The sequence below is a fragment of the Saccopteryx bilineata genome, chromosome 2 (assembly GCF_036850765.1).
Source record: "Saccopteryx bilineata isolate mSacBil1 chromosome 2, mSacBil1_pri_phased_curated, whole genome shotgun sequence".
Classification (NCBI taxonomy): domain Eukaryota; kingdom Metazoa; phylum Chordata; class Mammalia; order Chiroptera; family Emballonuridae; genus Saccopteryx; species Saccopteryx bilineata.
In genome coordinates, this window is record NC_089491.1 from 80,385,724 (window position 1) to 80,457,812 (window position 72,089).

A 72,089-nucleotide genomic window follows, 5' to 3' on the forward strand; every position below is an offset into this window, starting at 1 on the left:
TATTTTAAAACAGTGCTTTCTCTCCATAGCTAGAAACATTGACATACAAACAGGAGAATGGGCTTTAATGAGAGAAGCTCAATTGTGTCCTGAAATATGTATACCAGCTTTGCAAATCAGTATAAAATATTTATGCGGTTCTGCCTCCAAATACACCCTTGAAAAGGATAGAAAATGTAACCTCTGATTCACCAAAAACAGAAACAAAATAAAGGTGTTTTGACTTAAAAAAAAGGGGGGGGGAGAAACAGAGTGACAAATGGTGTTAACAGCGGGGATTGCTACAAGAATTATTTACAGTGGGCCTTGCCTTCCCCACACTCCAGCCATTACCTGGCAGAAGATCTTAGAGCCAAGCCAAAATAAGGGTGCTCATCCTTAAAGACAATGACCCTTGTGAAAATACAAGGAATAGAACGGAGAATCCTTTAAGCTGTTCTTGATGCTATTAGTTATACCTTCCCTGGAGGGCAAAATTGAGATGGGTTCCTGGTCAACAAAAGGAGAATGATATGCAAGGGTCTTCAACCATGCAGGTGGCCCCTCTGTAAGGGAACCAAGGAATAAGAACCTGCCCTGACCACCTATTCTGCTGACACAGGGGCTGCCCTAAGCATGTCATAGGCAGAGAGACACCATAGGGGGCGGTACCTCATTCCAGAAGATGCCCCTGCACACCGTATCCTAAGCCGCAAACCATGTCCAAGTAGCACAGAGCTTCCACGCCAACTAATCCCGCTATCTCCATCCGGCCCCTTGGCCTCACTTAGAAACCGCCTTCCTCTGACGGGATAGCTTGCCATTTGGGGGCTTTAACAGCCTTGTCTGTTTTCTTCTCCAGAACCTCAGCCACAGAACACACTAGATTCTGCACTGGATCCAGTTCCCTGCTTGGACACAAACCTTTCCCTTTCTAGCCTGACCAGGCAGTGGCGCAGTGGATAGAGCGTGGGACTGGGTTGCAGAGGACCCAGGTTCGAGAACCCGAGGTCGCCAGCTTGAGCGTGGGCTTATCTGGTTTGAGCAAAAGCCCACCAGCTTGAACCCAAGGTCGCTGGCTCCAGCAAGGGGTTACTCGGTCTGCTGAAGGCCCGCGGTCAAGGCACGTATGAGAAAGCAATCAATGAACAACTAAGGTGTGGCAACGCGCAATGAAAAACTAATGACTGATGCTTCTCATCTCTCTCTGTTCCTCTCTGTCTATCCCTCTCTCTGACTCACTCTCTGTCTCTGAAAAAAAAAATTCCCTTTCTATTCTGTTTTTGGTCTCAAATTTTCTTCTAGAACATGCTTAAAACCTTTGGAACCCTGGTCGGTGATTAAGCTCCCACTTCATTCTCTCAAATGAAAACTATAAGGCATGTGTGCATATTTTTCAAGAGAAGGCAATTCGAAGTCTTTCATCATCAGAGTTTATGGAACAGGATCATGTCTGATATGACAGCAGTAAGTACATGCATTTTAATACAGTAGACCCTTTTTCCAACAAACTTATATCACAGCCCTGTACACAGAATTGATTAACAAGCTGCTGCTGATGACAGAGCAGGGGAGGGCACCAAAGCCCCATCCACCTAACTCCTCTTTCATGACCCAGTTACCTCCTGCAATGACATTTCCAGGGAGAGCAGTTAGCACCCCAGCTCAGAACAATGAAAAAGTAAGTGAACTATATGAAATAAAAGGTAAATATGTTACTTTGTAAAATATAATAAAATACAAGCAGTTATCCTTGCCTGCATGCTTGTAAATACCAATAAAATCATGAGTAGATTCAACCAGGCAGAACTCAGCAACTATCTTCATCATCATCACCATCATCCTCTCCTACACTTAATGACAGCTAACCATGAGACAAGGCTAAGTATATCTCTACCATTTAGTCAAAACAACAAAACCATGCAGCCAGTATTGCTAGTGTCCATATGTTGAATAACTTGACCTAGATCTCATAGCTACTAGGTAGCAAGGGCCAAGATGCAATGCCTGGTCTGCCAGATGATCTCCTTGTATGCTCTTAGCCACTGTGTTCCATAGTCCCTATAATAATTACTTGTGTTCTTTTTCATATATTTTCTTATTTTTTTTAACTTCTGTTAACCACTTTTATAATAATAAAGATATTTTGGACCGAAAAAGGAACAGCTCGTAGAGGGGAGAGCTGGCTCCTTAAGTCCAGAAGTGGGCAGGGCAGGGATGCCCCAGAGAGCAAGCTCGTCTAGCCTGGATCACCATGGAGGTAACGCTGTACGTGACAAAAGAAGGGCTCCGAGGATATTCCTCACCGCAAGAGGGCTCGGCGCTCCTTAATCAGGCAGGTTCTCCATCCTTCTTCATCTTCTTGCCCTCCTACTCATCAGAAATGTTAGAAAAGCTTATTAGTATTGATATAACCAAGTATTGTCATGTAACCATTCTGAAAAGGGAGAGGGAAGGGAGGAGTGTATGAGAACTAAAATTCCTAATTAACCAAAATAGACCATGACTAAAATCGACAAGTCAATGGAAAGCATTATTTAGGAATATGAAGGAAAATATTAACAGAAATAGATCAAATTAAGATTATTCTTTGGAGGAGTAATAACAGGTGAGACCAAGAGGCTGGGGCATGAGAGACTGCTGAATTTTTCATAAGCCTTTTAGCACTATTTGGCTTTTTAAATTAAGAGCAAATATTTTTTGATTTATAAAAAATGGTGAAACAAAATAATAAAACCTACCCTCCTTAGTGAACTCCTTTAGCTCACTAGACTCCAGGAAAGACTTCAGACAGAAAAAACATGGTTTGATGTGGCTTGTGGAGCCATGAGATCTGAGACACAGCAGACAGGTGGGGCCTGGTTTGTGGGAAGGGCACTGGATCTTGCATCAGAAGACTTAGGTTTCGATGTTGGCCTTGGGCAATGTGTGTAGGCTCTCTGAGTCTCTCTACCCCAGAAGGGCAGGTATCTAGGCCCCACATAACAAAGAGGATTAAATTATGTAAATCCCAACCTAATGATACAAGCTAACCTCATGGTGAGGCTACAGGTGCAGGGACCTGCCCAGTCTTGGCCAGGTAGGTGAGAGCTGTGGGAAGACTGAGCCCTGGATAGGAGATGCTGGTTTCTCACCCGTGAACCAGGCCCTGAGCCTAAGCTCAAGTCTCTAGACTGGAGCTGAAATTTTCCCTTCCCTCCACCATGTTCTCAAGTTCTCTGAGAACATGGAGTATATTTTAAGTTCTGTGGATTCAAGAGAGAGGTGGCATCCTGGTGGCACCTATGAGATGCTCACCCAGATCGTGAGTCCATCTGACCTGGCCTGGGTCTTCTTGAACGAACTCCTTCCTTGATTCTTCTCAACTTAAAATAATCTCCAAATTACTTAGCCTTATAATCAAACTTGGTGAAACCTTAAGCCCCAAAGAGAAACTTCTAGCCCTTTCTCCAAGAGAAGGTCCAGTTCACAACTAAGTCAAATTTTGTCACAGGTCTGGCCACAGTTAACATTTTCGGACAACTGGGTCCAGGCTTCCCAGGAACTGGCCCAGCATGGGATTTTTCCCAGGTCCTGAGCATTTAGAACTCACAGCCCAAGAGCAGGCTTCTGAATGCCTGGTTGCTAGGGTCCCTTTTTCCCCTCCCACCCTCTGGAATCAGAGCCTGCACTGGTGTAAGGGTGGAGGAGGTCTGAAGTCCTGGGGGACTGCTATCTCCTGTGGGACTACTATCTCATCTAATCAGAAAGCACCGTTCTAGCTAGTATGAGGTAGAAAGACACCCTGTGAAGCAGCCCTGGGAAGAAAGAACCCAAAACAAGACTCTAGATTGGGCCAAGGCACTCCCACCAGGACTGAGATGCAATAGGCACTTTAATCTGGTATTTCTCCAAAGGAACACAGCCTGTTCTTTGCATAGACAGCATGTGTGTGTGTGGGGGGGGGGGGGGGGGGAGGGGAGACACAGACCTGCAGATGTACTACCCCCAAATAAAGTTCATTCTTTGGCACTTTATACTTGGCAAGGGTTAATCACAATGTTGATTCATATAATGATTAAATTAATAAAATACATCTGGTTCAGAGAAAACCTCATAGAGACCAGCTTTGATCTCCACGAGCACAAGGTAAGGGACCCAAGAGGGGAAGACAGCAGAGGCGGGGTCAGAAGAGTAATTAGCCAGTTACTAAACACTATTTTCCTTGAGTCAAGTGATTCCCATTTTATTCAAGTGTCCTGGAAGTGATAAAGATTTTTTTTCATTTTGGGAAATATTCTTTTCTCTCCAATGAATAACTTTTGTTTGCTTTTAAAAGTATTGTGCAATTTCTAAATAATTTTTTTAAAAATCAGGCTGACACTGCCAACTCTTGCTGGTTGAGTTTTTCCGAATCACCTACAGAAAGAGGGCTGTTCCTCCGAGAGCCTGTCTGAGAAACTGGTCTGTATATCCTGTGCCCCAAAGGATCTGTTTCTTCAAAGATATAGCCAGGGGGCTCAGGGTATGAAGCCAGGCACCTACCCATTTCTTTGGGAGTAAAGCTGGTGGTATATGTGGTCTGGGCCTCCACAGGAATATTTCTTCGGGGACCAGACCAGGGGGGCTTACAGCTTGTGGTATTAATGAGTGGGTGGGGTACATAGTGGGCCCTGGTGGTGGTCAAGCAGTCCAAAGGCTCGGTGGGACGGGCCAGCTGGGGAATGGGCTTGACCGGCTCCATGCGCATGCTGGTCCACTGCTTGTAATCATCCTTGGTGGTGGTGGAGCTTTCGAAACGGCCACCCTTCCTGACACAAAGCACTGGTCGGCAGGACTGAGCTGGAGCACCCTTAGGGTACGTGTAATGAGATTGCACTGTTGTCAGAAGGTCCATCTTTTCTTCAGGAGGCATGTAGGGGGCAGGAGGTTTGGAGAACACCTGGGGCATTGGCCAAGCTTGGTACTTATCTCGAAACTCAGTGATGTTAGAGAAAGGTGTGTCTAGCCCGCAGGACCTGCCTGGAGGTTTCAAGCTCTTGGCTGGCTCCCCCACCAGGCCCTGGTAGGACTGTTTGTGGGTGGTAAGGCTTTCAAAGGGGATTTCACAGGGTTTGAACTTCTCCACCTCATACACAAAGCGCTTCTCCACAGGGTGGGCCACATAGCTCATTTTGTAGTTAGTCAGATCCTCCAGGGGGATGTTACAGGCATTGGTCATGACTGGGGGCTTACAGCTCATGGTGTTCACTAGGCCCTTCATAGTATAGTCATCTTGGTGCGTGGTTCTATTGTCAAACCTAGTTGACTCTGGCCGGAATTTGGGTTCTGGACGAAGTAGCTCTCGTCTTGCTTGGTTCCAGGGTAAATAATCAGCTGAAAATAAAGCAGAAGTGGTGTTTACTAAGAAATCAATTCACTCAACCTACATGTATTCCATGGGGTCTTAAAGCCATAAGCCAGTCTCCAGTGACATGTTCCTTGAGACAAAGGAAGAATAGAGTAGATATCTGCTATCATTTCAATCAAGGGCTTGCTGTTTCAACTTTATGATATCTGAGAGTTACTATGCAGAAGAGAAAATTTTAGAGGAGTCTTATCACACCCTATAATACTGCACACAGGGATATTAGAGGGTTCACAGCTGTGGGAAGGTCCACGGAAACTATTCCACAGAGTTGCCTCACCACGACTTATCCTAATCCAAGAACAATTCCATTTTTCTGTGGGGAAGGTACCCTCTCTGAATGAGTAAAGAGTGACAGGGAAGGTGTGTGTGGAACAGTGAGACAGGGGGTTGACATCCCACCACTAATGGACTGTCAGCCAGACCAAACAGGCTGGCCTGGTGTCCATGTGAAGATTTTCATTGTGTCCCTATAACTCTCATATCTAATCCACGTAAATCAAATATACTGCTACAAGGGAAGAAGGGCATTGTATTGGCTGGTGAGAGAGTAATAGCTGCTTCCTCTTGTATAGAGCTTATTATATGATAGGCGTATTCTAAATGTTTTCTGTGTTAACTCTTTTAATCTTAAAACAGCCCTAATAAGGTGAATACCATCAATATGCTCATTTTACAAATGCAGAAACAGAGGCACAGAAAAATTAGAGAATTTACTCAAGGCCACATGGCTAGAAGTAGAAAATGGATGCAAATCCACATCCAGAATCCATGTTCTGACACACTCCACTATGTGGTTCTGATAATTAAGGAATACTAACCATGTGCCAGTCAACTGTACTCAAGGTTTTTATACACAATTTTGTTTTATCTTTACAATAACCCTTTGTAATGGGTATGACTGTGTCCACTGTACAGATTCCCAAAAGCAAGGCTCAGAAAGACTGAGATACTTGCCCAAAAGTCACATGGCTAGAGAATTACAAGTTGGAATTTAAACCACATAGTTGATTCAAAGGCCATGCTCTTCTGACAGCCTAAATCACAGAACTACTGCATTTCTAGATAGAATTAAGGTTAAAGAAAAAAAAACCACTTCTAACAAATAATCAGGAAAGATTTTCAGGATGAGGAGAATTTCAAAATATTTGAAGGATAAAAAGAATTTCCCAGTTATATAAATATATATCCAGGGGATATCTGTTTAAAAGGAACTTCTACTATGAGACTACTATCATTCTTTTCATAATACTTGGCTCAAATACAAGTCTTACACTGCCTTCACTAAGCCTATCAATTACTAATGTAACCAAAATGGGATTTCTGGTCAAGATAGTGATGTAGATAAATGCTATGCTCACCTCCTTCCACAACTAATCAAAATTACAACTAAATTATAGAACAATAATCATTGAGATCTACCTGAAGCCCAGCTTAACAGAAGTCCTATAAACTCAGACTATAAAGAAGAAGCCACAAAGAGACTACAAGGAGGGGCGGAGACATGAAATAGGTTCCAAACCCACAGTGTGACACTTATTATGGGAGGAATAGCTCAGCTTCACAGGTCCTCCCCTGAGTAGTAAGGGGTCCCAGCCCAGGGTTCCAGTGCTAGGGAGAGGAGTCCCCATAACATCTGGCTGTTAAAACCAGCAGGATTGCATCCAAGTAAGATGTGAGGCTGTTGGAGACCCTTGAGAAGCCTGAGCACTGGCTCACAAATTTGTACATTCTGGGCTCTGACACAGAGGCAGCAGCTCAAACTGTGCCAGGAACATATGGGAAGTAACTAAATTGCCTCACTTTGAGGTAAGAACTGAAGGGGTAAGGAACTGGACAGCTCTCTCCAGATGGAAAAGCTTGAAGGCACCACTGTTCCTTTGTTGAGCATTCCTCCCATCCAGACAGAAGGCACAGGAGGGCACCAAATCTGGCTAACAACATTTTCCCCACCCTGGTGATTCCCTGAGACCCTGCCCAACCCAACTATGTGCCCAACTAAACCTCTTCCAGTGGCTTTTGAACATAAGTGGCCTGGCTCAGTTCTTGCAGCTAACTTTCCTAAAATCTCTCAAAGGACCACATACACACAACCAGCAGCTGGCCTCAGCATGCCCTGTACCACTTACTAAATGGCCCCAAGTCCAGCATAATCAGCACCAGTCTCAACTTGCATTGTTACTTCCATCAGGTGGCAGAAACGAGGCTGGTTTTGGCTTAGAACGTAGCTTCAACTAAGGAGCCAAAAGTCCCACACAAGTGGCAGTTGGCTTCAGTTCACATCATGGTGCTCACCAAAATGTCCATAGCCCAGCAATGGCAGATGGCCTCAGTTAACAGCATAGCCTCTCACAAGTGCCTCCAAGCCCAGCCAAAGCAGCAACCAACCACAGATCATTTTGTAGTTCCCACTAAGTGGCACAAATAGCAGCTATACTTGGCTTGTCCCAGAGTCCTTCCCAAAAAGCTAAAGACCCAACATACCTGGTGACTAGCCTCAGGCCACACCTAAACATCAACCAATAAACACCATAAATGACACTCAAAGGGCAGACTAGCCTGGCCCCAAAGCCCCACTGAAGTGACTCCCACTCTGTGGGATAAGTTCCTGCACAACTCCTCTTCCATATTCATGATCAACCCTCACAGCTAATCAGCCCGAGGGTCAATCCTACCTACTAATGTGTCAAAAGCAATCAAGGCTCAGCTACAACAAGAGGGCAAACACAACCCACATAAGAAAAATCACCCCTAGACCATCACACTCAGGTGATCAAGGAGACTGAACGATTGAGCCAGTAGGACATCAACTACATAAGGCCACACTGTCAAGACTGGGAGATGTCACAGATCTACCTAACACATAGAAACAAAATACAGACAGTCAGCCAAAATGAGGTGACAAATAAACATATCCCAAGTGAAAGAATATTAAACTACACACACAAAAAAAAATTGAACTTAATGAAATAGAGATAAATAATGTACCAGATGCAGAGTTGAAAATACTGGTTATAAGGATGTGCAATCAACTCAAGGGAATAGTAGATTAATTTACTGGGAAATTCAACAAAGAAAGAGAAACCATAAAAAAGGAACCAGTTTAAAATGAAGAATACAAGAACTGAAATGAAGAGTACACTAGAGGGAATCAACATCAGATTAGAAAAAGCAAAAGATCAAATCACTAATCTGGAAGACAAGGTAGCAAAAACATCTAATTAGAATAATATTAAGAAAAAAGAATTTTTAAAAAAGAATAGTTTAAAGGACATCTGGGACAATATCAAGTGTGCCAACATTAGCATTATAGCAATAACAGAAGGAGAATAGAGCAAGGAATTGAAAACTTACTTGAAGAAATGATGGAAAATTTCCCTAACCTGGCAAAGAAAATAGACATACAAACCCAGGAATCATAGGGAGTCCCAAACAAGAGGAACTCAAAAGGACCCTACACCAAGATACATTATAATTAAAATGTCAAAGATTAAAGTCAAAGAGAGAATCTAAAAGCAGCAAGAGAAAGTCCATTACCTACAAGAAAGCTCCCATAAGACCGTTAGGTAATTTCTCAATGGAAACTGCACAGACTACAAGAAATTGGCACAAAATATTCAAAGTGATGAAAGGCAAAGACCTACAACCAAGATTACTCTACCCAGTAAAGCTATAACTTAGAATTGAAGAAGAGATAAAGACTTTCCCAACACTTAGTAAAAGCACTGGTTCAACAAACTATAAAGCTAGTACAAAGCTTAAAAGGCAAAAGTAGGAAGATCAAGTGTAATTATAACAATAAATTAAGGAGTTCACACAAACACAAAAGTAATGTAGAAAATGACAACAAAAACAAACACAAAGGGAGTAAAAATTGTAATGATTTTAGAATGTGTTCAAACTTAAGCAAACATAAACTCCAAATAGACTGCTATAAATATAGCTTGGTATATAGGAAGCACATAGTAACCACCAACCTCTACAAGAAATATATAAGAGATACACAAGGAATCAAAACACAATACTGCAGAAACTTCACAATACTGCAGAAACTTATCAACAAACAAGAGAGAAGAGCAAGAAAAGTAAGAAACAGATAAGAACTACAAAAGCTATCAGAAAAGAATACAATGGCAATAACTACATAGCTAGGAATAATTACTTTGAATGTAAATGAACTAAATGTTCAATCAAAAAAACATAAGGTGGCTGATTGGATAAAAACACAAGACCCCTACATATGCTGCCTACAAGAAACTCACTTCAGATCAAAAGAAACACACAGACTAAAAATCAAGGAGTGGAAAAAAATATTTCATGAAAATGGAAATAAAAAAATGTTGGGGTAGTAATATATATAGCAGACAAAATAGACTTTAAAGTCAAGGCTATAATAAGAGATAAATAATATTTTATAATGATAAATGGATCAATCCAACAAGATGATATAAGTCTTATATACATCTAAGCACCCTACACAGGTGCACCCAAATATATAAAGCAAATATTTTATGGACATAAAGGCTGAGATTGACAGTAAAACAATAATAGTAGGGGACTTTAACACCCCATTGACATCAATGGATACATGATCCAGAGAGAAAATTAACAAGGAAAGTGTGGCCTTAAGTGACACATTAGATCAGATGGATTTAATTGAAACGTTTACAACATTTCATCCAAAAGTAGAATATGCATTCTTTTCAAGTGCACATAGAACATTTTCCTGGATAGACCACATATTAGGCCACAAAACAAGCCTCAATAATTTTTTCAAATCTAAATAAATCTAAGAAGATAAAAATTATATCAACCATCTTCTCCAATCACAATGGAACAAAACTAGAAATTAATGACAAGAAAAACAAACTGAAAATCACACAAACAGGTGGAGGTTGAATAATATGCTACTTAACAATGAGTGGGTTAAAAATGAGATCAAGGAATAAAGTGAAAGATAACTTGAAACAAATGAAAATGAAAATACAAAGCAACTCTAAGAGGGAAATTTATAGCAATACTAGCCTATTGCAAGTAACAAGAAAAATCTTAAATAAACAATCTAACCTTAGACCTAAAGGAACTAGAAAAGAAAAAAACAAAGCCCCCCAAAATAGAAGGAAATATTAAAGATCAGAGCTGAATTAAACAAAATAGAGTCTATAAAACAACAAACAAGATCAATGAAACCAAAAGTTCATTCTCTGAAAAGATTTTAAAAATTGATAAAACTTTAGCCAGATTCAAGAAAAAAAGAGCCCAAATAAATCAGAAATTAAAAAGAAGTGACAACTGACACCATAAAAATGCAAAGAATTATGAGAAAATACTACAAACAATTATATGCCAACAAATTGGACAAATCAGAAGAAATGGATAAATTCCTAGAAACATACACTCTTCCAACACTTAATCAGGAAGAAACAAAACATGAACAGACTGATGACTACTAACAAAAATATAACAGTAATCAAACAAACTCCCAGCAAACAAAAGCCCTGGACCAGATCGTTTCACAGGTGAATTTTACCAAACATTCAAAGAAGAATTAATACCTATCCTTCTCAAAATATTACAAAAAAATAAAATAGAAGGGTAGGTTCCTAGACTCATTTTATGAGGCTAGCATTACCTGACAAACACATTAAAGAAAAAAAAACTTTTAAGGCCAACATCCCTGATAAACATACATGCAAAAATCCTCACCAAATAGTAAACTGAATTCAACAACATATTAAAAAGATCATATACCATGAACAGGTGGGATTTATTCTCGGGAAGCAAGGTTAGTTCAATATCTATAAATCAGTTAACAATATACCACATAAAAAATGAAGGATAAAAACAATATATTAAATTAAAATTAAAATGCAAATAATAAAGTAGCCTGACCAGTGGTAGTGCAGTAGATAGAGTGTTACCTGGGATGATGAGGTCCCAGGTTCAAAACTCAAGGTTTCAGGCTTGAGTGTGGGATCATGATCCCATGGTTTCTGGCTTGAGCAAGGAATCACTGGCTCAGCTGGACCCTTCTCTCTCTCTCTCTCTCTTTGTCTCTCTCTCTCTCTCTCTGTCTGTCTCTCACTGTCTCTGTCCACCTCCTACAGCTATGGCTCGAATGTTTTGAGCAAGTTGGCCCTGGGTGCTGAGGATGGCTCCACGGCCTCACCTCAGCTGCAAAAATAGTTCTGTTGCCAAGCAACAAGCAACAGAGCAGTGGCCCCAGATGGGCAGAGCATCACCCAGTAGGGGACTTGCCAGGTGGATCCCAGTCAGGGCGCATGCAGAAGTCTGTGTCTCTGCCTCCCCACCTCTCACTTTAATAGAAAAAAAAATTTTTTTCATTTGTGGACAAGTCCTTGTGTGGATATATGTCATTTCTTTTAGGTAGATACTGAGAACTAGAACTGCTAGATTATATGGTAAAACTATGTTTAACTTTTATAGATACTGCAAACTTTTCCAAGGTCAATATGACATTTTACATTCCCACCAGCAATATATGAAGATTCTCATTTCTCAATATCCTCACCAACACTTATGGGGTTTTTTTAATACAGACCTTCTCGTGCAGGGGTTCCCAAACTACGGCCGCAGGCCGCATGTGGCCCCCTGAGGCCATTTATCCGGCCCCCGCCGCACTTCCGGAAGGGGCACCTCTTTCATTGGTGGTCAGTGAGAGGAGCACATTGACCATCTCATTAGCCAAAAGCAGGCCCATAGTTCCCATTGAAATACTGGTCAGTTTGTTGATTTAAATTTACTTGTTCTTTATTTTAAATATTGTATTTGTTCCTGTTTTGTTTTTTTACTTTAAAATAAGATATGTGCAGTGTGCATAGGGATCTGTTCATAGTTTTTTTATAGTCTGGCCCTCCAACGATCTGAGGGACAGTGAACTGGCCCCCTGTGTAAAAAGTTTGGGGATCCCTGTTCTAGTGGGTATTTAATGGTATCTCATTGTAGCTTAATTTACATTTTCTTATAACTAATAATGTTGAGTATCTCTGGATGTGTTTATTAACCGCTCACATTTCTTTTTTATAACATATTAAAATTATTTGCCCATTTCTTAATTAAGTTGTTTGTCTTACTGAGTTATAATAGTTAATTGCATATTCTGGATACAATTCCTATACCAGGTATATGCTTTTCTTCCCTCCAGTCTGTCTCTTATCTTCTCATCTTCTTACTGGTGTCTTAGTACACCAAGCTTCCAAATTTTTATGAAGTCCAATGTTTCCCCTTTTAAACAAAAAGGTTTATAGTTTTAGTTCTTAAATTTATTCTTTTTGAGTTAATTTTTAGTATGGTGTAAGGTAAAATTCTAACTTCATCATTTTGCAATGTGGATAGCCAATTGTCCCATCATCATTTGTCAAAAAGATAATTTATCTATTCTCATTCATTTTAATTTAATATATAAAATTTAGGATCACCTTGCCAACTTAGGCAAAAAAAGGCTAATGAGATTTTGATAGGAATTGCAAATCTATAGATGAGTTTGGAGAAACACCATCTTAACTGTATTGACTCTTTTCAATTCATGAGCATGAAATGTCTCACAGTCTGCTTAGATATTAATTTCTCTCAGCATTCTTCTATAGTTTTCAGTATACAAGTCTTGCACTTGAAAAAATGATCCCAACTACTTTTTTCATTTTGAAGTTATTGTGGAGAGATCTGTTTTCTTAACTTCATTTTCCAATGGTCAATGGTAATATATAGAAATGCAATATTTTTTTACATATTTTTCTTCAATACTGATACTTTACTGAATTCATGTATTATAGCTCTTGTGGTTTGAATGTGTGTGTGTACTCTTTAGTTCTCTCTGCATACAGGATTATGTTGTCTGAAGATAAAGACAGTTTTGCTTCTTCCTTTCTAATCTAGATGCATTTGTTTGTTTGTTTCCTTGCTTGTTCTTTTTGCACCATTGTACTGGAAGTTCTAGCCAGTACAATGCTGAATGGAAGTAGTAACAGGGGACATCCTGCTCTTATTCCCAATCTCAGAGAAGAAGGTATTTAGTCTTTCCACATTAAGTATGATATTAGCTACAGGATTTTTTGTGGGTACCCTTTATCAAGCTAAGTTTCCTCCTACTTCTAGCTTGTTGAGAGCTTTTATGCATATCAGACCTTGTCAAATGCTTTCTGTGTCTATCAGTCATGCAGTTTTATATTTTCCTTTCTTAATGTGGCATATTTTATTAATTGATTTTCTGATGTTAAACCAACTTTACATTCCTGATATAAATCTCAGTTTTATAAATATTGGTTCTTTAATTATCTTGTAAGTTAATTAAGAGAAAAAATATACATGTTCCTACATAATTACCTTTACCAGTATTCTTTATTTCTTTGTGCAGATTTGTGTCACCATTTAATATGATTTTATTTCAGCCTGAAGGATTTCTTTTAGATTTTTTTTTTTTCGTTTTTTTTTGTTTTTGTTTTTTTCAAGGTAAGTTGGCTCGCTAGAATTTCTCCCACTCTTTATCTGGGAATATTTTTCCCCCATCACTTTTGAAGCATAATCTTTTACAAGATCTATAATTCTTGGTTGACAGTTCTTTTCCTCTGAGTACTTTGAATATTATTCCTTCAGTCCTTCATTTTCTCTGATAAGACCTTAGTTATTGTTGTTTCCCTGTATTTGATAAACTTTCTCTTTTGTTTTATTCTAAAACTTTGGTTTTCAACAGTTTGACTATTATGTGACTAGGTGTGGACCTCTTTGTGTTTATTCTATTTCTACTGTGCTTCTTGGATATGTAGATTAGTATTATTCATGAAATTTGGATAGTTTTAGCAATTAAATGTCTTTCTGTCCTTTCTTTCTCCTGGGGTTTTTGAGTACATTGGTACTAGTAATGGTTTCCCACAAGTCTCTAAGTTTGTGTTCATTTTAATGTTTTCCTGTTATTCAGATTGGATATTTTTTTAATTTTTTAAGTTGGTTTTTTTTTCAGAGAGAAGGAAGAGAGAGAGAAAGAGAAAGAGCGAGAAAGAGGGGGGAGAAGTGGAAAGCATCGATTCATAGTAGTTGCTTCCTGTATGTGCCTTGACCTGGCAAGTCCAGGGATTCAAAATGGCAACCTCAGTGTTCCAGGTCAACGTTTTATCCACTGTACCCCACAGGTCAGGCCCAGATTGAATAATATTTATTGATCTAGCTCCATTTTCACTGATTCTTTCTTCCACCAACTCAAATCTGGTGTTAAGCCCCTCTAATTAATTTTATTTTGCTTATTGTCCATTTTACCCCAGAGTATTCATTTGATTTTTTATGATTCCCCTTTTGCAGTATTCTCTGTTTTACAGATAATGTTATCTCTCTTTTATTTCTTTAAACATGGTTTCCTATTGTTCTTTGAACATATTTATAATAGCTACTTGAAATGTTTCCCTGCTAGGTTTAACATCTTGGTCCTTTCAGGGATAGTTTCAATTAACTGCCTTTATTTCCATCCCATTCACAGATTACACTTTTCTGTTTTTTCATGCCTCATAACTTTTTGTTAAAAACGTAATGCTTTCGATAATTAGTTGCAGCAACTCTGGATTCTGATCTCTCACTAGGAGTAGTTTTTACTGTTTGTTTAGTGATTTGCCTGCACTAATTCTAGAGTTTTATCTCCCCTGCAATACATGGCAACTGATATTTTTGCTGTTTGCTTTTTTTTTATTGGTTTTATTATTAAGCCTAAATTTCTACAAGTCACCCTGTGTTAGCATAGTTTAGTTTATCACAAGTTATGCTTAAGCACCTTAAACCAGTAAGACATTCACCCTTTGCTAATGGACCTGTGTGTGGGTTGGGGAACATAGTCAAAGATTGGGCAACTTTACAAGTCTGTCCTGGCTTTTTTTTTCTACTGGGCTTTCTCATGTCTCCTCTGCACCTGTACTTCATACCATATTCGGCTAGGGAAGATAACTACACAACTATGCCCTGTCTCTGATATCTCTTCAGCCTGTACACTGTACCTTGCCCATATGCACAGTCTTCTACCACCAGGAATATGTATGAGTTTATTAAGATCCACTGTGACTTTCTTGTTCTCTGGATCTTCTTGTTAAATTTCTGGCTGGTCTGCTGGTCTGTTGCTTGCCGCAATTAGAACTGCAACCTCAGACAAGCTACCGAAGTTGTCTTCCCTGATATTTTACCATTGAGATTGCTACTGATTTTATTAAACCCCCTTAGTATGCACTCCAAATCAAGTCAGCCTCCACTGGCAGCAGAGTCGCTGGTTTCCACAGCCTGACCTGCCCAGATGGAACTGGCAGGGGGAGGGGGATGATGGAAGCCCCCCAATAAAACAGCACAAATTCCCGCTGTCCATAACCATGGTTTAGTAGTGTTTCTTGAATAAAGGCTTCTCAGTTTTACTATATGCCTTTGATTTCTTGAGCCCTAAAACGGTTGATTTTTACTATTTTGTCCAGTTTTATTGTTGCTTTTGGGACAGAAGATTTGCCAAGCTCCTCATACCACCACTCTGAAAGTCCTGACATCCCCATCCCCCCAGACACACTCTTGAGTTTATTTTAGGCTAATAATACTACCAACTATTTATTTTAAATTGGCTTCATTTTAATTGAAAATCTAATCTTTCTCCAAGAGCCATTAATGGCTCTATCAGCATCTTGAAAGCATTAAGGGGCCTTAGAGGGAACCATCTTACTGAATACAAACCACATGTTTCCCGTCAGAACTCAGGCCTCCCTGAAATGGGGATGTCTACCTGTGGATGCCTACACTGCCTCGAGGTCCATGGGGGCGGGAGGACAGGGCTTTTCTGGCCTCCTGTGATGGATGAAGTGATAAGAAAACAGGTTCCTGAGCTGAACGTTGCCTCATGTGATTTCTGATACTCAACAATACAGTTGAAACCACATTATTATCCAACCTTCTAACTTCCTCCACCCAGCATATATTATTTAAAAAGAAAAAGAAAAGAAAAGGCCTCCACAAGACCCTGAAAACCTCAGAATTCCACACAACAAACTATTCTTAAGAATGAAAACCATCAGTAAAGCCTTTCAGGGCCAGGGTGTCATGTGGGTAATTGGCAAGAACTTCTTTAAAAGGATTCCATTCAATAATGTGTCTTTAAAAAAAAAAAAAAAAAAAAAAAACTTAGATAAACCTAAAGCTGAGCATCAAGTAATTACACTCTCAATCTTTCCAATTGCACAGTGTTTTGAAAATGTCAAAATTACAACCAAATGCTGCTGGGAGCATATTTTACTGTTGGTTTTCTGGACCCTAGAAGAGGTGCTGCCATAAGTGTGAAAAGGAAAAAGTTTACATGTTTTTTTCTGTAGAACCATAGTGTTGATGAAATAAGTTTTTAAATATGACATATATGTTTGCTTGCTTTGGGGGATAGGCTGTAAGCAGGCAGGGTTGTTATAGCCTAAGGCTTAGTTTTAAGACTAAGCCTTTCCCACCCTAAGTGACTTTGTATCAGAGACTTTCTTTTTTGTATATTGGTTTTGATTTCTATACTATAAAATGGGGCAGACTGGGAGCTTGCTCTCTCTTGGTTCCTGAGATTAGCATTCGAGAGGAGAGCAGAGAAAGGCCACATGGAGGAGAGCAGAAGCAGCCAAAATGAGGGAGTGTTGAAGGAGAAGCTAGTTAGTGCAGAGTTTGTGCAGAGAGAAGGAGATGGGGAACAGAGGTGAATAAGGCTGATGAGGTACAAACCTTTGATTCTAGGAAACTCGGATAAGTCAGTGGCTTTGTAGCCCTGAATGGAAAGGGAAGTGTTTTCCCACTGTTTGCATTCTTGCCCACAGGGTGCAAGCTAGGATTAAAGCTAATGGGCCACCAGTTTTTGGCTTCATTGTTTCATTACCGTCTGTCCGAATCAAATGCGAACCTGCATGGGCCAGGCGGCTGTGATGGTGGCCGAAGCTACTGGCTTTATACATAGTAAGTGGAGTATTTAGCTATAATATAGATAGCACCCATTGAAATATACATATTTAATGAGCTTTGTCTTGGGTTGTTTCTCCCCCTTTGAAGGAGAAACGATGTATGGCCATAAAACCATAAAGTTGCTATGGAAAAAAACATACTAAAGTAGCAAATTTCCACAAGAAACAAACAAGTCATCAAAAGATGATACTCCCAAGAGATAAGGCAAGGGTGTGGCCCTTCACACATACAAAAGGTTGTGCAAAACTCACATAAGGGTAGAGTAAAGGTTATGTCTTCCCCAAGCTTCACTCCAGCTCTTGGTAAGGCCCCACAGAGTAACAGGCTGGGTGAAGATTTGTGAAAATCCAGTGCCAAACTGTGTCAGCTGGAGCCCTTGTAAACAATGGTCCAAAACCACTCATTCATATACTCCCTCACTAACACACCTTTGTGATGTCATCCCCTGTGCTAAATGCTAGGAATACATATACTGGCCATTCAAGGCCCAGTTTTGGAAGCCATTATATATCATAGGGGACTAATGGAACAAAGAAACTATTTAAATTGATAGATTATGGTAAGTATATATTAAAAAACTATTAAGACACATAGGTTGCAAACTGGCACCCATGGGCCGAATCTAACTATAAATATATTTCTTTCGCTATGTACTGATTTCTTTGTTTTTAAATCTGAATTTTAGAGGGAACTATGAAATCCAACCCAATGTGCATGTGACCAGAATAAACCCTCTCCCTTCATCTAAGTATGCCTGTTTCTGAATAGTCCTATTGGTACTTAACTAGTACTTGCTCATTAATTCTGTGTAAGTAGGTGAACAGATGCCAGAATTTTAAGAAAAATGGAGAAGAAAATAGGGTTTTCTCAATTTTAAGTTTGTCAGTAGAGAAAAAGGAGTCATGATTTCATTTTAGCAGTGGAATACTATTCTCTGGTTTGCAGAGAGAAATTTTCAATGTAACTGTTTGGGAAAGAGGAGGAATATTAAAGAGCTGAGGTGGGAGACAATAAAGCATAAGTATTAGATTGTATTTTTCTGTGAGTTTATTTTGAATATTTTGCTGGAAGAAAGAGAGAGGACTGTCTTCAAATGACAATGGGCTACTACATCCTCATCAACCTCTACAGTAAGCAAAGAGCATTTCTCACTCCAGACCTCTGCTTGCACCTAGAAAGAGTGGAGGGAAACTAAGCTGAACATTCAGTTGTTCTAAAGAGCCTCTAACTATGCCAGGATTCATAAATCTAGAAGGGCCATAGAAAGAGTGTGGAGAAAAGGAGAATTTGCAGCTACAGGAACCTGCTCCTTCCCCCATTTGAGGTGAAGGCTCACTCTAGCTTTGTGTCCGTTTTTTGCCTTCCAATAAATACTGCATGAAAATAGAGAATGAGCCCTGGGGAAGTAACAGTGTCATGACCATGTACCTGGTACTGCTGCCTCCTTTGTAAAGCATCTACTGCAGTTCCTAGTTTTTTTTGGGTGTACTTGGCAAAGAGAAAGATACATCTTTGCCCTCTTGGAGCTTACAGTCCAGCGAAGGAGACAAATGTTAAGCAAAAGGAAAGAAGGAAGGAAAGGAAAGAAGGAAAGGAAAGGAAAGGAAAGGAAAGGAAAGGAAAGGAAAGGAAAGGAAAGGAAAGGAAAGGAAAGGAAAGGAAAGGAAAGGAAAGGAAAGGAAAGGAAAGGAGGAGGGAGGGAGGGAGGAAGGAAGGGAAGGAGGGAAGGAGGGAAGGAGGGAGGGGAGTGGGAGGAAGAGAGGGGAGGGGGAGAAGGGAGGGAGGGAAGATAAGGGAAGGGAAGGGAAGGGAAAGGAAGAGAAGAGAAGAGAAGAAAAGAAAAAGAAAATTATGTAATGAACTAAGAAACGGAAGTACAAGGCACTCTTAGAGCATCTCACAGGATGTATCTAGTCTGGCACAGGGAGCAGGGTAGGTCGGTGTTGGTCAAATAGGTTTGTAAATATGATATATATGTTTGCTCACTTATAGTTTGCATTGGGTGTGGGGGACAGGCTGTAAGCAGTCAGGGTCATTATAGCCTAAGGCTTAGTTTTAAGACTAAGCCTTTCCCACCCTTTTGAGAAATCCCATTATGCCTCAGATAAGTGATTTTGTATCAGAGACTTCTTTGTTTATATACTGGATTAAAGGTTTTGATTTCTACACTATAAAATGAGGCAGAGGAGCCCATGCTGGAGGAAAGTAGAGAGAGGAGAGCAGAGAAAGGCCACGTGGAAGAGGAGAAGCAGCCAAGATGGCAGAGTGCTAAAGAAGAAGCCAGTTTGTGCAGAGAAAAGGAGATGGGGAACAGGAGATGGGGAACAGAAGTGAATAAGTCTGGTGAGCTAGAAACCTTTGATTCTAGGAAACTTGGATAAGTCAGTGGCTTTGGGAGCCCTGAATGGAAAGGGAAGTGTTTTCCCACTGTGTGTATTTCTTATCCTCTGGGTGCGAGCTAGGATTAAAGTTAATGGCCCACCAGTTCTTGGCTCCCTTGTTTCATTACCATCTGTCCAAATCAAGTGTGAACCTGCATGGGCCAAGTAGCTGTGATGGTGGCCGTGGCTACTGGCTTTACAACTGGTGTAGTCTGTGGCAGGATTTGGAGATCGGTATGCAGCCGTCACCATTGAGGTGCATGGTAGAGGACTGGTTGCTGTTATGGTTCCCCATCGCTGTCCTTTTGGGGACCATAGGCTGGCTGACTTTTACAGCCATGCGTGAGGAAACTGAGAGCTCTGTGGAAGAGGCTGCCGGGACCTGCAAACCAAGCAAGCGGAGGGAGAAAGAGATGCTGACCCTGGAGCTGAAGCAAGCACCGGAGGAGGCCAACCAGGTTCAAGAGATTCACTTGGAAATGGAGCAGCCACTGGAGAAGAAATCACAGGTTCATGAGTTGCAGATTGCCCTGGAGATTGCCCAGAGCCAGCTGTGGCAGGAGACCAGGGCTGAGTCCGGGACCAGGGCAGCAAGGCATCAGTGGACGCAAGGCCCGTGGAGCAGAAGGCGGTGGCAGCCCAGAGCTCAAGTCCAGCAGCAGGAGCTGGTGTTTCCAGTTCCTCTTTGGAGGATGAGAAGAATCAGGCTGGAGTTGTAATCCAAAGTCTCCAGAAGGTGAGGGCCCAGCAGCAAGGGGTAGCTACTACGCCCTTGGTAGGTCTGCGATTTTGGGACAAAGGGGTGAATGCCATCATGCTCTCTGGAGCAGAGATGAAAATGCTGACTGCCATTGCCATGTGCTCCTCTTTTGGACAGTGAAAGACCTGCCAGAACAGCAGGGATGAGGGAGGTAGCTGAGGCCCCATGTGCATGGACTGATTTCCTGGACTAGGACCGAAGTAGGCACTGGCTCCTTTGTTGGATGGACTTACAAATTTTGGACAATGTGAAATATCCTGTTGGGGGCGAGAAGCGGCTTTGCTGGAGTCCCTTTCCTTGTCCTGCGAAACTTTTCCCATGAATAGAAAGAAGTCTGAGGACATTTTGTGCTTTTGGCAAAGCACTCAGAGACTGGTGAAGTGTATCTTTGTAATTGTTGAAATTGTATGATTTGTCATATTGTTGTAATTTGTGTAATGTGCCTAATTTTCTTGTGCAGGAATACCTGTGCTTTAGATTGTGAAGTGAGCAAAAGGGGTGGAATATTGGTCAAATAAGTTTGTAAATATGATATTTATGTTTTCTCACAGGCCCAGAAGGGGCTGGTGATGAGAAGAAGGTCAAAGCATCAGTGTAGTTCCTACGAGAGCAAGCAAACGGACTGGCTGTGGGGGTACACAAAGGTGGGACCATTTCAGGTATGACAATGTCCAGAAGGTGGCTCAGCAGAAGGTGGCTATGGAAGAATGGAAGAGGACAACAGCAGTGATAAGAAGGTAAAAGAACAGACCACCAGATTCCTAAAGAGGCCCCGCGTCCCATTCCTAGGAGAAGCAGAGCTCAGCCACATATGAAGTCTTCCAGAATATAGATTTAGAGCTTCTGGGAGGGCTTCAAGGAGATGCTACCCCACCCCCCACCCCCCACCAAGCTTCCCTACTTCCCCTTGCCTAAGTGTTTGGCTTGACTACATAAAAGCAACCATTATTACCACAGTCATTTAGAGGTCCACAAACATGTTACCTGAACAGTTAGGCATCTAGTCCTAGGGAAACTCTGTCCATCATAAGCAGAAAAGTGACTGATAAACCTGGCCTCCATTCCCACAGTCTCAGCCTATGGCTTGTGCTCCATAGAGTGACTGCTACATTTCTTGCACCAAACTCATGACTTCATATCCTGTGTCTCCTACTAGACTAAAATGTCACAGAAGGTCACTCTGCTTCCATTACAGTTCTTAATGCCATGCCTGAGATGCATGTAGTAGATGTTCAATGGGGAATAAAACAATCCCATTTATATAAAATTCAAAACTGTTAAAACTAATTTATGGTGTTAAAAGTCAGCATAATGATTCTATCTGAGGTGAGGAAGGTGACTAGATGGGCGCTGTGTACATGGATGTATTGAGTCAAAATTCATTGGTCTGTGCACAACATAGAAAACCATCAAATAAAGGGGCCAACGACACACAATGGAGAAAAGAAAGCCTCTTCAACAAATGGTGTTGGGAAAACTGGAAAGCCACATGCAAAAGAATGAAACTCGACTACAGCCTGTCCCCATGTACTAAAATTAATTCAAAATGGATCAAAGACCTAAATATAAGACCTGAAACAATAAAGTACATAGAAGAAGACATAGGTACTAAAATCATGGACCTGGGTTTTAAAGAACATTTTATGAACTTGACTCCAATGGCAAGAGAAGTGAAGGCAAAGATAAATGAACGGGACTACATCAGAATTAAAAGTTTTTGCTCAGCAAGAGAAACTGATATCAAAATAAACAGACAGCCAACTATATGGGAACTGATATTTTCAAACGACAGCTCAGATAAGGGCCTAATATCCAAAATTTACAAAGAACTCATAAAACTCAACAACAAACAAACAAGCAATCCAATAAAAAAATGGGAAGAGGACATGAACAGACACTTCTCCCAGGAAGAGATACAAATGGCCAACAGATATATGAAAAGATGCTCAGCTTCATTAGTTATTAGAGAAATGCAAATCAAAACTACAATGAGATACCACCTCACTCCTGTTAGATTAGCTATTATCAACAAGACGGGTAATAGCAAATGTTGGAGAGGCTGTGGAGAAAAAGGAACCCTCATTCACTGTTGGTGGGACTGTAAAGTAGTACAACCATTATGGAGGAAAGTATGGTGGTTCCTCAAAAAACTGCAAATAGAACTACCTTATGACCCAGCAATCCCTCTACTGGGTATATACCCCAAAACCTCAGAAACATTGATACGTGAAGACACATGTAGCCCCATGTTCATTGCAGCACTGTTCACAGTGGCCAAGACATGGAAACAACCAAAAAGCCCTTCAATAGAAGACTGGATAAAGAAGATGTGGCACATATACACTATGGAATACTACTCAGCCATAAGAAATGATGACATCAGATCATTTACAGCAAAATGGTGGGATCTTGATAACATTATAAGGAGTGAAATAAGTAAATCAGAAAAAAACAAGAACTACATGATTCCATACATTGGTGGAACATAAAAATGAGACTAAGAGACATGGACAAGAGTGTGGTGGTTACCAAGGGTGGGGGGGGAGGGAGGACATGGGAGGGAGGGAGGGAGAGAGTTAGGGGGAGGGGGAGGGGCACAGAGAACTAGATGGAGGGTGACGGAGGACAATCTGACTTTGGGCGAGGGGTTTGCAACATAATTTGATGACAAAATAACCTAGACATGTTTTCTTTGAATATATGTACCCTGATTTATTAATGTCATCCCATTACCATTAATAAAAATTTATTAAAAAATAAAAAAAAAAGAAAACCATCAAAGAAACAAAAAGACAACCTACTGAATGGAAGAAGATATTTGTAAGTGATACATCTGATAAGAAATTAATATTCAAAATTTATAAACTCACACAACTCAACATCAAAAACAAACAATCCAATTATAAAATGAGCAGAGAACCTGAATAGCCACCTCTCCAAAGAGGACATACATATGGCCAATAGGCATGTAAAAAGTTGTGCAATGACACTAATCATCAGAGAAAATCAAATTAAAACCACAATGAGATATCTCCTCACACCTGTCAAAATGGCTATCATCCATGAATCAACAAACAACAAGTATTGGTGAAGATGTGGAGAAAAGGAATCCTCATGTACTGTTCGTGGGAACACAGATTGGTGCAGCCACTGTGGAAAACAGTATGGAGTTTCCTCAAAAAATTAATAATCGAACTGTGGCCATGGTCAGTTGGCTCAGAGGTAGAACATCGGCCCAGCATGTGGAAGTCCCAGGTTCAATTCCCGGTCAGGGTACACAGGAGAAGCGACCATCTGCTTCTCCACCCTTCCCCCTCTCCTTTCCCTCTATCTCTCTCTTCTCCTCCTGCAGCCAAGGCTCCATTGGAGCAAAGTTGGCCCAGGCACTGAGGACAGCTCCATGGCCTCCACCTCAGGCGCTAGAATGGCTCTGGTTGCAGTAGAGTACCGCCCCAGATGGGCCAAGAATCGCCCCCTGGTGGGCATGCTGGGTGGATCCTGGTCAGGTGCATGCAGGAGTCTGTCTGCCTGCCTCACCCCTGCTTTTCAGTTTGTAAAAATACTCCCCAAAATTAAAATAAAATAAATTAAGTAAAATAAAATAAAAATGAAACTGCCTTCCACTTTAGATATATACCCAGTATTTTCATTTCTGGGTATATATTCAAAGAAACCCAAAACAATATATAGACGCCTATGTTCACTGCAGCATTATTTACAATAGCCAAGATATGGAAGCAGCCCAAGTATCAATCAAAAGACAAGTGGATAAAAACATTGTGGAAGGTATATACAATGTAGTATTATTCATCCATAAAAAAGAACAAAATCTTACTATTTACAACAGAATGGATGGACCTAGAGAGTATCATGCTAAGTGAAAGAAGTCAATCAGAGAAAGACAAATACCACATAATTTCACTTATATGTGGAATCAAAAGAACAAAATAAATGAAAAGACAGAACAGACACAGACTCATAAACACAGAGAACAGACTTATGATTGCCAGAGGGGAAAAATGTTGGGAGGTTGGGTGAAAAAGGTGAAGGAATTAAAAAGTACAAATTGGTAGTTACAGAATAGTCACAGGGATATAAAATACAGTGTAGGGAATATAGTCAATAATATTGTAACTACTATGTATGGTGCCAAGTGTGTACTAAAAATAACAGCAGGAGTATTTTGTAAAGTATGAGGTTGTCTCACCAATATGGTGTACACCTGAAACTACCCATATTTCCCCATGTATAAGATGCACCCTTTCTCAAAAAATTTGGGATCTAAAAACTGGGTGCATCTTATACAGTAGTTGTAGATTTTTTACTTGCATTTCCCACTTTTTCGCACTTGTTTTTGCACTCGTTCTATGTAGATATATAAAAGACAGTGATTCGTCATCAGACACAGATGGGGACAAGCTAATGGATGGGAGTTGTGACAGTGATGAGGAGTTGTATGAATTTTATGATGAATAAAACTTGGGTTCAATGACTTTATGTAATACATTTTTTTCTCAAATTTCAGGCCCCAAAATTAAGGTGTGTCTTATACATGGGAGCATCTTATACATGAGGAAATATGGTAATATAAAATTTAATGTAAACTACAATTGAAAAATAAAATTTTTAAAATTAATTGTAACTAAGAAAACAAAAAATAAATATTTGTTATACAGTTTTTAAAAATTCATTGATCTGTATAATTATGATTTGTGCATTTTTCTATCTGTATGTTATGTTTCCATAACTTTTTTAACCGATGAACACATCAGTCACTCATTTGAAATGCTTCCCCAATGTAAGATTTCAACAGCAAGCTAAAGTAGGCACTGGCAAATATTTTCTATAAAAAGAAAGATATTAAAGTCTTAGGCCTTGCAAGCCATATGATCTCTGTCACGACTATTCGCCTTTGCTGCAGTAGCACAAAGGCAGCTAGATAATGTGTAAATAAACATATTATTTACTTGGAACACATTATTTGTTGAAACACAGTGGCTGTGTTCCAATAAAACATGCTTATGAACACCAAACTTCGAATTTTGTCTAATTTTCACATGTCCTGAAATAGTCTTTTGATTTTTTTTTAATCATTCAAAATGTAAAAACCATTCCTGGTTCTCTAGCTATACAATGGGCTGCAGACTCAATCAGCCCACTGCAAGTAGTCTGCCCAACCCTTGAACTAAGGTGGGGGTGGCATATAAAACACACCTCCTGGGCCCTGGACAGTTGGCTCAGTACTAGAATATCGGCCTAGTGTGTAGATGTCCCAGGTTCAATTCTCAGTCAGGGCACGCAGAAGAAGCGATCATCTACTTCTCTACCCCTCCCCACTTCTCTCTCTCTCTTTCCCCATCCTGCAGCCATTGCTTGATTGGGCTGAGCACATTGGCCCCAGGCACTGAGGATGGCTCCATGGAGCCTCTGCCTCAGGTGCTAAAAATAGCTCGGTGTGAGCATGGCCCCAGATGTGCAGAGCATCGGCTCCAGACAGGGTTTTTTGGGTGGATCCTGGTTGGGGTACATGTGGGAGTATGTCTATCTCCTCTACTCTAACTTGGAAAAGAAGAAGAAGAAAAAACCACGCATCCTGGCCTAGGTACCAGCTCTGCCTATCTTTCCCTCAAGCTGCCCCTCAACACTCACTCACCTTTATAAGTAGGCAGATACTCCATCTTGTCCCCACATGGATATTTACTCTCCCGAGGTTTGATGGGGTCCACTCGACAGACAGAATAGGGGTTGTAATCTTGTTTATACGTTGTGAGCAGATCCATATTCTCTTCACTTGGGATGAACTGGTCAGGCTGGTGGATTTTCACTGGTAACATTTTGTGAGGCCCAAAATCTCTCCTGTTACAAAAATAAGCCCATGCTATTGAGGCCATTGTCTCAGAGTAAGGCTACAAACATTTGCTAAGAGGTTCTCTTCTACTCTATTCCCTTAACTGCTCTTCCTCCTCTGCTTCCCACCTTCAAGAGAGACACCACCGTGCCCCTCTCACCCCAGTCAGGCACCGGGACACCGTCCTGGACTCACCCCCTCCAGCAGCAGTCATTCACCAGGTCAGGCCCCTCCACCCCATCAGCCTATCCTCCCTCCATGGTTCAGACCCTGACCGTTTCTCACTTGGATCATGTGACAGCTTACCACCTGGGTTCCTGCTTCTCTCCTGTCACTTCAGCCTCAATCCTTTTACGTGGCCATAATTAGCCCTCTAAAATGAAAATCAGGTCATTTCACTCTCCAGCTTAAAACTCTTCCAGATAAAGCCCAACTCTCTGGCATAGTTTATAAGCTTTGCTGGACCTGCCCCTGCCTTACTCCCCAGCCACACCTCCCTTCCCCCCCCACCCCTGCCCACATTCCATGACAAACACCTGGAGAGGCCTCTCCTCTGTGCCTGCACTTTCCACCTTCCTGCCCCCACAATCCCTTCACTGTGGAGCTACTTCTATCATACAACTACCACCACTTCTTCCTCTGTGCTCCTCCAGCTTCTCCTATTAATAAGTATCTTCTTCTCTACCTGACCTTACAGAAAACCCAGAAGGGCAGAACAGTACAATAAATGGGGACACTGAGATTTTTGTTTCTCTGCTCTCTGGCATCAGCGCCCCCATTATTTCAGAGAGTATGAAAAGAGTGGGATAGGAAAGGGCATGGGGGCTTCACTACATAGGAAGTACTCCCTTCCCTAAGCATCCCACAGTTACAGATAGGCCAAGAAGCTGATTGTACCACCACCAGGATTCACCCTGGCAACACCAGGGTGACTTGGGCTTACGGTCTCCAGGTCTCCAAAGGGCCATCCCAGCTTCTCAGTTCTTAAGCAAACATTTCCCCCCAAGGGTGTCTGCTTTACACAGCAGCCTGGTTTTTCATGGAACCCGTTTATTAAACTGGACAAGGGGAAGGTCGATTTTCCCTGATGGTGCTTGCCAAAACAGCCTCACCAAGGGAGTGAGGAGGTTTCCGGACAGGAAAACATCAGGCCCAAACACCAATAAAACCTACTTTCCGGCCAAAATCTGGAACAGCATTACTGGGCCATGCATGACTAGCAAAGGTAACACGCTCCACTGTAACCTGTCTTGCATGAATTATATACATGGTTGTCAATACAGCCAAACCGCGTCCTGAAAATGCTGGGTGGAATGTAGGGTGGGAGCTCAGAAGCAGGAGAATTAGTCTCCCTAAGGCTCTACAGAGGAAATGAGAGAGGCTTCAGATGAATTCCTAGTAACACCCTCTGGGTAACTTTAAAGATACATGTCAGGGTCTTCAGCCCGGGCTCCCTTCCCAGGGGCCTCATGCTGGCCAGCAGCAAGAGGAAGCTGAGTGACTCGCGGCCTCTGGAAGCCGACTGTGTATAAACTGGGGCTATGGAATGAGCAAGCTAAATGAGAACCCAAGGGTCAGTTCCACACATGTACCCTCCTTAGAAGGCCTCACACCAGCGCCTGCTTAATACTAAACTAACTGCAGCAGCAAGCTAGGAGTGAGGGCCCTAGGTGGCAGAGAGAAATAAAAAGTTCCAGAAAAACCTGTCTGAAAATTGATTAACTACAAAGCAGCTTTTGTCAGAAAGTCTGTGTTCTCAGAAGAGTGCTCCCAAGGGCAGGTAAGCTCTCCTCATTCCCAAAAAGGGTGGGAGGGGTTTGGAGGCAGCTGAGACCACATATCCCCATATCAGCCCACATTCACTGGTGGCTACCCAAGGGTTCAGCCCTCTTCTAAAGAGGAGGATCAGGATACTGATAGATATATGAATTTACTGCCCTTTGGTTGTTCCACCTGGCTGCCTGACCTCACCCTTACTTACTGGATAATCACCCCTGAGGCAGAAGAGTTCCAAGAAGCTGGTCAACTGCCCTAAGGAGGAGCGTTCCAGAAAGCCGTAAATCCACAGGAGGGAATATAACCAGAACTTCTGACTCGGTATCCTCCCAGGCTCTCCCAAACCCTATAAAATTCACCTCTTAGTCTGTACGGGTGCCCTTCTCCCCAGAGAAGTGCCCGGCAGGGTTCCTTTCTTCCTTTCAATAAAGTCTGCTACACTGGTCTTTTCAGACTCCCATGGATTCCAACAGATACCAAGAGCAAGGGATAAGAAACAAGGCCAAATGCCCAAGCTGTGCCCACCTATAGTCCCCTCAATCCCAGAGCAGCCAGGAGTGCTTTCCAGTCATGAGCCTGCCACCCTCTGAGGCCCTGCACACAGGTCATGACATCCTCCTCTGCTGTCACTGCTCCTGAGGGAGCCAAGCTCTCCTAAGGGACGGTGAGAGCCTTCCTTTGAGGGCTGCCAGGCTCTCCAACAATTTCAGTGGGCTTAATGCCTCTACCTCCGCTGTTTCTACAGGAAAAGAGCAAAAGAATGCCCACACCGAACTCACCAGTTCACAGACTATCCTGGAGCTGGTTATTCAAAGACAAAAGCTGATGCAGCAAAATCTTTGCTATGTTTAAGGAGAAATATTGCTCACTGATTCTCCTTCTCTAGTACAAAATGTAAGTTCCTTGTGAAAGTACATCTATGATTGAATATACTAATCAGCAGTAACTAAGAAAAACAATCTTGAGGGGGAAAAATGATCTATTTCTGAAGAGAGGAAAAGTTTTAAACTTAACTTATGTATGCCCCACCCAAAAATATTTACTGTGGCTTAAGAGTGAATTTAATCAGAATTTATGTTTCCTCATTATATTTTTATATTGAGAACATTCACTGAAACCTACCATTAACCACAACGCCAATGCATGTCCCCAATCTCACATAATCTTACAGCCTTTAAGTTCACATAAAAGAAGTCTACTTTATCCTTCCCAGAAATTGCTCAAATTTAGCAGCTTATTTTTTAAGAACACTCCCCTCTCTTCCTGTGTTACATTTCCTAGTCCCTGTGCCCATTGTGACTATGAACCAAGAAAAAAAATTGGTCAAAGATGTTAAATTTCTTTTAGGTGTGGAGCCATAAAATTATATAGTATGGAAGGCCAAGAGCTAAACTCTGAGTTAAGTAAAGGTTAAAGTAGCCCTGCTGGGAAACTCTAACAACTTGACTCCCAATCATCAGGCAAAGCTAAAGAAAGGTATTTGACAAGAGTCTGACAAAAGGCAAGAAGAAATACTGTAACATAGCCAGCTAGCTTCAGAGCGGAGAAGGAGGGAAAGATTTTCGCAATGATAAAGAGGCCATGAAATAGATTTCTAAAACAACAATATATTATTAATGTTTATCTATGAAAACTTTAGAACTTGTTAGTGTGACCAGCTAATCAATCATATTAAATATTAAATGGAATCCATTTATCCATTTTAAAAAGAGTTTTCCTCTTGCCCAAAACTAATCTCTTCATTCCTACCCTAAATCCCTTCCCTCTTTCTCAAAAACCTCATCTGTGGACCATCTCCTGGTCTGTGGTTTAACCTTTTCCTCTTACTGGCTTCTTTCTGTCAGTATTTAAACATGCTCCATCTTTCCAAACTTCAAAGGAAAAATTATATATATATTATACACACACACACACACACACACATATAACAAAAGCCTTTCTGGAGCCCACTGCCCTGCACTCCTCTCTCCTCCCCTGCTCTCTTCTAGAAAGGGCTGTCAACAGGAATAGACTTGCCTTCCTTACCTCCATTCATGCCCCACCCATCAACTCTGATTCTATTCCATCCTTGCGCTAGGCAAGGCTCAAAAAATTCCACCTTGTTTCCAAATCCAGTCACTGCTCTGCAGGCCTTTCTCACCCTCCACCATCTTAATACTATCCATCTTCTCTTTCATTTTTTAAATACTCTTTCCCTTGACTTCTGAGATACTCCTCATAATTTGTCCTTTCTTAATCACCTCTATGGGGCTCTGCTGTTAGTCAATTATTTGATTTTATTACTTCCACACATAATTCTAAAATTTCCCAGGGTTAAAGGGCAACATCTACGAAAACCATTATGCCATTGCAGGCACGTTGGGAAGCCCAGCCCAGCACACTGAAAAGATCCCTAGGCTGATCCAAAGGGCTTGATTCATGTCACTGATCCTGATCAAAACAGACTGAGCCCTCCTCATCTTCACTATGAAAGACAGGATTTCAAATACCTGACTCCAGGATTCAGCTTACATAGTACCTGTCTCCTACCCTACTCTCTCATCTCCTTGACCCCTACTAAAGCGAAGGCTACCATCTATCACTGTGTTGGGCAGATAAAACGTATTATGCTCACTTTGTTAAAGATGGCGCTGCCCACATGGAAGCCCATCGCCCAGGTGATGGTATTGGTTGCCCTTCTTGCTTGGAATGGGCGTGATTATATTAATGTGTGTTGTGGGTGGGCTGTGGGCAGGCAGGATCCTTGTAGCCTGGGACTTGGTTTTGGGACTAAGCCTTTCCCAACCTTTTTGATGTGGGGTGGTGCACTCTCATGAGGAATCTCATTATGCCTCAGATAAGTGACTTTGTATCAGAGACTTCCTTGTTTGTATATTGGATTAAAGCTTTTGATTTCTACACTATAAAGTGGGGCAAACCGGGAGCTTGCTCTCTCTCTCTCAGTTCCTGAGATTAGCATTAGAAAAGAGAGCAGAGAAAGGCTACATGGAGGAGGCCAAGAGAAGCAGCCAAGACAGTGGAGTGCTGAGTGAGAAGCCAGTTTGTGCAGTGTTTGTGCAGAGAGGAGATGGGGAACAGAGGTGAATGAGACTGGTGAGGTTAGAAACCTTTGATTCTAGGAAAACCCAGATAAGTCAGTAGCTTTGTGAGCACTGAATGAGTGGGTTTTGGAGCCCAGTGTGTGTTTTTACTTGCCTGCTGGGTGCAAACTACGATTAAAGCTAATGGCCCACCAGTTTTTGTCTCCGTTGTTTCTTTACCAACTGTCCGAATCCAATGCGAACCTGCATGGGCCAGGCAGCTGTGATGGTGGCCGCGGCAACTGGCCTCACATACTACTTCATATAAACTCTGGACAAAATATAAAAACAACCACCTTTAAGCACTAAAGAGCAACCGAGATAGGCAGATTCTGGAGTAGAACCAATGGAGAGAAGAAGGGAATGGCACTGGTTGAGCCTCTGTGTAAGTTTCCACTTGGTTTCAAGGCTTCTGGTCTAAAGGCAGGCTCAAGTCTGTGTTAGGTAAAGCAGCTAATGTGAATGGAACACCTTCCATCTTTTCTTTTTCTGTTGTTGTTGGGGGCAGGGACAGACAAGAGAGGAGAGAGATGAGAACCATCAGCTTGTAGTTGCTTCATTTTAGTTGTTTATTGATGGCTTTCTCATATGTGTCTTGCCAGGGGGACTCCAGCCAAACCAGTGACTAACCCCTTGCTCAAGCCTGTGACCTTCGGTTTAAGCCAGTGACCATGGGGTCATGTCTCTGATTCCATGCTCAAGCTGGCAACCTCGAAGTTTTAAGCCTGGGTACTCAGCATCCCAGGCCAATACTCTATCCATTGTACCACCACCTGGTCAAGTACTTTCCATCTTTCTTGATTGAATAACCAGAGGATCAAATTTCAAGGCAACCACAGGTACCAGAAAGTGAAGAAAGGATCCCAGAAAAGATAGAACCAGAGACAAAAAGTATCAAAGTCTGTCTGTCTACTAGGCCCAAATTTCTGGTCAACCTCACATCCATATCAACCTTCAAGCAACCACACTAAAGGTAAAGAACTGAACTGAGATTGGAGCTGCCACCCAAGATGTAAAGCCAGTAGCCATGACCACCATCACGGCTGCCTGGCCCATGCAGTTTCGTATTTGATTCAGATAGTCAGTAATGAAACAACAGATCCAATAACTTGTGGGCCATTAGCTTTAAACCTAGCTTGCACCAGGTGGGCAAGTAAAAACACACACTAGGCTCCAAAACCGACTCATTCAGTGCTCACAAAGCTACTGACTTTCTGAGTTTCCTAGAATCAAAGGTTTCTAGCTCACCAGACTTAACTCACCTCTGTTCCCCATCTCCTTCTCTCTGCACAAACACTGCACAAACTGGCTTCTCCCTCAGCACTCCACCGTCTTGGCTGCTTTTCCTGGCCTCTGCTCTCCTCTCTGCTCTCTCTTCTAATGCTAATATCAGGAACTGAGAGAGCAAGCTCCTAGTCTGCCCCACTTTATAGTGTAGAAATCAAAAGCTTTAATCCAATATACGAGCAAGGAAGTCTCTGATACAAAGTCACTTATCTGAGGCATAGTGGGATTCCTCATGAGCAGGGGTCCCCAAACTACGGCCTGCGGGTCGCATGCGGCCCCCTGAAGCCATTCATCTGGCCCCCACCGCACTTCCAGAAGGGGCACCTCTTTCATTGGTGGTCAGTGAGAAGAGCATAGTTCCCATTGAAATACTGGTCAGAGTGTTGATTTAACTTTACTTGTTCTTTATTTTAAATATTGTACTTGTTCCCGTTTTGGTTTTTTTTACGTTAAAATAAGATATGTGCAGTGTGCATAGGGATTTGTTCATAGTTTTTTTATAGTCCGGCCCTCCAACGGTCTGAGGGACAGTGAACTGGTCCCCTGTGTAAAAAAGGTTTGGGGACCCCTGCTCATGAGAGTGACCATCCCACATCAAAAAGGGTGGGAAAGGCTTAATTTTAAAACTAAGCCTTAGGCTATTACCACCCTGCCTGCTTACAGCCTGTCCCTGTCTCTGAGCACTTTGCCAAAAGTGCAAAATGTCCTTGGCCTTCTTTCTAGCCATGGGAAAAGCTTCCTGGGGCAGGGGAGTGCTTCCAGCAAAGCTGCCCTCCCCTCCCCCATCAGGGTATTTCACATTGTCCAAAATCCGTAAGTCCGCCCAACAAAGGAGCCAGTGCCCACTCCGGTCATAGTCCAGGAAATCAGTCCATGCACATGAGGCATCAGCCAACCCCCTCATTCCTGCCGTCCTGGCAGGTCTTACACATCCAATGCAAACTATAAGCAAGTAAACATATATATCATATTTACAAACTTATTTGACCAACACAAGACACAGTCACAAAGTTTACATCTTTAATCCAGTTGTAAAGCCAGTATACACGGCACCATCATAGCCGCCCAGCCCATGCAGGTTCGTACTGGACTCGGACAGACGGTAATGAAACAATGCAGCCACAAAATGGTGAGCCATTAGCTTTAATCCTAGCTTGCACCTGGCAGGCAAGTAAAAACACACACTGGGCTCCAAAACCCACTCATTCAGTGCTCACAAAGCTACTGACTTACCCGAGTTTCCTAGAATCAAAGGTTTCTAGCTCACTAGCCTCATTCTCCTCTGTTCCCCATCTCCTTCTCTCTACACAAACTCTGCACTAACTGGCTTCTCTTTCAGCACTCCGCCATCTTGGCTGACTCTCCTCTCCTCACGTGGCCTTTCTCTGCTCTCTCCTCTAATGCTAATCTCAGGAACTGAGAGAGCAAGCTCCCAGTCTGCCCCACTTTATAGTGCAGAAATCAAAATCTTTAATCCAATATACAAAATAGGGAAGTTTCTAATACAAAGTCACTTATCTGAGGCATGATGGAATTGCACCACCCCACACCTAAAAGGGTGGGAAAGGCTTAGTCCTAAAACCAAGCCCCAGGCTCCAAGGATCCTGCCTGCCCACAGCTTGCCCCCAACACACATTAATATAATTACGCCCATTCCAAGCATAAGTGCAATTAATATCATCACCTGGGAGACGGGCTTCCATGTGGGCAGCACCATCTTTAACAAAGTGAGCATAATATATTTTATCTGCCCAACAATCCACCCCTATGCTCACTTTACTACCCACAATCTACACCACTGGCATCCCTGTGCAAAGAAATTAGGCACATTACACAAATTACAACAACCTGACAAATCATACAATTTCAACAATTACAAAGATACATTTCACCAGTCTCTGAGCACTTTGCCAAAAGTGCAAAATGTCCTTGGCCTTCTTTCTAGCCATGGGAAAAGCTTCCTGGGGCAGGGGAGTGCTTCCAGCAAAGCCGCCCCACCCACCCCCATCAGGGTATTTCACATTGTCCAAAATCCGTAAGTCTATCCAACAAAGGAGCCAGTGCCCACTCCGGTCATAGTCCAGGAAATCAGTCCATGCACATGAGGCGTCAGCCAACCCCCTCATCCCTGCCGTTCTGGCAAGTCTTACACTGTCCCAAAGAGGAGCACGTGACAATGGCAGTCAGCATTTCCATCTCTGCTCTGGAAAGCATGGCATCCACCTCTATGTCCCAAAATTGCAGACCTACCAAGGGCTGTAGCAGATGCTCCTTCCAGCTAGGCTCTCACCTTCTGGAGACTGCGGATCGCAACTCCAGCCCGATTCTCCTCATTCTCCAAAGAGGAACTGAAAACACCAGCTCCCGCTGCTGGGCTCGAGTCCCGGGCTGCTGCCGCCTTCTGCTCCGCAGACCTTGCAGCTCCAGCTCCAGCCTCAGCCTCAGCCTCAGCTCCAGCCTCAGCCTCAGCCCCAGCCTCCTGCTGCTGCTGGCTGTCCACAATGTCCAGGGCAAGCTGCAACTCACAAACCTGTGATTCCTCCTGCAGCAGCTGCTCCATTTCCAGGCAAATCTCACAAACCTGGTCGGCCTCCTCCTCCAGTGCTTCCTCCAGCTCCAGGGTCGGCATCTCTTTCTCCCACATTTGCTCCAGCTCCTTCCACTGCTCGGTTTGCAGGTCCCAGGCAGCCTCTTCCACAGAGCTCTCGGTTTCCTCACACATGGCTGTAAAGTCAGCCACCTTGCAGTCCTCCAAAAGGACAGCAATGGGGAACCATAACAGCAGCCAGTCCTCTACTCCACCACTCAAAGGTGGTGGTGGCTCCATACTCATCTGTATCGAATCCTGACACAGACTACGCCAAATGTAAAGCCAGCTGCCGGCCACCATCACAGCCTCCCGGCCCATGCAGGTTCACATTGGATTCAGACAAATGGTAATGAAACAGTGGAGCCACGAACTGGTGGACTATTAGCTTTAATCCTAGCTTGCACCTGGCAGGCAAGTAAAAACACACACTAGGCTCCAAAACCCACTCATTCAGTGCTCACAAAGCTACTGACTTACCCGAGTTTCCTAGAATCAAAGGTTTCTAGCTCACTAGCCTCATTCTCCTCTGTTCCCCATCTCCTTCTCTCTGCACAAACTCTGCACTAACTGGCTTCTCTTTCAGCACTCCACCATCTTGGCTGACTCTCCTCTCCTCACATGGCCTTTCTCTGCTCTCTCCTCTAATACTAATCTCAGGAACCGAGAGGGCAAGCTCCCGGTCTGCCCCACTTTATAGTGCAGAAATCAAAATCTTTAATCCAATATACAAAATAGGGAAGTTTCTAATACAAAGTCACTTATCTGAGGCATGATGGAATTGCACCTCCCCACATCTAAAAGGGTGGGAAAGGCTTAGTCCTAAAACCAAGCCCCAGGCTCCAAGGATCCTGCCTGCCCACAGCCTGCCCCCAACACACATTAATATAATTACGCCCATTCCAAGCATAAGGGCAACTAATATCATCACCTGGGAGACAGGCTTTCACGTGGGCAGCGCCATCTTTAACAAAGTGAGCATAATATATTTTATCTGCCCAACACCAGTCAAGTTACCACCTATCTCAGACATGGCCAACATACGGCCCACGGGCCAGATCCAGCCCGCGTAACAAGTTTATGCGGCCCTTGATTAATTTTTTTTTTTTAATAATTTTATTTTTTTAATGGGGTGACATCAATAAATCAGGATACATATATTCGAAGATAACAAGTCCAGGTTATCTTGTCGTTCAATTATGTTGCATACCCACCACCCAAAGTCAGATTGTCCTCTGTCACCTTCTATCTTGTTTTCTTTGTGCCCCTCCCCACCCCCTATCCCTCTCCCATTCCCCCCTCCCCCTCGTAACCACCACACTCTTATCAATGTCTCTTAGTTTCACTATTATGTCCCACCTACGTATGGAATAATACAGTTCCTGTTTTTTTCTGATTTACTTATTTCGCTTCGTATCATGTTATCAAGATCCCACCATTTTGCTGTAAATGTTCCGATGTCATCATTTCTTATGGCTGAGTAGTATTCCATAGTGTATATGTGCCACATCTTCTTTATCCAGTCATCTATTGATGGGCTTTTTGGTTGTTTCCATGTCCTGGCCACTGTGAACAATGCTGCAATAAACATGGGGCTGCATGTGTCTTTACGTATCAATGTTTCTGAGTTTTGGGGATATATACCCAGTAGAGGGATTGCTGGGTCATAAGGTAGTTCTATTTGCAGTTTTTTGAGGAACCACCATACTTTCTTCCATAATGGTTGTACTACTTTACATTCCCACCAACAGTGTATGAGGGTTCCTTTTTCTCCACAGCCTCTCCAACATTTGCTATTACCTGACTTGCTAATAACCACTAATCGAACAGGTGTGAGGTGGTATCTCATTGCCGTTTTGATTTGCATTTCTCTAATAGCTAAAGAAGATGAGCATCTTTTCATATATCTGTTGGCCATTTGTATTTCTTCCTGGGAGAAGTGTCTATTCATATCCACTTCCCATTTTTTTATTGGATTGTTTGTTTGTTTGTTGTTGAGTTTTATGAGTTCTTTGTATATTTTGGATATTAAGCCCTTATCTGAGCTGTTGTTTGAAAATATCATTTCCCATTTAGTTGGCTTTCTGTTTATTTTGTTATCAGTTTCTCTTGCTGAGCAAAAACTTCTTAGTCTGATGTAGTCCCATTCATTAATTTTTGCCTTCACTTCTCTTGCCATTGGAGTCAAATTCATAAAATGCTCTTTAAAACCCAGGTCCCTGAGTTGAGTACCTATGTCTTCTTCTATGTACTTAATTGTTTCGGGTCTTATGTTTAGATCTTTGATCCATTTTGAGTTAATTTTTGTACAGGGGGAGAGACTGTAGTCCAGTTTCATTCTTTTGCATGTGGCTTTCCAGTTTTCCCAGCACCATTTATTGAAGAGGCTTTCTTTTCTCCATTGTGTGTTGTTGGCCCCTTTATCAAAAATTATTTGACTATATATATGTGGTTTTATTTCTGGACTTTCTATTCTGTTCCATTGGTCTGAGTGTCTATTTTTCTGCCAATACCATGCTGTTTTGATTGTCGTGGCCCTATAATAGAGTTTGAAGTCAGGTATTGTAATGCCCCCAGCTTCATTCTTAATGTAATACACCATATCAACAAAACAAAGAACAAAAACCACATGATCTTTTCAATAGACGCAGAAAAGGCTTTCGATAAAATACAACACAATTTTATGTTTAAGACTCTCAACAAAATGGGTATAGAAGGAAAATATCTCAACATGATAAAGGCCATATATGATAAACCATCAGCTAACATCATATTAAATGGCACTAAACTGAAGGCTTTCCCCCTTAAATCAGGAACAAGACAGGGTTGTCCACTCTCTCCACTCTTATTTAATGTGGTACTAGAGGTTCTAGCCACAGCAATCAGACAAGACAAAGAAATAAAAGGCATCCATATCGGAAAAGAAGAAGTCAAGGTATCACTTTTTGCAGATGATATGATCCTATACATCGAAAACCCCAAAGAATCCACAAAAAGACTACTAGAAACAATAAGCCAATACAGTAAGGTCGCAGGATACAAAATTAACATACAGAAGTCAATAGCCTTTCTATATGCCAACAATGAAACAACTGAGAAGGAACTCAAAAGAATAATCCCCTTCACGATTGCAACAAAAAAAATAAAATACTTAGGAATAAACATAACAAAGAATGTAAAGGACTTATATAATGAAAACTATAAACCATTGTTAAGGGAAATCGAAAAAGATATAATGAGATGGAAGAATATACCTTGTTCTTGGTTAGGAAGAATAAATATAATCAAGATGGCTATATTACCCAAAGCAATATACAAATTTAATGCAATTCCCATCAAACTTCCAATGACATTTTTTAAAGAAATAGAGCAAAAAATCATCAGATTTATATGGAACTATAAAAAAAACCCGATTAAATTTTTAATATTCTCCACTACTTTAAAATCTCAGCTACTCAGAAGCGGAAGTGTCTTTGATTATTGGAAATCGAGATATTTAAGAAGATAGTGATACACGGAAGAGAATTCCACATGAGACTAATGTAGGGTTAACTTCCAATTGGTAGAATTGATTCTCGATACTTCTTTATTTTTAAAAAAAAATTCTATTATAAAGATTTACAACTTTTGTACTCATCTGTACTTGATATGAACTGTTTGACGTTTAGCAGCGATGTGAAACCCACATTCTTTTAGGCGGAGTTTGTCAGTGCGCACCCAAGGTCAAAGAATTTGTTATTTTTGTGGTCAAGTGTGCTGAATCAAATGGCATTGTAGCATAGACGATAGCTGTGGTTGATAACTGAAAACGTGTCCAGGTTGTTTGTAAAATGAAATAATTGTTTAATTTCTGATAGAACCCCTTCAAGTTCATTCTATTAATTAAACATTGTTTTGGTTGATTGAGATATAGTTTGGATATTTATATGGTATGTAATTGTATTTTTATTAAAATATATATTTTTAAATATATTTTTATTAAAATGTCATATATTAAAAATATTTTCCACTCACATTTATTCATAAACAAATTATATAATAAAATTTTGTTTACTTAAACGAATCATTTTTGTATTTAACATTTTTTAATTTTAATATTTCGTCTGGCTTGTGAAAAAAGTTTTCTTTCTAATCTGGCCCAGGGGCAAAAACTGTTGGCCACGCCTGACCTATCTGATCTTGAAAAAAAAAAAGTCTTCAAAGGAATGTAGGAAAATCTAGTTTTCACTATATAACATTAACAATGTACATGATCAACCCAAAATTACTCAGCATACATACAATGCGACCCACTCTCAAGAAAGAAAAAGATAATCATGAAGACCAACCCCAAACAGATGTTAGAATTAAAGCAGCTATTTAACTATGCTCAATTACAAAAAGCAAAATAAGATCATAATGAATTAAAAGGAAACCACAGGATACAAACAGTAACTAAATAAAAGGAACCAAATGTATATCCAAAAACTGAAAAATACAAGATCTGAAATAAAACATTCACTAGACAGGCTTAATATCAGAATGGAGATAGAGGAAAGATTCCGTGAACTTGAAAATAGATGAATAGAAACTATCCATTCTGAAGAACAGAGAGAAAAAAGACTGGGGGGAAGAAATGAACAGAAACTGAAAAAATAAATAAATACTAGAAGAAATAGTGGCCAAATTGTCCCCCAATTTAATCAAAGGCTAGCAGCATCAAAGACTCTGAAATTGCTCAGGCAAGTCTAGTGCTGAGACGAAATCTATTTCTGCACGGCATCCTTAATTCTCAGGCCCAGTACACAGAAGGGAGTAAGTATATCCCCTGGGGTATAGCTCTGAGTAGAAAGCCAAGTTATGTATTTGAACAGAAATTGTGTAAAGAAACAGTGGGTAGGGAAAGACTCAAGCCCACTACTAACCTTTTTGCTTCTTTCCTGGCTTTTGAAGAGGATACTAAATGCCCTTTCTCTTTTAGCTCTTGCCTCCATTACTTTCCTCAGTTTACCCAAAAGTCTTCTCAATAAATGAAGAAATCTGTGCTACCAACTTCCTTCCCTCTGCCCTTCAGCCAAACCCGTCAAGTCTAAACCTGATTCAATCTTCCCACATACATGCGCATCTCCAGTTCACCCGAGCCATGGTCTTACCCCGTGAGAACAAAGGCCTAACACCATTCTGAGTACTCACCTCTTTCCCATGAGGGTATCCACTTTGTCCATCCTAAAGCATCTGGCTTAGCTAACAGAAATAATGTCACAAAATGGGGCCCAAGTATTTCACAGAATGACATGCCTAAGGGGAAATGGGGCTTGAAGTATAAACCTCTTATTCATAAATTGATTGCAGGTCTATTCAAACCAAAGGCAGGTTCTATGAGAAGGAATTACCAAGAACTGCAGGAAAACTTCATACTAAGAGAGCTGAAAATCACAAGCATTCTCTTTATGGCACCTGCTGTAAATCCCTGAGATTTATAGTCAGGAAGAGTTGTGCGCAGCTGTAATCACACCTCATGCTGGGATGATAACCTTTCCAGAAACCAGGTGTTTTTTGTGTCTGGTCTTAATCACCAAAGCCAGCCAAGTCCTGGGCCACATGACTTTATCATGCAGCAGGTGGCAGCCCCACAGCCCGTCTCAGAAACCAAGCCAGGTCAGACATTAGATACAGAAGTGGGTGGGGACATTCTGGTACTAAGGTTCCTAAGGGCAGGGTGGTGACAATCCATGCAGACACCGGGGTGTACAGACACCAGGCTGACCCATCTCTTCTCCCAGAAGCCTCTGGTGGGGCACCCAGATGACAGCTCTGCATTTCTTGATAAGGAACAGTTTTGTTGTATGTACACATATATGAATCAGCCTCTGCTGATTTCATAAGGTTCAGAAAAAAATGGTTGGTAAAATCCTGATTTGTTCACTTATCTTTCAGAAAAGATGGTTGGTAAAATCCTGATTTCTGTTCATTTATCTCAATGACAACTCACTAGAACTTAAAAAAGCAAAGCCTGACGGGGACACTGTTTTGTTCTTGGTCTGTGAACACGAGTGCCCAGCATGGAAGGCACGGGGCTGACGTACAGGGCAGAGAAAAGATGTCATCTGCTCATTTCTCCCTTAGTTCTCTTTCTGGGGAAGAAAATAAAGGACAGGGGAGAAATATTTCTGCTCTTTTTCCTTCCCATGAGTAACCTTGATCCTCCCCCGTTTTCTTCTTAAAGCCCCTATGATCATTAACTTGTTTTGGAAATTCTGTCAGTTTCTGCATTCCTCCACTCAGGCCACATCTTGACATGAATGATATTATTACTCTGACTCTGGCAAGGGCAGAGAGGCCTTCGGATGATATGTTTATTGTTGTAAGTGACATGAGACACGGATAATTTAGGACAGGTCAGAGGGGAAGTTTTTGTTTTGCAAAGTGCTATGGGGAGGCAGGAGGGCCTGTGAGGCTCAATGTGAGGGCTCAGAGCCAGGTGACGGAGCAGGGCTCCTGCCCCAGAGAGAAGGCTTATCCTCCTCCTGAGCTTGTGGACAATAAACAGAAAGCATTCAACACACAGCCCTAAAACACCCTTTTCTGTATTTCCAGGACATGAAACAGATCCCTAATACAACATCTGAAGTTGTTCTGTATTTTACATTCACAATTCCTGCAAATTGGGTATAAAGAGACTGAGAAGACCAGCACCTAGCGGCTGAATGTGGTGTCTGCAAGCCATTCCTCAACACAGCTCTCATCCTTTACTACCAGTCACACGTCTCTTAAGCACGTGCCAGGACTTTTCCAAGGTTTCTTAAAAGGGAAAGCAATGCTCTAGAAGACTTCACATCTCTTGCTGTGGTCTTTAAACTCTTAGAAACTAAGAATGCTTTTTTTCCCTTGGTAAAATGAAGCCCAGACTTTAAGGTTCATGTTGTTGAATAAGTCATGGGATAAAACACAGGGTATGCAAATTACAGTTTTTTCAAGAAGGACCTGGAAATCTCACAGTTAAACCAAATTATTTACGAGAACTGCCTAGCATAAAAGTGACCTGATTGAAGTCAAGCGTCAGACAAGGACTTGGCTCCCTCCCATCGTCTGGCTGCCCCATCCGGAGGTTCCCACCAAGCTCAGGAATCCTTTGACTTTATTTCTCCCCTTGTCTCCCCTTGTGGGTCTTTTCTGCCCCATAACCCAGATGTGGACTTCCTTTGAATTTAAAAGATAGCAACTTTCAGTAGGAACACTATTCCTCCAACCCATAATCTCAACAGAAGATGTTTCCAGGCCTATCCTGGGGGTACCTGGGGGTAGAACGAATGAGAGCTGTTCTGCTCAGCCTCAGGTCATCTGAGGCCTTTACCACAAAAGCACAAAGTTAGAGGCACAGGGAAAAATCGTATCAGGACTTCAGCACCTATAACGTGCAAGCACTGTGCTGCAGCCGTGCGACAAGGGGAGGTGGCACAGGCAGAGGATGTGTCCATCCTCAGTCTCAGCTGGGGAGTGAGCCACACAGTCTGAAATGCTTCCTGGCTGCATGCAGAGATATTTCTACTCCAATGAGTTACCAGTCGCAAGTTACCACCTGGTGGTAACTAGTCCGTCAATGGCAGATTCTGTTAGAATCATGGCAACATGTAGCACAATCCTGAACTTGATTATTTATCCCACCCTCTCAAGACAGATATCTGCAACCCAAATACATTAAGCCAGTGGTGAGATTCAGCCATTTCGCACCAGTTCGGCAGAACTGATACCTAATTTTTGTTGAGTTCAGCAAACCAGTTGGTAAAATGGCACTTGTAATTAGGCTTCTCTCTAAGGGTGGGCGCCTGGGCAGCTGTCCAATGTGAAAATCACAAATTTATATTCCTTACTCTTTTTTAACATTCATCTGCACAACAGTGTATTCGAAGCACCCATAGTAATGTTCATTCTGTCCATAGGTGAAAAAAATTTGATGGAACTATGCTTGTAATATTTATTTATTCATTTCATAAGACTCATTATACCTTTGATGAAATATTACATTTTAATCCCCTCACCTTTGTTACTTCAGTAAACAAACATATAATGTAAAGAGAAAAAGTACCAAACAACCAGGAGGTGACAAGCTGTCATTGGAAATATCTTAAATAATAGTTTTATTGTTTTTTGTCAGATATTATTTAATATTTTTTCATTAATATTCTAAAACTCATAATATAATCTAGTTTTGTGTACCTCTTTTGTTGTTCTTATTTAAGTGTTAAATGCATGAAATAATAAACTACCTTTAAGGTATATCAGTTTTTTATACTTAAAACGGTCATTAAGGCAGAGAACTGGTTGTTAAATTATTCGAATCCCACCTCTGCGCTGAGCCCTGTGGTTCAGTCTCTGCACAGAACTGGATTTAAAGAATCAGAGTTTACAAGGCAAGAGTTATTTAAAAGGAAATATTCTTCCTTCATATTCTTGAAGAACACTCAAGGGAAACACAATTCAAAACCTATAGCATAATTTCAAAAAAGGCCACTCTTTCTCCATTGCTGAGTTCTCTTCCCACAACCAACACCATTACTACCACCCAAGGTGACCTGGAGCTGAGCTGCCAAAGCCCAAAGCTCCTCTTTCAGCAGTCCCCCTCTTTCCACCCCTTTATTACTTTGCTTAACTTCCAACTCTTTTTATGTAGATTGATTTAGTCTTTCCCCTCCCCTCCTTTCCCACCTCCACACAAAAATCCTTTCTCTTTAGGAGGAGATTGGGAAAAACTGAACAGATGAATACATGCAAGATTTTCTTTCAGAAATAGTAAATGACCAATAAGACATTAATAGCATGTGTTGACAGCGCACATTAACGCAATATTGAACATTTTTTGTACATTAATTTTGTGCATTGGTATTGTACATTACCCCATTACTGTTATCTGTTCATTTATTCATACCACTGCCCTTACCTGAAAGTAGTCAGGCCTTCCATTGGTATGGACCCTTTCTGGTACTCCATCTTGGGCTTGAAGGACTCTCTGGGCAGGTATGAGTAATAGAGAGGGTAGTTCTCGGTGTACTCGGAGAGAAGACATGGTTTCTCTGTCCTATCGTAAATCTTGGTAGGGAGATGTGGACAGTGATGCCGCCTATAAAACCAATGAAGTTAGGCCGGTTACCTTCCTGAGAAGATTATATCGTTTGATGATGTTACCTTCTCAAAATGTGACCCAGACTATAAAGTCATGACTGCTGTCATCGAAAACAGAAATTTCACCCTTCCTTTTCTCTATTGAACTATGTAAAATTTGCACAACTTTTTAAATGATCCATAACTACAATTAGTTAATTGTCAAAATTCTTTGGATCATAAAGCTACACATAAGCATGGCTGATGTGCAGCTGTTACATGTGCCATAGTACTTGTTTAAATACTTCCCTACATAATAGTTAAATGGGTGTTGACCATGAGCCCTCTGAGTAGCAACTCAGCTGCCCCAAGCCCTCCCCTGACACCCCTCTGTCACCTAACAGTTAAGGGCTTAACATCTGACCTAACCTAGTGCTCCAAGGCTGTGCTTTGGGGTCAGGCTGTCTTTCCTCACTGGTTCTGGGTCAGTTCAGAATATCATCCTTGCATACAAGTAGCATGCTATACACCACTGACCATATCAAACCATTGCTCAGTTGAAATCCTGGCTGTTTTATTCTTTCTGTTCTCAGCTCAATTGCTGCCTCCTTAGAAAAACCTCCACTGATCATCTTATACCGAAAATACGCCCCCCTACCCACAGCCCTCTCACAGTTACTCTTACCACCCTGCACCTTTCTAATCACTTACTGTTCTCTGTGATGGGCACATCTGTTGGTGAGTGTATTGTCTGTCTCGTCTAGCAAGTTCAGGACCTTCTCTATCCTGCTCACTGCCACACCCCTACTACTTCATATCCTGCCTGGCACACAGTAGGCATTCAGTAAACATTAATTAAATGAATGACTATATAAAAGAATGATTAAATAAACTCTATGCGTCATCATGCAGGTAGTAAATAAATAAATAATTTGCAGTTATACTTTATAGTGAGCTTTTCCTTCTACATGCTAGTAATAAACAAACCTTATTATTCTACTAACTGCTGGACAAAGGGCAGCTATTTGAGCTCTCAACAACTAAGGAGTGTATCAATCATCTGTGTGCCACATAGAATCCTTACAAACCAGTTGGGGTACCTCTAATCATCAGGCACCAGCACATCCACAAAACCCTATTAGTGACTTCCAACTCGGTTATATCAAGGAATGACATGGAATTATCATAGAATTTTTTACACTGAGCTGATTTTAATTACAGAAACTGAACCACACAGCACTCTGGGGCAAAGCACAGGGGAGGAGAGAAGGGAAGAAAAAGCTGGAAAAACAAATATACTGAGAATTCATCCCTCTCTACTCTTAAGCTATTTTCTAGACAACAATTAATGAGCTGTTTCTATTAATAAGTTAGACCCTCCATGTAAATGTTGCTGCCACCAGTACTATTACTGGGCACCTCTCTTCAACTCTCCAAGCCCCAGAGAAAAGGACTGACTACTGTATTGTTCCATGAACACAACTGCATATAAACAACAGCCTTTACGGAGATCTCTTATTTTCTTCTCATTCAGAGATTTCTGTCTTGCATAGCCATAAGATGATATAAACTTGTCATATTTACTTTTTATTTTTGTCATTATAAAGTGTTATTGATTCATGAGGAATATTTTAGGTTTTTCTAATTATTTACAGGGAGATCTTCTGTAAATATTCTGTCCTTATACTATGAATATCTGAATTTCACAATATTACATATGCTCAATAAGGCCCTGGTCAGTTGGTTCAGTGGTAGAGCATCGGCCCAGCATGTGGATGTCCCAGGTTCCATTCCCATCAGGGCACACAAGAGAAGCAACCATCTGCTTCTCCACCCCTCCCCCTCCTCTCCCTCTCCCCTCCCTACCTCCTTCAGCCATGGCTTGATTGGGTTAAGCACATCAGCCCCAGGAACTGAGGATGGCTCCTGTGGAGCCTCCACCTCAGGTGCTAAAAACCGCTTGGTGTGAGAGCATGGCCTCAGATGGGCAGAGCTTTGGCCCCAGACAAGGGTTGCCCAGTGGATCCTGGTTGGGGCACATGAGGGATTCTATCTATCTCTCCTCCTCTCACTTGGAAAAAGAAGAAAAATAAATACGCTCAATAAAAGTTTCATTTTCCTTTCTCAAAATGCACATCATTGGCCTTAATACAGAATGATCAACATGTATTTATATTATATATATATGTGATATAAAGTATCTCTTAATGATAGGAACGTAAGTTGGGTGATTCAATCTTCTGTTCATTCAAGATAAATGGTTGTTTTATAGTAAAAATTACCATCTCCTACAGTATAAAAACATTAGCTTCTACTACCATTCTGAGCTCATGATCCATCCAATTATCTGAGATTTCAATATGAGCCAATTAGTACCTTAGTATCCTACTTTTTAGAATTCCTACAAACCTCAAATCAAAAGCCAAGAAGTGTGTTGACTACCAAAAATATCACCCGCATTCTTTGACAGAAAAGTCAAGATTTTATTAAGGATAACAGATTCAGGCACTGGCAATAAAACAACTCCACAGACGTAGCAATATTTTCCCTCTCCAGTGCCCTTGTTTTTTAAAACCAGTAAAACTTTGCTTTTATATGACCCACTTTCTATATTGTTACTTTTTAAAACTGTAACATACTATAAAGGCTTATTCCAAAAGAAAAATAAATTTAATGGCAAAATACTACATCGTGATTGGTATCATGAGAGGGGATTTTAGTATAGAAAACACTTGTATCCAGACGTTGATGTTCCATTAAATGGAATTATATCTAATATATATTTATAGGGCAGATTTTATTTATTTGACTTGTTGCTAGTTAACTAAAACCTTGTCTTACTTTGAAATAGCAAAACTCTTATTTCAAAGTAAGTATTTCATTGCCTGCGATCGCTCAACAGTTTGCCTCCTTTCCTTACCTGCACCCACACACCCTGAATATCCCTCTCAAGCCACCAAGCACCATGACTTCTTGTTGGTCTTTATCAAGGAGTTCCTCAAGGATAAAGACCAAGTCTGACATCTCTATGTTCTGGAAGCTAGCCCAATGCCTGACATATATATTTAGTTAACAAATGGATGAGCAGCTGTGTATTGTATAGGGAGATGAACTACTGAACAAGAGATATTATAAAGAAAATGAATTGTTCTAACATTAGTAGAGTGAAAAGAGAAAAGACTGATTCTCAATTTTTATGAATCTGGATGGTACCTAAACAAGGTTTATGAAATCACCATATTTGGGGTATTTAATAATAGTCTTGACAGCCATGAACCAAAAAAATGAGACCTCTTCAAGCACCCTGTTCTGTGTATCATTTTAGGAGCTGCCTTGGTCACCATGCTCAGGAGGACACTCAAAGAAGCCAAGATGGCACCAATGGACAGCAAAGAGAAAAGGGAGGGAGAAGGTGTTTTAATCTATCAGCACTCTCTAAAGTCTTTCCACTCCAAGCTTTTCTAAAGAACCAGAAGGAAAGGGAAATAATATTGCTGTTTTCTGATATGCAAATGATAAAGGAAGTAGGAGAGACCTTTCAGTGGAACCCAGAAAGAATAAAGCAATAGTTGACTCCAAGCTAGAATCATAAAATTTTAAAATTAAGAGGCCAGGAGAATATCAGATCCAATGTCCCCACTCTGTAGATAAAACTCTGAAGCTCAGAGAGCAAGCAAGCTACATGCCCTGCTGTAGGCGGAACCTAGCTCTCTAGTGCATCTCAGTGACGAGGTAGGTTTCCTGACGCACACCTAGTTCAAAGCTATCTATAACTCAGGTAACCTTCAAATGGATGACAACTTTAAGGATGTAACAGATACCTCTAGACTAGCACCACCCGATAGAAAGAGAACACAAGCTATAAATGAGAGCCACATATGTCATTTTAAATTTCCTAGTAACCACATTGAAAAAGGTAAAAAGAAGCAGGCAAAATTAATTTTTATATTTTAATTTTAACCTAATATATTAAAATATTAGCATTTCAACATGTAATCAAATATAAAAAATATAGAGATTTTATTTTCTTGCTACATCTTCAAATTCCAGTATGTGTTTCACATTAACAGCATATATCAGTCAGGACTACCTCATTTCAAGTGCTCGACAGCCACCAGTGGTGATGGCTTTCCTACTGGAAAGTGTGGGTTAGGATTTGAAGACACAAACAAAAGGAACACAAGCACTCAAGTGCTGGAAGTTTTCCCTGCAAGTGGAGGAAAGGCAAAGGTGCTTAGAAATATTTTGTTGACTAATATGGTATTTGTCTCATTCTTGAACTCTCTGACCTGCTTTAGTGTGACATAATCAAAGGCATTAAAAGACATGAAAAATTAACTGGAGTTTTCTGTAATCCCCTCACCCCACAGAGCTGAGCGTCAGTTTTCTGCACCTGTAACACTCCCTAGAACAGGCATCCCCAAACTATGGCCCAGGGGCCACATGCGGCCCCCTGAGGCCATTTATCTGGCCCCCCGCTGCACTTTCGGAAGGGGCACCTCTTTCATTGGTGGTCAGTGAGAGGAGCACTGTATGTGGTGGCCCTCCAATGGTCTGAGGGACAGTGAACTGGCCCTCTGTGTAAAAAGTTTGGAGACCCCTGCAATTTCTCTCCTTCCTACCTCTTTCACTTTTCCAAAATGCTTCTCTTTCTTCAAGGGCAGTGCTTAAATGGCCCGTCTTGAATGCCACCACCAGCACCACCATCCCAGGAAGCTAACTGATGACCCTACTGTTACTGGCTGTGAATCTCCTTTTTCTCCACGTGTGCATGGTGTTTTGCCCTTTCTCCTTTAGGACACTTTACCTTTTGTACTACCTTACAGTACTCTACTCACAAACTTTCAGGTTAAGCATTTTCATAGTTGCAAAAAAGCTGGTTATCAAAACAAAAGCATGGCAACTCTTCCTGCCACCAACATGAGCAACATGAAGAGCAGTAGCCAGCAGTAGAAACTCTGGACTTTCCAAACAAATGAACTTCCAACAGTCTTTTAGAGCCTAACCTGTTTGTAAAGAGAACAGCATCTGTGGAAATCCATGACTTGTTCTGCCTCTGCCACGGTCTTTTGGGCCACCCTGCTGAGCCTAGCCTGGCAGGGGCAATGAAGAGGGCCCTCCTTTGCTCCAGGAAGTAGAGTGCATGGCGGAAAGGGACATGAGGCAGGAAGATCTGGTTTCCAATCCTACCTCGGCCGCTGACTGCCTAGGCAATGTTGAGAAAATTAGTTACTTAACTCCTCTGAACTTCAATTTTCTGCCCTATAATACTTTGGTTGTTGGTAAAAACTCCTACTTTAGTATTCTTATATGGATTAAATCAGATATCAAAGATTAAAATGCCTAGCCCAGTCAAAGGCAAGCACTCTGTAATTTAACAGGCTATGTTATTGACATATTACTATACACCACATGGGTGAAGATGTTTATATATGACCAATCTAATCCTCACAGCGATGCTATGAAAGACACAACATTATTATCCCATTTATAAACATGAAAACTGCAGTCTAGGAGAGGTTACCTTGCTCAAGGTCACATAGTCAGAGGATGATGAAATCGGCACTAGGGCCCCAGGTCTTCCGCCCAATTCCAACGCCTGTGCTCTTTAGCATGGCCATCTACTCTGTGACTTGATGGGATGCTGCTCTGTAACATACACTTCTGTTTCCTGGCTGCTTGGATAAACCTAAGGGCAGTCCATTAATTGGCAGTTCTTAGGCCCTCCCCTTCACCATCCCCTTAAGTACACAGAGTCTTCCAAGGTAAGGCACTCTCCCCTTTCCTGCAGACCCTCAAACTATTCTAATATAGACCAACAAATATATACAATTCCAAAAACTTTTTAATATTCTGATCTTTCTACAGAACTCTGTTCACTGCCTAAACAAGAGAGTCTCACTAGATAAATTAGTAATAGCAACAACCAGGACACCAAAGACTATGCAATGCTGAATCCAGAAGGACCCTAGAGGTCAGTCAGCCCGACAGCTTCATCATACAGATGTGGACACTGAGGTCCAGAGGTGAGAGGTGCTGCCCAAAGCCACACAGCTGGTCAGCAGCAGCGTTCATCCCAGGTCCCATAACACCTCCCACTTCCATTAACAGTCCAATTGAAAACTCAAAGTTCAGACTCTTAAAGGATTTGCAGCCTGCTTTTCCTGTTTCCTAGTAATTGGAAGCCTGTGACCTGTTGCAGCAGCTGTGTGAGGGAGGAAAATACTTGGAGCAGAAAATGCATTCGTGGTCTAGAAGAGGGAAAGGTGCCAAGGATCACCGAACCTCAAGTCCTAAAGGTCATCATTCCAAGCCAATAGTTTCAAACCCTTTGAGGGTGTCCAGAGCAACACAGATCCTAGAGACAGGGTCTACCCAGAAGAGGACTCATGTCTCTGGAATGTCCTTCTTCCTGAACAGCTTACCAAGTGGATCCAATTAGCCTCTGGGGGTGGGTAAAGCCGATGCTTTTCCTGAAGTGCATGTGTATCCAGCAGAGGTTTATAAAAGTTTTAAATATTTACTAAAATTTGTTCTCGCATATTTATAGTATATCCAGAGGCAAAGAGACAAGTGAAAATGCTTTTATGAACTGCAAATTAAGACCTTTTTTGAACATACACAGATACATTTAATGCCAAGCTTAAGACAAGACAACTCATACTTCCTATCTCTTTTATATAGAGCTTTTAAAAAAATTGGTAAGAGGCCCTGGCCGGTTGGCTCAGCGGTAGAGCATCGGCCTGGCATGCAGGGGTCCGGGGGTTCGATTCCCGGCTGGGGCACACAGGAGAGGCGCTCATCTGCTTCTCCACCCCTCCCCCTCTCCTTCCTCTCTGTCTCTCTCTTCTCCTCCCGCAGCCGAGACTCCATTGGAGCAAAGATGGCCCGGGTGCTGGGGATGGCTCTGTGGCCTCTGCCTCAGGCACTAGAATGGCTCTGGATGCATCAGAGCGATGCTCCAGATGGGCAGAACATCGCCCCCTGGTGGGCATGCCGGGTGGATCCTGGTCGGGCGCATGCGGGAGTCTGTCTGACTGCCTCCCCGTTTCCAGCTTCGGAAAAATGAAAAAAAAAAATTTGTAAGAAATCTGAGTAACTCCAGTTTATATTCTGCCCATGGTGCTAGGGAACTGAGCAGGGATTATAAACTAGAACTTTGGTGGTGACTAATCTTTCAGGGGACCAAATTCTGGGTGACAGAAAGCAGGGGCACAGCTTTCAATATGTGAGGAGAACAAGCAACCTTACAGACTATCTGGTACTAATGTGGCAAATAGATGCAACTGATGGACCAACTCTCAGTGGCTGCCTGAGGGGCCACACGGAAAAAACTCATAGGTCCAACCAAGTTTGCTAAGAAAGACCATCTTGATTGATCAGCATGTCTGTCAAGGGTGCCAGGTTAGAGAAGTAAGGATGGGTGATAAATGTATGAATGAGTCAACCAACAAAAGGGAAGCAAAGGAAGGAGGGAATTCTGGGAAATGTCCACACACTATTGAAAATGGTAACTTGTCGGTAACACACATTTGGAAAACATTTAGAATAACACAAAGCCATAAAAAATATGAATACAGTTGCTGAGCAGAGAAAGGAATAAGAACATGGCCAAAACCTGAAAGAACATCATATTTAAGAAGCAAGGCGCCTGGCCTATGGTGGCACAGTGGATAAACCTTCAGCCTGGAATGTCAAGGTTGCTGGTTTGAAACCCTGGGCTTCCCTGGTCAAGGCACATACAGGAAGCGAGCAATGAACAACTCACATGAAGCAACTATGAGTTGTTACTTCCCATTCCATGCTCCCCTTTCTCTCCTGCCTCTGTAAAATCAATAAAGTATTTTTAAAAAAAGAAGCAGCAAGGCAAAGAAGTTTCAGAGCGTGGGAAACTTATAAAAAGAAAAAAATTCAGTGGGAGAGAGGCCAAATGTAGAAAAGAGTTTAAGGGTTCAACAATTAAATGCCACAGAAAAATCCAAGGCAGGAAGGCTGAGACAAGTCTCGTCTGGTGACTCGGAAGCAGCTCCGGTGGCAGCTGGGCTGGCACGAAGGACTGGGCGCTGCTGAAGGACTGGGCGCTGCTGAAGCAGCCGAGGGTGCGGGAGGCTGCCATGCTGAGAAATCTAACGGCAAAGGCAACAGAAAACTCAAACAGGAGCTCAGGAAGTATTACATGAATTGTTAACGATGTGATTATCATTGTGAGGTAGTAGATAAAAGAAGTGACCTGTCACCTTTGTGGGAGAGATCAGTCACCTCTGCGGGGAGAGAAACAGATTAGCAGACAGGGATTCTATGATAAGCAAAAATAACCGATGGAGCCAGAGTCTGTACTACAAAGATGTGACTAAGGAGGGAAGATGGATGGAGTTACAGAGACAAATTGAGAGGCGAGATGGGCATCTGAGCAGCAGCAATCTGAGGGCCGCCACCCAGGGCATAGAGCATCCTTAGAGAGAAAGCAGAATGCTGGGAAGGGCAGCCAGAAGAGACCCAAAGTGCACACTGAGCACTCCGGCGAGCGTGCCAAAGGGGCAATGAGAAGAGTGCAGACTTTCTTCAGGCAGCAGTGACGTTGAGAAGGGCCCACTAGGACCGTCTGGCCCAATGTCAGGCCTCTCCACAATGCTCAGCTCTGAGGCATGATACTCTGTTTCAGCAGAACTAGAGGCTGAGAGGCTGGCAGGGCGGCAGGCAATGGACACTACGGACAGCAGCCCTGCTGGGACTGCGCTGTCTGGCAGTGGGAAGAAGGGAGCTCAGCAGAGCCCATGGTCATTGGACAAATTGTGGACCTGAGGAGAGCAGCAAAGAATATGTTCAGGGCTTTTGCAGAGTTCCTCATGGGCGCCTCCTTGGCAGTCAAAAAAAGAAGTGTTTCCTCGGTGGGGGAAAAAAATTTTTTTTTTAATTAATTGGAGAAACTGCTTCAAGAAGGTGCACTGGTGAAGGAGGTATGGGGTAGGCATTTGGCAATGGCGCGAGCGCGCCTTGAGAGACACTCAGATTGAAATGCACCAGTCACCACGGCACCTTGTCTTTCCAGCCTTTAGAGAACCAATCCTGTGCAGGAAACAGGTACCACTCTAAGCTGTTCGAATTCTGTGTCTCTTCCTCTCTCCCCAAGGCCCCAACAACACACACCCCCAGAACCTTATTCCTACCCCAGTCTCTGTCACTTCTTGCAAGGAGGCCTTCCTGGACCCCCAGATCAGGTCATGTTCACTCTGCTCTTCCCCTTTCACATGCCACACCTGGAGCCCCCGTCAGTCTGACTTCCTGCAGACAGGTCTTGGATACCATGGCCTCGTGCATGGCGTATGATGGGCACTCACTACAGGATAGCTGAGTGTGTGCAAGAACAGGGGCCATAATCACACATGGGCAAGCTATGTCCATTGTGCCTATTCCAACAGCACACTTACACACTGTTTTAAAAAGAAAACCCGGCAGCTAGACCCATATTTGTTTACCCTTGCTGTGTAGTGTTTCCTATGTAAATATAGCCTAGAAATTGGGGTTTTTTGTTGTTGTTTTGTTTTGTTTTTTGTATTTTTCTGAAGCTGGAAACGGGGAGAGACAGACAGACTCCCGCATGCGCCCGACCGGGAACCACCCGGCACGCCCACCAGGGGCGACGCTCTGCCCACCAGGGACCGATGCTCTGCCCCTCCGGGGCGTCGCTCTGCCGTGACCAGAGCCACTCTAGCGCCTGGGGCAGAGGCCAAGGAGCCATCTCCAGCGCCCAGGCCATCTTTGCTCCACTGGAGCCTTGGCTGCGGGAGGGGAAGAGAGAGACAGAGAGGAAGGAGGGGGGTGGAGAAGCAGATGGGCGCTTCTCCTATGTGCCCTGGCTGGGAATTGAACCCGGTTCCCCCGCACGCCAGGCCAACACTCTACCGCTGAGCCAACCGGCCAGGGCCTAGAAATTGGTTTTAAAAAACAAATCCTTGGATCTGATATCAAATCACACACATATTGATACATCATTTGGGCTAGATCACAAATCTGAATGTGAAAGCTAGAATTATGCTTTAGAGGAAAACAGGGGAAGGCAAAGATTTATTAGGTCACAGAAAGTAACCATAAAAGAAGCAGTGAGTAAGTTAAACGTCGTAAAAACCCAAATCTCCTACTCAAAGATGCCATTAAGAAAATAAATAAACAGCCCTGGCTGGTTGGCTCAGCAGTAGAGCACCAACCTAGCATGTGGAAGTCCTGGGTTCAATTCCCAGTCAGGGTACAAAGGAGAGGTAACCATCTGCTCCTCCTCTTCCCCTACCCCTTTCTCTCTGTCTCTGTCTCTGTCTCTCTCTCTCTTTCTCTCTCTCTCTCTTTTCCCCACCCGCAGCCATGGCTTGATTAGTTCTAGCACATCAACCCCAGGCACTGAGGATGGCTCCAGTGAGCCTTTGCCTCAGATGCTAAAAATTGCTTAGTTACCAGTGGCCCCAGATGGACAGAGCATCGGGAGTCACAGGGTGGATCCTGGTTGGGGTGCATGTAGGAGTCTGTCTCTGTATCTCCCCTACTCTCACTTAAAAAAGTTAAAAATAAATAAAAAGAAAATAAATAAGCAAGACATACACTTAGAAACAAAACTGAAAAACAGATATCTGGCAAAGGACTAGTATCACTATATATAAAGATCATCTGTGACTCAAAAATAAAATGACATAAAGAAAAAAAGAAAAAGATTTCAACAGACACATCACAAAAAGATATTCAAATGGACAACATGCATAAAAGTGCTTGCTTAACATCATGAGTCATCAGGGAAATGCAAGTTTCAGTGTAGAGTTAGACTGTTAGAGATTATTCTTGTTTCTTGAAATAGGCCTATAATGTTATGAATTTCCCTCCTAGGCCTGCTTTCACTATGTCCCCTAGATTTTGAGCTGTTGCGTTCACATTTTCATTTGTTTCAAGGTATCTTTTGCTTTTTTCCCTTGATTTCATTGTTATCCCATTCATTAGCCTCCACATCTTTGTGTGTTTTCCAGTTTTTTTCTTATGATTGATTTCTAGTTCCATAGTCAAAGAAGGTGTTTTATATCATTTCAATCTTCTCAAACTTATTGGGACTTGTTTTGCATCCTAACATGTGGTCTATCCTAGAAAATGTTCCATGTGAACTTGAAAAGAAAGTATATTCTGCTGCTTTGGGATGAAATACTTGGAAGATGTCAACTAAATCCAGTTGATCTAGTGTGTCATTTAAGGCCAAAGTTTGTTGATTTCTGCTTGGAAGATGGAAATACACATTTAAACCACAATAAGATACCACTACACACACAACATAATAGCTAAAATTTAAAAGGCTGACAAAAAGCTACTGTTGGCAAAGTGGAACAACTAGAATTGTCATTTTACTATTGGTATAAACGTAAAATGTTCCAAAATACTGGGGTGAACAAAAGTAAGTTTATAGTTGTGAGTATGCAAAAACAGTTACTAAAACTATGGTAATAATCATAATCTGCATATCTTTTTCCATACAAACAGTTGTAAATCTACTTTTGCCACCACCACCACCACCACCCCATATATGGCAGTTTCTATAAGGTGGGCTACTTTGTAGTTCAGCAATTCATTCCTAGGAATTTATCCAAGAGAAATAAAAACCATGCAGTCATGAAAAAGAGTTGAACAAGAATGAGCACTGAAGCTTATTCATATAACCCAAAACTAGAAACAGCCTAAGCATCCATCGATCAGAGAATAAACTGTGGTGTGATTCAAAGGAATACTGCTTGGCCATGAACAGGAACTACTTGCAGCCACACCAGATCAGACACACAGCAGCACGGCTAAATCACAAGAACATTCTGCTGAATGAAAGAAAAATCAAAGGCCAATAGTCTGATTGGGAAGGGGTGTGCAGGAACCTTCTGTGGTGTTGGAATGGTTCTCTATCTTGACAGGGACTTGGGTTACACAGGCACAGGAATTTGTCAAAACTCAGCAAACACACCTCAGGATATGTTCATTTCATTGTAAATTTACCTCAAAAGAAGAAAAAGGTATTCAATATCAAACTGTTGTTAATGATATGAATGCTGTCCTATGTAGGGGAGAAGTTTACTCATCTCAATGATTTACTTTGAAATACATAAGAAAGATGGGTGGATGGGTGGGTGGGTGAGGGGTGACTGGGTGGAGAGATACATCGATGTGATGTTAATGACGGGACCCTGGCAACAGGTCTACAGCCACTCACTTTAAAATTCTTTCAACTTCACTGTATGCTTGAAAATTTCCATAATAAAATATTAACGGAGGAAAAAGAGCAAGAAAAAACATTTCTAAAAATCCCAATCATAGCTTTGTAGTTATGTAAGAAAATGTTCATACTTTTAAAGAAGCATAATGAAGTATGCAGGGATGAAATGACAAGACGTCTAGACTTAATGGATGAACCGAACTTGACAAAATCTTGATAACTACTGATGCTGGAAGATGTACGTATATACACTGGGAATTCACCACTCTATGTTCTCCTTTTTGCAAACTTCAATTTTTTTAATTAGAGAAATATTAAAACAAATCCGTAAGAGGTAGAACTGACATGAAACAAGTGTGTATCTGCTTAAGCAACAGTTCCCTTGAGGCTAATACAGCTTTCGTCCAACCACCTGGGACAAAACAGAATTTTGATTTAAGCTGATGATATGTGCAGAGCCAACAACCAGAGGAAGCTCCTCTTCTCACACGCTGAGGTTTGTGTCAGCTGCACTGGGCTTGTTCCCACATGGCCTTTTAGTGTCCTCCAGCCAAAAAGCAGCAAGCTCCCATACTCAACTGGAGTTCCACTCTCTTCTCAAGAAATCTAGTAAGTATCCTGTGAATTTCAGATGAAACCCAACAGCTGTGCTAAACAAATCCTCCCAAGGTTCTCTTCCAAGCATTGCAAAAAAAACAGCCAAAGCCTCTGTAACCTTTATCTTAAAGCATTAACTGTCCTTGACCCACCCACCTCACCCCTACCCAAGATTAGGTTGCTTGCATAGCACTCTGATTACTCTTATCACAGCATTTATCCCACAACAATATATTTTGTGGGTTCTGTTTTATCCCACAGTACTTTTTAAAATTCTTATGAGTTTCCCAGACTAGGTTCCTTGGGAGGTAGAGGAGAAACATCTAGTTCACTACTAAAAACCAGCTACACATGCCTGCAACACCTACATGCTTACCAAAATGTTTTTGGATGGCTAGATAAACAATTTGTACAACACATACAGTTTACAGAGCTTTCCCATGTGGTTTCATGTTATTTTTCCTGCAACCTGAAGCACTAACCAAGGCAAGAATGATGAACTCCCCACCAATATCCCAGAAGAGGAATGCCGGGGGCCGGGGGAGGGGGGGGACCAGTTCAAGACTTGGCTCAATCCCACAGAACAATCAGTGGTAAGACCAGGGCGAGCCCACTTTTGCTGATTCTTCAAGATGCTCTTTCCATCCCATCAAGCTCCTTTCTGAGGAAATTTCAAGCTGATTACTCAGAATATAAGACACTTCTCTTTCCACAATCACAGAGCTTAGAATTGGGGTATGTGGCCTCTGATCTACTACATTTAAGGTAAATAGGACCCAATGAGCATGGATTTTACTTGGAGTAAATAGTTGGATAAATGCCACCACCCATAAAACCCCAGATGTCTGGCTTGATGTTTCAACATGTTAAATATCTCAGATAATTAATTAAGGTAAAAAGACAACAATTATGCTATACACCATGTTAATTTCCACTATCCAGCTGACATCAACGACTCAACATGTATTAATTTTTTCAAAATTTTCCCTCCACACATGCCCTGTTCCTCATTTCACATAAATAAAAGTGAAAGACCGCCTGACCTGTGGTGGCGCAGTGGATAAAGCGTCGACCTGGAAATGCTGAGGTCATTGGTTCGAAACCCTGGGCTTGCCTGGTCAAAGCACATATGGGAGTTGATGCTTCCAGCTCCTCCCCCCTCCTTCTCTCTGTCTCTCCTCTCTCTCTCTCTCTCTGTCTCTCCCTCTCCACTCTAAAATGAATAAATAAAAAATAAATAAAAATTTTAAAAAAATAAAATAAATATATCTCTTTAAATAGCTCAATAAAAATTATTTTTTTTTAAAAAGTGAAAGACCATGTTTTCACAAGCCTCTTCTGTGGGAATAATCAGAGACTGACTAGGATTACCCTGAGCTGGCATCTATGAGCTCAGATTACCCCAAGCAGTAGTTCATAAAGACAACTCCTCCTCTCTTCGCTCCAAGTTTGGCAAAAGAACTGTAAGTCCTGGGTGAATCTATAAATAAAGCACTGGCCATCAGCTGAGGTATACTCCCTACCCAAACCTGTCAATGCGTACATCCACCCCAGCCCTGGATTCTGCTTTGAGTTGCAGCAGGTGAATGGCAACAATTTGCACAGGGACAAATGTCCAAAGAGCAGGAAGTACTCCAGGTGCAGAAGAAGTACTTTGTCTTCTTTAGAAAAATGTCCCAACGTCCTGACATCACATCTCTGGGGTATAGTCATGCTTTCTATGTCCAATATGGAGTTACTGAAATGCCTGGGAGCTGTCAAATGTCTTGTGAATTACTATGAATTATCAGGAACTTCACAGTGTTTCTATATGTCCCGTTGCCTTGAGCTCCAAAACGTGGTGCTGAGGTATTTTAGCCTCTGTGTCAGATTTTCAACACCAGGGTCTCTCTATGTCAAAATGTCCTGGGGCCTTTCCTTCTCTAAACAGGGACCTGTCTCATTCTGTAGAAAATGGAGAGGAAATGGTTCCCGTTAGCATTCCCCTGGCTCCAGTTTGTTCTGCCCCAGCCCTCCTACCCAATGCCATTTCCCACCTGACTAGTGATAGAAGGAAGTATTTTTGTCTTTCACAGCAATAAGTAGCAGCACAAAGTGTACAGACAGAAAGTTGGGTATAGCCAATGCCCAGTCAAACAGCAAGACGTTTCTCCACCGCTCACTCATAAGCTACTGGCTTTGCTGTCATAAACTGAGTACTATTCCCCATGGCCGCTGCTGCTTGCTTCAGTTCCTGAAACCTTTGGAATGTCAACCAATACCAAAATTTCAACAACTGTTATCGTCTCCATCAAAAAAGATTTTCTAGTGCTAATCCTCACTTTTTTCTCTGCCTCTAATCAGCTATTCAAAATTTGAGCCAAATCTCCTATAATGTCATTAAAGTAAAAGAAAAATAACTTACACAATGAGTGGAATGATTTTAGAAAAATAGCCTATTGCACCAAATGTATTCCTTCGTGTACCATAAATGTTTTAAACAAGCAGTTGATTCTTAGGGACTGATGTCACTGTTACAGGACACCCCTTTTCTCCCTCTCAAATAAAGGAGGCTGCATTTCAAGTTTAATTCTTACCACAACTGAGCAGCTGAAACAAAACTACTTCATTGTGCTATGTGTTCATAATTCAATATATCAAAGTGGTCTCTGATTTCATTAATAACTTTTTCTCTATTTCTCATCAAATGTTTAGCATACAGGGAAAATTTTTTTTTTTTTTTTTTTTTTTTATAATTTTATTTTTTTAATGGGGTGACATCAATAAATCAGGATACATATATTCAAAGATAACAAGTCCAGGTTATCTTGTCGTTCAATTATGTTGCATACCCACCACCCAAAGTCAGATTATCCTCTGTCACCTTCTATCTTGTTTTCTTTGTGCCCCTCCCACCCCCTATCCCTCTCCCATTCCCCCCTCCCCCCCGTAACCACCACACTCTTATCAATGTCTCTTAGTTTCACTATTATGTCCCACCTACGTATGGAATAATACAGTTCCTGTTTTTTTCTGATTTACTTATTTCGCTTCGTATCATGTTATCAAGATCCCACCATTTTGCTGTAAATGTTCCGAAGTCATCATTTCTTATGGCTGAGTAGTATTCCATAGTGTATATGTGCAGGGAAAATTTTTTAATTACCTCTTTCCAACTGTATTTTCAATATAGTCTTATCTCTAGAAATTAAAGTTTACTGATAGTAACCTTATGCTCAATGTAAAACTCAATCATTTAATAAAATATAAAGTATTAAAGGCAACACACTCCCTTATCTCTGAACAAATAGCTTGCTTTATATTGATTGCCTAATAATTACCAACAAAAGGTCCAGGTTTTGCTTCTTTACTTGACATACACGCAAAGATTTCTGGCATGAAGAACCAAGTTACAGAAAGTGTACTTTTTTTTTTTTTTTTTTTTTGGTTTATATGTTTTAGCTAAAATCAGAACTTGTTAAACCCCCTGGGCTTTTGGAAGAATGCAGAGGATTTAAAGAGCATTTCTTACTAGACCTCCCAGATGCTGGCAAAGTTCTAGGGAACGAGGAAGTGTTAGGAGAGAATGGGCAGATACACACAGATGGGTGTTAACTCTGCTCTTGACTTCTGGAAGAAGAGAAACCTTCCTCACAAAAAAGAGATCCACAAAAATAAAACTCTTGGCCCTCCATCATCTTGATACAATAACCCTCTTATTTCTTTCTTCTCAAATCACTAAAGACACAAACACCACGCATTTCTATTAGACTAGCTGAAAACAGTTCTTTGTGGGTCCTTTGCTTTTTGTTCATAAAGGTATAAAATTTGTACACCAATGATTAATACACTTTCAAAGATAACAATATGAATAGTTATTGTTATTGATTACTGATTATATACCAGGCACAATTAACTTTTTATGTGTATTATCTCACTTAACCTCCACAATAACCAGAAGATATACTGGAGACTCAAAGTACTAGTAGACTACCCATCAATTGTCACATAAGAAGAGTGCGTGTTGTGTATGTGTCCACATGCATATGAAGAGAGAAAGAATGTGCCCATAAATTGAGGTAAAATATTAACAACTGGAAACTCTAATCAAGTTGAGATCTGGGTGATAGAGATACAGAATTTTTGTAGTTTTTACAACTTCTTGGTAAGTTTGAGACTATTACTATTTTTGTAAAAAGCACATAAGAAAGAGGACACTGGCCCAAAAATCACACAGACCTGAGTTTGAATTCTAAACTTAGGAGAGTAATGGCAGCATGAGAGATACTCTTGATCTCTCCCTTTATATTTCAACAAACTGAACTATAACACAACAAAAGAACCCCAACTGGGCTCATAGGTATGCCTGAAAGATCTGCACATGCAATCAACTAAAGAACAGAGGTGCCCCATGTCTGGTCCCCTGGTATATTGAGTCATGGGGAGGAGTGCCCAGAGGCCTGAGATTGCCATTGCTAAAGCTATAGAGGCACGCCCCACCCACCAACATGATTGCAGCCCTGCCTACATCATTGTGACAGCAACATCTCAGCAGAGGTCAGCCCAAGAATTTTACAGAGCTAAAACTTGTAACATAGCAACACCTACTGGAAGAAAACAGTAACCTCTCAAAACTGAAATCTTTTTTCCTTTTTTCTTTTTCTCTTTTGAATCTCATTTTTTAATGTTTATATTTTTATTCTTATATTCTTTGTGGGGGTTTTTGTGGGGTTTTTTTGGTTCTTGCTGTTTGCGTTTCATGGTTTCTTTTTATTTGTCATTATTTTTAAAACATTTATATTTTTCACTGTATTTTTTAAACTTTTATTTTTCATTTTTTAGTTGTTTTTTATAGACTTATTAAAAATACCACTCTCAAATGCCATCAAGGAAGAAGAAATCAAATACCATGGATATACAAGACAGAGAAATAGTTTGGATAATAAAAAATCTCTGGAAAAAAATCTCAATTACATGGAATCCTTGGAGTTAAATGACAGAGAATTCAAAATTGAAGTATTAAAAATACTCAATGAGAGCCCTGGCCAGTTGGCTCAGTGGTAGAGCATCGGCCTGGCGTGCAGAAGTCCCGGGTTCGATTCCCGGCCAGGGCACACAGGAGAAGCACCCATCTGCTTCTCCACCCCTCCCCCTCTCCTTCCTCTCTGTCTCTCTCTTCCCCTCCCACAGTAAGGCTCCATTGGAGCAAAGATGGCCTGGGCACTGGAGATGGCTCCTTGGCCTCTGCCTCAGGCGCTAGAGTGGTTCTGGTCACAACAGAGCGATGCCCCAGAGAGGCAGAGCATCACCCCCTGGTGGACAGAGCATCGCCCCCTGGTGGGCATGCTGGGTGGATCCCGGTCGGGTGCATGCGGGAGTCTGTCTGACTGTCTCTCCCCGTTTCCAGCTTCAGAAAAGTACAAAAAATAAAAATAAATAAAAATACTCAATGAGATGCAAGAAAACACTGATAGGCAATTTAATGAGCTCAAAAAACAAATTAATGAACAAAATGAGTACTTTACCAATGAGATTGAAATTTTCAAAACAGAGATGAAGAACTCAATACATAAATTAAAAAATGAGGTAGCAAGTTTAGCTAATAAAAAAAGCCAGATAGAGGAGAGAATCGGTGACACTGAAGACAGGTAACTAGAGATGCCACACAGAGAAGAAAAGAGAGACTCCCAAATTTAAAAAAACGAGAGCTCTACAAGAAATGTCTGACTCCATCAGAAAGTGTAATATAAAAAAAAATGAGTATATCAGAAGAAGAAGAGAGGGAGAAGGGAATAGAGGCCTATTCAAACAAATAATTGATGAGAAGCCTATGGAAAGAGATCCTCAAATCCAAGAAGCAAACAGAATGCCAAGTTACCTCAGCCCAAATAGACCTTCTCCAAGGCACAGTGTAACAAAATTGTCAAAAGTCAATGACAAAGAAAGCATCCTCAAAAAGCTAAGGAAAAGAAGAACATAACATACAAAGGAAGGCTCACTAGGTTATCATTGAAATTATCAGCAGAAACTCTACAAGCCAGAAGAGAGAGGACCTAAACATTTAAAGTACTGAAAGAGAGAAATTACCAGTCAAGCATACTACATCCATCAAACCTATCCTTCAAATATGAAGGAGAAATAAAAACTACTGCAGACATACAGAAGCTGAGGGTACTATCACCGCAAAACCCCCACTGCAGGAAATACTCAAGGAGGTTACTCGACAAGATACAAAGAACAAGACAAATCAAAACTACAAGAAAAGCTCCAACAAGGTCATAATAAAAACAAGGATAATCTGTGACAATAATAACATAAAAGGAGAGGGGATAAAGATCTGCAGTAGCAAAGAAGGATGAAGTGCAAAAGCACTCATAAGACAAAGGACTCAAATATATGAAAATTTTTCTTTTAGTAATCTAATGGTTACCACCCATGAAAAAAGCCATTACTAAAACACATAGCTTAAAAGAAGAAGAAAAAGGGAAAAGAAGTATGGAATACCACCAAACAAAAACAACTGACAGAAACACAAAAGAGAAGAACTAAATGAGACACAGAACTAGCAGAAAACAAAACATATATAAAATGGCTATAGGAAATCTTCAAGTGTCAATAATTACCCTAAATGTAAATAGACTGAATTCACCAATAAAGAGGCACAGAGTAGCAGATGGATGAAAAAGCAAAACCCAACCATATGCTGCCTTCAAGAGACACATCTAAGCTGCAAGAACAAAAGTAAACTCAAAGTTAAAGACTGGAAAATGATTCTCCAAGTAAACAATACCCAAAGAAAAACAAGTGTAGCCATACTAATAGCTGACAATGCTGACTTCAAGACAACAAAGGTAATAAGAGACAAAGATGAACATTTCATAATGATAAAGGAGACAATGTATCAAGAAGACATAACACTTCCTAATGTACATACACCGAATCAGGGAACACCAAAATAATAAGACATCTACTAACTGATCTAAAAATAGAAGCAGACAAAAAACACAATCATACTTGAAGATTTCAATACACCATTGATGGCTTTAGATAGATCATCCAAACAGAAAATCAATAAAGAAATATCATCCCTACATGACACACTAGACCAAATAGACATAATAAATATTTACAGGACATTTCATCCCAGAACATCAGATTATACATTCTTTTCCAGTATGCATAGAACATTCGCAAAGATAGACCATATGTTGGGCCACAAAACTAACATTAACAAATTCAGGAAGACTGAAATTATACCAAATATTTTTCTGACCATAAGGCTTTGAAATTAGAATTCAACTGCAAAAAAGAAGTAAAGAAACCCATAAAAAGGTGGAAATTAAACAACATACTTTTTAAAAATGACTGGGTCAGAGAAGAAATAAAAGCAGAAATCAAAAGATATATACAAACAAATGAAAATGACAATATGGCATATCAAAATTTCTAAGATTCAGTGAAAGCAGTAATAAGAGGGAAATTTATATCATTACAGTCTTATATCAAGAAACAAGAGGCCCTGGCCGGCTGGCTCAGTGGTAGAGCATTGGCCTGGCGTGCAGGAGTCCCAGGTTCGATTCCTGGCCAGGGCACACAGGAGAAGCGCCCATTTGCTTCTCCACCCCTTCCCCTCTCCTTCCTTTCTATCTCTCTCTTCCCCTCCTGCAGCCAAGGCTCCATTGGAGCAAAGTTGGCCTGGGTGCTGAGGATGGCTCTATGGCCTCTGCCTCAGGTGCTAGAATGGCTCTGGTTGCAACAGAGCAACGCCCCAGATGGGCGGAGCATTACCCCGTGGTAGGCATACCGGGTGGATCTCAGTCAGGTGCATGTGGGAGTCTGCCTGACTGCCTCCCTATTTCCAACTTCAGAAAAATACAAAAATAAATAAATAAATAAATAAAAATAAAAAAAGAAACAAGAGAGATCCCAAGTAAACAACCTAACATCACACCAGTTCTAAGGAACTAGAAAAAGAACAAAGGCAACCCAAAGTCAGCAGAAGAAAGGAAATAGTAAAACCCAGAGCATAACTAAATAAAACAGAGAACAAAAAAAAAACTATAGAAAAAAAATTGGAGATGACGTCAGAGTAATGGCGGAGTAGGAAGCGATACCGATAAATCTCCCCCAAAACTCAACAAGATCTTCAACCAGAAACAGAAAAACCTATACTTGGAGCTTCCAGATTCTTCGCAATACACCCAAAGGTATGATTGAGTGAAAAATTGGCTAAATATATAACCAAACCCCGAAGGAAATAGGGAGTAAGAAATGCTCCGCCTTCCTCACTAACCTAAACAGGGCGGCTTTCTCTGGTAACTGTGAATATAGAAACTGAGGCGGGCAAAGGGGGTGAATAGATCCAGGCCGCCACAGCAAAAACGGCCGAACCAGGCTGTGGCTCAGAGATCCAAGCCGAGGAAAATCTGATCCTGTGGCAACCCGGGCAATACAAGCTAACACTCGCGCCAAACCCAAACAAAGAAAGACAAGCGGAGCGGCCATTTTACCCGGTCTCCTGGTCGGTGCGCAGTTAGTGGAAGAGAGATTTCTTCCTAAGCCGCGGAAGTGGGTGCCCGTGTTGCCCCACGGAGAGGCAGGGTCAGAGGCCTTTCTGTGGGCTGAGGGCAGAGTCTCTGGGCAGCCCCAGCGCCCTGGGAAAGCCACGCACGGGAGGGAGTGAGAACTAATTCAAACGGTGGAGATTTTCCGTGCTGGAGGCTGTTTCACTCAGAGGGAAACGGGGCCGGCCTCATATCCTGGTTTGCGCGCACAGATAAGGAGTGAGCGATTCCTCCGAGTGCCTCGGCAGTGTGCGCCCGTGTTATCGCACAGAGGGGCAGAGTCAGGGGCCTTTGTGTGGGCCAAAGCGGAATCTCGGGCCGCCCCAGCGCCTTGCAAAAGCCGCACACGGGGACGGAGCGAGACTCAATTCCAACGCTGCAACTTTTCCCTGCGGTTGGGGGTTTCACTCAGAGCGTGAGACTGCTGGCCGGATATCCTGGTTGCAGACAGTGAGTGAGAGTTTCCTCCAAGCGCCCCCCAGAAGTGGGCGCCCGCTTGTGTTACCGGATAGAGTGGCAGAGCCAGAGGTCTTCGAGTGGGCGGAAAGCCCGCCTGATTATGCTAGCAGCTCTGACTGACTGAGCCTTACCCAGAGCCCTGTGCTGAGTGGAAATAGAGTGGGGAGTTGCCAGCGATTTGAGCCTCTTACTATCCAGGCAGAGGCAGCAGCAACCCCATACCTGGACTATCAGGCTACTAATTGAGGAAGGAAAGACTAGGAGAAAGGCTCCAGGAACACGGACTCTCTCACTGCCGGAGCCTATAAATGCTAATGAGCCTCGACTCCCAACGAGAATAAAGCACAATACATGACATTGCCATAGAGACTTATCAACTGCAAACCTCTACCTGAGCGTGCCAAAGGGGCAGAACCCGGGGTACAGAGTCACCAACCAGGAAGAGGGAGAGAAAAGAAAAAGCAAGAAGATAACCTCTCAAAATCAAGAATAATCTGCAGACTTTATAACCTATCCCATTTTATTATATTTGTTCGTTTGTTTCTCTTATCTTCATTCTTGAGACTTTTTTTTCCTCCTCCAATTTGGCCGATTAACTCTCTACCGGTCTTACTCTCTCCTCTCCCTGAACTACACTACCCATAAGTGTTACATCTCCCATTATCATTTCTCTTCTCTTCCTTTCTCTCTATGAGGGTTGCACTCCAAAACCCTTAACTCTCTCTCTCTCTCCTTTATTTTTTCTTCTTTTAGTGGTTCCCTCTTTTTTTCTCTCTCTCTCTTTCTTTTCTCCCTCTATATTAGTTTCTTCCTTTCTCCTTTACATCTCCTCTCATTCAAAGCTCAATAACAAACAAATTATCTTATCTGGGACTCAAACCTATGTTTGTGGCATTTTGGGGGATTTTTACTTCACCTTTTTAACTCACTAGCAGTGCTCCCATCCCTGGCTCTCCATATTATCTAGTTCTTGTTCCACTAAATACAATAGTAAGTTTTTAATTTGTCCCCCCATTTTTCCATTTTCCTCTTATTCCTCTCATCATAACTCTTAGAAAACCAACACCTAAAAGCAAATCATTTTATTCTTGACCCAAATTTTTTCCTTATTTGCTTTTTGTGGGTCCATACGCTCTTTTTTTTTTCTTTTTTTCTTTTTTTTCCTTTTTTTTTTTTTTTTTTTTTTTTTTCTTTCTCTCTTTTTTGCCCCTTTATTACTTTTCCCCAATTCAGGCCCTCCATCACAGGCATTGTTTGTTATAACTCACAGTCCACCACAAGATTTTCTCAAGAAAGAGGGGAGAGGAGAGGAGAGGAAAAAAAGAGGGGGGGAATAATTTCCTTTTTTAAAAAATTTTTATTTTATTTTATTTTTCTTTATTTCATTATTAATTTTTTTTAAAAAAAAACAACTCTTTTCGATTTGTTATTTTTTTATTTTTTTTAACTTTTTATTCTTTATTAAATCTCATTAATACTATCAACAAAACCACCCTCAGATGCCATTAAGGAAGAGAAAATCGAATATCATGGATACAAAAGAAAGAGAGGTAACACAGCTAGATGAGGAAAAATCTATGGAGAAAAAATTTAATATATTGGAAACCTTGGAGCTAAATGACAGAGAATTCAAGATAGAAATACTAAAAATCCTCCGAGATATACAAGAAAACACAGAAAGGCAATATAGGGAGCTCAGAAAACAACTCCATGAACACAAAGAATATATGTCCAAGGAAATTGAAACTATAAAAACAAATCAAACAGAGATGAAAAACTCAATTCACGAGCTGAAAAACGAAGTAACAAGCTTAGCTAATAGAACAGGTCAGATAGAAGAGAGGATTAGTGAAATAGAAGACAAGCAACTTGAGGCACAACAGAGAGAAGAAGAAAGAGACTCAAAAATTAAAAAAAATGAAATAGCCCTACAATTATCTGACTCCATCAAAAAGAATAACATAAGAATAATAGGTATATCAGAGGGAGAAGAGAGAGAAAATGGAATGGAGAACATACTTAAACAAATAATTGATGAGAACTTCCCAAGCCTGTGGAAAGAACTAAAGCCTCAAGTTCAAGAAGCAAACAGAACTCCAAGTTTTCTTAACCCCAACAAACCTACTCCAAGGCATATCATAATGAAATTGACACAAACCAACAGCAAAGAAAAAATTCTCAAGGCAGCCAGGGAAAAGAAGAATACAACATATAAAGGAAGGCCCATTAGATTATCATCAGATTTCTCAGCAGAAACTCTACAAGCTAGAAGAGAGTGGACCCCAATATTTAAAGTCCTGAAAGAGAGGAACTTTCAGCCATGAATACTATACCCATCAAAGCTATCCTTCAAATACGAAGGAGAAATAAAAACATTCACAGATACAGAAAAGATGAGGGAATTTATCATCAGAAAACCCCCACTCCAGGAATTACTAAAGGGGGTTCTCCAATCAGATACAAAGAACAAAAAAAAACAGAGCCACAAGTAAAAGCTCCAAGAAGAACACAATAAAACCAAATTTAAACTGTGACAACAACAAAAAGAAAGAGGGGGAGAAGACGGAGATTAACGGTAGCAAAGGACGATGGAGTGCAAAAGTACTCACAAAATAGTTCGCTACAATGAACAGGGTAGGGACCCTTTTCATTACTCAAAGGTAACCACCATTGAAAAAACCACCACAGAAGCACATGAGATAAAAAAGATAGCAACACAGGAAAGATGTATGGAATACAACCAAATAAAAACAAAAGATAGAAAAACGAAAGAGAAGGATCAAACAAGACACAAAACTAACAGAAAGCAAGATATAAAATGGCAATAGGGAACTCACAAGTATCAATAATTACACTAAATGTAAATGGATTAAACTCACCAATAAAAAGGCACAGAGTAGCAGAATGGATTAAAAAAGAAAATCCAACTGTATGCTGCCTACAGGAAACTCATCTAAGTAACAAGGATAAAAACAAATTCAAAGTGAAAGGCTGGAAAACAATACTCCAAGCAAATAACATCCAAAAAAAAGCAGGTGTAGCAATACTCATATCGGATAATGCTGACTACAAGACAGGAAAAGTACTTAGAGACAAAAATGGCCATTTCATAATGGCTAAGGGGACACTGAATCAAGAAGACATAACAATTCTTAATATATATGCACCAAACCAAGGAGCACCAAAATATATAAGACAGCTACTTATTGATCTTAAAACAAAAACTGACAAAAATACAATCATACTTGGAGACCTCAATACACCGCTGACGGCTCTAGATCGGTCATCCAAACAGAGAATCAACAAAGACATAGAGGCCTTAAACAAAACACTAGAGCACCTGGATATGATAGACATCTACAGGACATTTCATCCCAAAGTGACTGAGTATACATTTTTCTCCAGTGTACATGGATCATTCTCAAGAATTGACCATATGTTGGGCCACAAAAACAATATCAGCAAATTCAGAAAAATTGAAGTTGTACCAAGCATATTTTCTGATCATAAAGCCTTGAAACTAGAATTCAACTGCAAAAAAGAGGAAAAAAATCCCACAAAAATGTGGAAACTAAACAACATACTTTTAAAAAATGAATGGGTCAAAGAAGAAATAAGTGCAGAGATCAAAAGATATATACAGACTAATGAAAATGACAATACGACATATCAGAATCTATGGGATGCAGCAAAAGCAGTGATAAGAGGGAAGTTCATATCGCTTCAGGCATATATGAACAAACAAGAGAGAGCCCAAGTGAACCACTTAACTTCCCACCTTAAGGAACTAGAAGAAGAAGAACAAAGACAACCCAAAACCAGCCGAAGAAAGGAGATAATAAAAATCAGAGCAGAAATAAATGAATTAGAGAACAGAAAAACTATAGAAAAAATTAATAGAACAAGGAGCTGGTTCTTTGAAAAGATCAACAAAATTGACAAACCCTTGGCAAGACTTACCAAGGAAAAAAGAGAAAGAACTCATAATAACAAAATCCAAAATGAAAGAGGAGAAATCACCACGGACACCGTAGATATACAAAGAATTATTGTAGAATACTATGAAAAACTTTATGCCACTAAATTCAACAACCTAGAAGAAATGGATAAATTCCTAGAAAAATACAACCTTCCTAGACTGAGTCAAGAAGAAGCAGAAAGCCTAAACAGACCTATCAGTAGAGAAGAAATAGAAAAAACCATTAAAAACCTCCCCAAAAATAAAAGTCCAGGCCCTGACGGCTATACCAGCGAATTTTATCAAACATTCAAAGAAGACTTGGTTCCTATTCTACTCAAAGTCTTCCAAAAAATTGAAGAAGAAACAATACTTCCAAACACATTTTATGAGGCCAACATAACCCTCATACCAAAACCAGGCAAGGATGGCACAAAAAAAGAAAACTACAGACCAATATCTCTAATGAATACAGATGCTAAAATACTAAACAAAATACTAGCAAATCGAATACAACAACATATTAAAAAAATAATACATCATGATCAAGTAGGATTCATCCCAGAATCTCAAGGATGGTTCAACATACGTAAAACGGTTAATGTAATACACCATAGCAACAAAACAAAGAACAAAAACCACATGATCTTATCAATAGACGCAGAAAAGGCTTTCGATAAAATACAACACAATTTTATGTTTAAGACTCTCAACAAAATGGGTATAGAAGGAAAATATCTCAACATGATAAAGGCCATATATGATAAACCATCAGCTAACATCATATTAAATGGCACTAAACTGAAGGCTTTCCCCCTTAAATCAGGAACAAGACAGGGTTGTCCACTCTCTCCACTCTTATTTAATGTGGTACTAGAGGTTCTAGCCAGAGCAATCAGACAAGACAAAGAAATAAAAGGCATCCATATCGGAAAAGAAGAAGTCAAGGTATCACTTTTTGCAGATGATATGATCCTATACATCGAAAACCCCAAAGAATCCACAAAAAGACTACTAGAAACAATAAGCCAATACAGTAAGGTCGCAGGATACAAAATTAACATACAGAAGTCAATAGCCTTTCTATATGCCAACAATGAAACAACTGAGAAGGAACTCAAAAGAATAATCCCCTTCACGATTGCAACAAAAAAAATAAAATACTTAGGAATAAACATAACAAAGAATGTAAAGGACTTATATAATGAAAACTATAAACCATTGTTAAGGGAAATTGAAAAAGATATAATGAGATGGAAGAATATACCTTGTTCTTGGCTAGGAAGAATAAATATAATCAAGATGGCTATATTACCCAAAGCAATATACAAATTTAATGCAATTCCCATCAAAATTCCAATGACATTTTTTAAAGAAATAGAGCAAAAAATCATCAGATTTATATGGAACTATAAAAAACCCAGAATAGCCAAAGCAATCCTAAAGAAAAAGAATGAAGCTGGGGGCATAACAATACCTGACTTCAAACTCTATTATAGGGCCACGACCATCAAAACAGCATGGTATTGGCAGAAAAATAGACACTCAGACCAATGGAACAGAATAGAAAGTCCAGAAATAAAACCACATATATATAGTCAAATAATTTTTGATAAAGGGGCCAACAACACACAATGGAGAAAAGAAAGCCTCTTCAATAAATGGTGCTGGGAAAACTGGAAAGCCACATGCAAAAGAATGAAACTGGACTACAGTCTCTCCCCCTGTACAAAAATTAACTCAAAATGGATCAAAGATCTAAACATAAGACCTGAAACAATTAAGTACATAGAAGAAGACATAGGTACTCAACTCATGGACCTGGGTTTTAAAGAGCATTTTATGAATTTGACTCCAATGGCAAGAGAAGTGAAGGCAAAAATTAATGAATGGGACTACATCAGACTAAGAAGTTTTTGCTCAGCAAGGGAAACTGATAACAAAATAAACAGAAAGCCAACTAAATGGGAAATGATATTTTCAAACAACAGCTCAGATAAGGGCCTAATATCCAAAATATACAAAGAACTCATAAAACTCAACAACAAACAAACAAACAATCCAATAAAAAAATGGGAAGAGGATATGAATAGACACTTCTCCCAGGAAGAAATACAAATGGCCAACAGATATATGAAAAGATGCTCATCTTCTTTAGCTATTAGAGAAATGCAAATCAAAACGGC

The 72,089-nt window shown here is 41.1% G+C and overlaps 1 protein-coding gene across 1 annotated transcript; it reads right to left on the bottom strand.

Moving 5' to 3' along the window:
* Positions 1-4,330: 4,330 nt before the first annotated feature.
* Positions 4,331-53,438, bottom strand: SAXO1 (stabilizer of axonemal microtubules 1). Its single transcript, XM_066254362.1, has 7 exons — positions 53,378-53,438; positions 52,617-52,860; positions 52,120-52,246; positions 49,127-49,326; positions 43,960-44,139; positions 26,118-26,320; positions 4,331-5,334 (listed from the first exon to the last, which is right to left on the bottom strand). Exons 1-7 carry the CDS (start codon positions 53,436-53,438, stop codon positions 4,331-4,333), a joined length of 2,019 nt encoding a protein of 672 aa, XP_066110459.1.
* Positions 53,439-72,089: the final 18,651 nt, after the last annotated feature.

What these genes read in the sequence shown, in the direction of transcription:
- SAXO1 (XM_066254362.1), bottom strand. Translation starts at nt 53,438, where the DNA reads ATGCACGAGGCCATGGTATCCAAGACCTGTCTGCAGGAAGTCAGACTG. An exon ending in CAGACTGACGGGGGCTCCAG is followed by an intron (nt 52,861 to 53,377) that starts GTGTGGCATGTG and finishes TCCCACTGCCAG; the next exon opens with ACAGCGCAGTCCCAGCAGGG. An exon ending in GCTGTTCTCTTTACAAACAG is followed by an intron (nt 44,140 to 49,126) that starts GTTAGGCTCTAA and finishes TTGGTTTTATAG; the next exon opens with GCGGCATCACTGTCCACATC.